This window comes from Sminthopsis crassicaudata, chromosome 4 (assembly GCF_048593235.1).
Source record: "Sminthopsis crassicaudata isolate SCR6 chromosome 4, ASM4859323v1, whole genome shotgun sequence".
Lineage (NCBI taxonomy): Eukaryota > Metazoa > Chordata > Mammalia > Dasyuromorphia > Dasyuridae > Sminthopsis > Sminthopsis crassicaudata.
Genome location: NC_133620.1, coordinates 78,804,219 through 78,876,307, shown reverse-complemented (window position 1 = coordinate 78,876,307; position 72,089 = coordinate 78,804,219). Strand labels below are relative to the sequence as shown.

The 72,089-nt window shown below is 33.6% G+C and overlaps 1 protein-coding gene across 1 annotated transcript; it reads left to right on the top strand.

Annotated features, from left to right (window-relative positions):
• Positions 1-43,856: 43,856 nt before the first annotated feature.
• On the top strand, positions 43,857-46,217 carry LOC141565511 (pyruvate dehydrogenase E1 component subunit alpha, mitochondrial-like). The gene has a single exon (XM_074308610.1). It carries the CDS (start codon positions 43,921-43,923, stop codon positions 45,082-45,084), a length of 1,164 nt encoding a protein of 387 aa, XP_074164711.1. The 5' UTR covers positions 43,857-43,920; the 3' UTR covers positions 45,085-46,217.
• Positions 46,218-72,089: the final 25,872 nt, after the last annotated feature.

Below are 72,089 nucleotides of genomic sequence, written 5' to 3'. Positions count from 1 at the left end.
ATTGAGAAACAAGATTAGTGAGCTGGAAAAGGTAAACAACTCCAAGGAAAACAGGATTAGTGAGCTGGAAAAGGTAAACAACTCCAAGGAAAACAGGATTAGTGAGCTGGAAAAAGAAATCAGCTCTCTAAAAAATAAAATGGATAAAATGGAAAAAAAATTCCATAGAAGATAAAAACTCAATTGGACAATTACAAAGAGATATAAAAAAAGTGAGTGAAGAAAATACATCATTGAAAATTAGACTGGAACAAGTAGAAATGAATGACTCAAGGAGAAACCAAGAGGTAGTCAAGCAAAACCAGAGAAATGAAACAATTGAAAAGAATGTCAAGTACCTTACCAGAAAGACAACAGACCTGGAAAAAAGATCCAGGAGAGACAATTTGAGAATAATCGGACTCCCTGAAAAATGGGAGGAAAAAAAGAGCTTGGACACCATTTTTGAGGAAATTATCAAAGAGAACTGCCCAGACATTCTGGAAACAGAGGGTAAAATAGACATTGAAAAAATTCATCAATCACCTACTGAAAGGGACCCTAAAATCAAAACGCCAAGAAATATAGTGGCCAAGTTCAAGAACCATCAGACAAAGGAAAAGATATTGGAAGCTGCTAGACAAAAGCAATTCAGATATGGAGGATCCACACTAAGGATAACCCAGGATCTAGCAGCGTCCACATTAAAAGAACACAGGGCCTGGAATATGATATTCTGAAAGGCTAAGGAACTTGGTATGCAGCCAAGAATAACTTACCCAGCAAGAATGAGCATCGTTTTCCAGGGAAGAAGATGGACATTTAACGAAATAAATGAATTCCATCTATTTTTGATGAAAAAACCAGACCTACATAAAAGATTTGATCTTCAAATACAGAACTCAAAAGAGATTTCTAAAAAGGTAAAAAGAAATCTTGAGAACTATACTTCTGTCAAAAAAATATGTAAAGAACATATGTACAATTTGTCTTAGAAACTAGAGGTGGAAAGGAGATTGTATCATAAAAAAGTGTAAAGTGGTGGTACTACATCTCATGAAGAGGCAAAGGTAACCTATTATATCTGAGAGAAAGAAAGGAGGGAGATGAACATAGCGTGTATCAATAGACATATTCGATTTATGGTGAAACTTCTTCCACTTCATTGAAAAGTGAAAGGGAAGGAGTAAGCTAAGGGGAAGGGAATACAGTAATTTCCAGAAAAAGGGGTAAAATAAGGGGAGGATCTTTAAGGTGGGGAGGGATCCTAAAAAGGGAGGGCTGTGAAAAGCAAGTGGTGTTCAGCAGTTTAATACTGGATTGGAGGGTAAAAGGGAAGGAAAGGGGAAAAGCATAAGCAGGGGTTAATAGGATCGCAAGCAATATAGAATTAGTCCTTCTAACCATAAATGTGAATGGGGCAAACTGCCTCATAAAGAGGAAGTAGTTAGCAGACTGGATTAAAAGTCAGAATCCTACTATATGTTGTTTACAGGAAACACACCTGAAACAGGGTGAGACATTCAAACTAAAAGTAAAAGGGTGGAGCAGAATCTATTATGCTTCAGGCAAAACCAAAAAAGCAGGAGTAGCCATCCTCATCTCAGATCAAGCAAAAACAAAAATTGATCTAATTAAAAGAGATAAGGAAGGGCATTATATGCTGCTAAAGGGCAGCATCAATAATGAAGCAGTATCAATATTAAACATATATGCACCAAGTGGTGCAGCATCTAAATTCTTAAAAGAGAAATTAAGAGAGCTGCAAGAGGAAATAGATAGCAAAACTATAATAGCGGGAGATCTCAACCATGCACTCTCAGAATTAGATAAATCATACCACAAAATAAATAAGAAAGAAGTCAAGGAGGTAAATAGAATACTAGAAAAGTTTGATATGATAGATCTTTGGCGAAAGCTAAATGGAGTCAGAAAGGAATATACTTTCTTCTCAGCAGTTCATGGAACCTATACAAAAATTGATCATATACTAGGGAATAAAAAACCTCAAAATCAAATGCAGTAAGGCAGAAATAGTAAATGCATCCTTTTCAGACCATAATACAATCAAAATAACATTTAATAACAAGCCAGGGGAAAATAGACCAAAAAATAATTGGAAAGTAAATAATCTTATACTAAATAATGATTGGGTTAAAACAGCAAATCATAGACATAATTAATAACTTCACCCAAGAAAATGACAATAATGAGACATCATACCAAAATGTGTGGGATACAGCCAAAGCAGTAATAAGGGGAAGTTTTATATCTCTACAGGCCTACTTGCATAAAATAGAGAAAGAGAGGGGCAACGAATTGGGCTTACAACTAAAATTGCTAGAAAAGGAACAAATTAAAAACCCCCAGACAAACACGAAACTTGAAATTCAAAAAATAAAAGGTGAGATTAATAAAATTGAAAGTAAAAAAACTATTGAATTAATTAATAAAACTAAGAGTTGGTTTTATGAAAAAACCAACAAAATAGACAAACCCTTAGTAAACCTGATTAAAAAAAGGAAAGAGAAAAAGCAAATTGATAGTCTTGAAAATGAAAAGGGTGAACTCACCACTAATGAAGAGGAAATTAGAACAATAGTTAGGAGCTACTTTGCTCAACTTTATGCCGATAAATTCGATAACTTAAATGAAATGGAAGAATACCTTCAAAAATATAGCTTGCCCAGATTAACAGAGGAAGAAGTAAGTAGTCTAAATAGTCCCATCTCAGAAAAAGAAATAGACCAAGCTATTAACCAACTTCCTAAAAAAAGTCCCCAGGACCAGATGGATTTACAGGTGAATTCTACCAAACATTTAAAGAACAACTAACTCCAATGCTATGTAAACTATTTGAAAAAATAGGGATTGAAGGAGTCCTACCAAATTCCTTCTATGACACAGACATGGTACTGATACCTAAACCAGGTAGATCGAAAACTATAGACCAATTTCCTTAATGAATATTGATGCTAAAATCTTAAATAAGATATTAGCAAATAGACTTCAGAAAATCATCCCCAGGATAATACACTATGACCAAGTGGGATTTATACCAGGAATGCAGGGCTGGTTTAATATTAGGAAAACTATTAGTATAATTGACCATATTAATAATCAAATTAATAAAAACCATATGATCATCTCAATAGATGCAGAAAAAGCATTTGATAAAATCCAACATCCATTCCTACTAAAAATGCTTGAGAGTATAGGAATAAATGGACTATTCCTTAAAATAATAAGGAGCATATATTTAAAACCTTCAGTAAACATCATATGTAATGGTGATAAACTAGAACCTTTCCCTGTAAGATCAGGAGTGAAAAACAAGGTTGCCCACTATCACCATTACTATTCAATATAGTACTAGAAACTCTAGCCTTGGCAATTAGAGCCAAGAAAGAGATTCAAGGAATTAGAGTAGGAAATGAAGAAATCAAATTGTCACTTTTCGCAGATGACATGATGGTATACTTAGAGAACCCCAAAGACTCTGCTAAAAAGCTATTAGAAATAATTCAGAATTTTAGCAAAGTCACAGGATACAAAATAAATCCACATAAATCCTCAGGATTTTTTTTTTTTTATTTTATTTTTATTTATTTATTTTTTTTATTTTTGTATTCATTTTTCCAAATTACCCCCCCTCCCTTTATTCCCTCCCCCCGATGACAGGCAATCCCATACATTTTACATGTGTTACAATATAGTCTAGGTACAATACATGTGTGTGAATATCATTTTCTTGTTGCACAATAAACATTAGAATCCGAAGGTACATGCAACCTGGGCAGACAGATATTAGTGCTAACAATTTACATTCACTTCCCAGTGTTTCTTCTCTGGGTGTAGCTACCTCTGTCCATCATTGATCAACTGGAAGTGAGTTGGATTTTCTTTATGTTGAAGATTTCCACTTCCATCAGAATACATCCTCATACAGTATTGTTGTTGAAGTGTACAGTGATCTTCTGGTTCTGCTCATTTCACTCAGCATCAGTTGATTTAAGTCTCTCCAGGCCTCTCTGTATTCCTCAATCCTCAGGATTTTTATACATTACCAACACAATCCAACAGCAAGAGATACAAAGAGAAATTCCATTCAAAATAACAGTCGATAGTATAAAATATTTGGGAATATATCTACCAAAGGAGAGTCAGGAATTATATGAGCAAAATTACAAAACACTTGCCACAAAAATAAAATCAGATTTAAATAATTGGAAAGACATTCAGTGCTCTTGGATAGGCCGAGCAAATATAATAAAGATGACAATACTCCCCAAACTAATCTATTTATTTAGTGCTATACCAATCAGACTCCCAAGAAACTATTTTAATGACCTAGAAAAAATAACAACCAAATTCATATGGAAGAATAAAAGGTCGAGAATTGCAAGGGAACTAATGAAAAAAAAGTCAGAGGAAGGTGGTCTAAGTGTACCTGATTTAAAGCTATATTATAAAGCAACAGTCACCAAAACCATTTGGTATTGGCTAAGAAATAGACTAGTTGATCAGTGGCATAGGTTAGGTTCACAGAGCAAGATAGTGAATAAAAATAGCAATCTAATCTTTGACAAACCCAAAGATCCCAAATTTTGGGATAAGAATTCATTAAATGACAAAAACTGCTGGGAAAACTGGAAATTAGTATGGCAGAAACTAGGCATGGACCCACATTTAACACCACATACTAAGATTAGATCAAAATGGGTCCAAGATTTAGGCATAAAGAACAAAATCATAAATAAATTGGAGGAACATGGGATGGTTTACCTCTCAGACTTGTGGAGGAGGAAGGAGTTTGTGTGCAAGGGAGAACTAGAGACCATTATTGATCACAAAATAGAACATTTTGATTACACCAAATTAAAAAGTTTCTGCACAAACAAAACTAATGCAAACAAAATTAGAAGGGAAGTAAAAAATTGGGAAAAAATGTTTACAGTTAAAGGTTCTGATAAAGGCCTCATCTCCAAAATATACAGAGAATTGACTTTAATTTATAAGAAATCAAGCCATTCTCCAATTGAATAATGGTCAAAGGATATGAACAGACAATTTTCAGATGATGAAATTAAAACTATTTCCACTCATATGAAAGAGTGTTCCAAATCACTATTGATCAGAGAAATGCAAATTAAGACAACTCTGAGATATCATTACAAACCTGTCAGATTGGCTAAGATGACAGGAACAAATAACGATAAATGTTGGAGGGGCTGTGGGAAAACTGGGACACTGATGCATTGTTGGTGGAGTTGTGAAAGAATCCAACCATTCTGGAGAGCAATCTGGAATTATGCCCAAAAAGTTATCAAACTGTGCATACCCTTTGACCCAGCCATACTACTACTGGGCTTATACCCCAAGGAACTACTAAAGAAGGGAAAGGGACCTGTATGTGCCAAAATGTTTGTGGCAGCCCTTTTCATAGTGGCTACAAGCTGGAAGATGAATGGATGTCCATCAATTGGAGAATGGTTGGGTAAACTATGGTATATGAATGTTATGGAATATTATTGTTCTATAAGAAATGACCAACAGGAGAAATACAGAGAGGCTTGGAGAGACTTATATCAACTGATGCTGAGTGAAACGAGCAGAACCAGAAGATCATTATACACTTCAACAATGATACTGTACGAGGATGTATTCTGATGGAAGGGGATATCTTCAACATAGAGAAGAGCTAATCCAATTCCAATTGATTAATGATGGACAGAACCAGCTACATCCAGAAAAGGAACACTGGGAAATGAATGTAAACTGTTATTTTTACCTTCTGAATCCAATTCTTCCTGTGCAACAAAAAATTCGGTTCTACACACATATATTGTATCTAAAATATACTGTAATATATTTAACATATATAAGACTGCTTGCCATCTGGGGGAGGGGGTTGGGGGAGGAAGGGAAAAAATCTGAATAGAAGTAAGTGCAAGGGATAATGTTGTAAAAAATTACCCATGCATATGTACTGTCAAAAAAATGTTATAATTATAAAATAAAATAAAAATTAAAAAAAAAAAAAAGAAAGAAAGATCACTATGAATCAGTACATAGAATTCCCAATCCCTCTATTTTTGTCTGCCTGCATTTTTGATTTCCTTCACAGGCTAATTATACACTATTTCAATATTGTATTTAACTTATACTTTAACATATTTAACATATATTGGACAACCTGCCATCTGGGGGAAAGTGTTGGGGAAAGAAGGGGAAAACTTGGAGCAAAAGTTGGAAGTTTTGCAATTGTCAATGCTGAAAAATTACCCATGAATATATCTTGTAATAAAAAAGCTATAACAATAATAATAAAAAAAAAGACTACTGTGTAATGTGCTGTCGTCTCTAGAAGCTGCTGGATCGCTCTCTGGGAAGAGATCTGCTGTGTCTACTCAAATCTCTCAGACAGATTCTTCTTCCTGTAACGAACCGTTGTCTCCAGGCAGTTGCTGTTAACTCTTGTCCAAAGAAGTGACTTCCCTTCCTGCAGAGAGCCCCGTCAAGCCTGATGCAATTCAGAGTCTTCTTCTTGAATCCTGGCTCTGAATCTCCTCCAGCTCTTATCCTTCTCCAGGCCGATCTGCTCTCTGCGCCCAGTGCTGTCTCTTTTTATCCTCCCAGAGAATGGGCGTGGGATAATGCAAGGGCTTCTGGGAAGAACCACCCCAACCAATGAGCTTGCCCCCTCTATCAAGTCAACCTGAGTTCTCACCTTGTAATTGTCCAGAAAACCTGAATTCTCACCTTGTCACCATCCAGACAACCTCAGTTCTCACCTAGTAATCCCAACATCTCCCCCTTTCTTTTGATTTAGAACATAGGACAGTCATGACCTTGAAACATAAATCCATCAATATGGGAAGTATTACAGATAATTACATAAATTACATAAGCACATAGTAACATAGTAACATAACACATGCTAGAAGTATATAACATAATCATAATCATAAATTGAAAATTTATAAATGTCCATAAGTCCATTGTCCATTATTCTCATCTTGTGTGAGGAAGTCCAATGATTCCTGCTGGTTTTTAAGTTCTTTAACAGTCTTCTTATTATCCATGCTCTTTCAGTGTCAGATGTTTCTTAGATCTTCTCCTTTATTTTGAGTTTTTTCTCTTTTTCTGTCTCTCTCTGATGGACAAGGCGAATATGACTCGTTGGCACCCATCTGATTCCTTCTCTTGCTGAAGAAATACAAGCAAACCCTCTCTCCCAGGCAGTTAACCTATCTAATTACCTTCTATTTACCACTTTCTAAATCTCTTCTCATCATCTGGCAATTACATTGGAATTGTTTGCACTGGACACAGCCCTGTTGGTTTAAAAGGCCTGTATTCTCCCCAAGTGTAATCCATTTTTGCAATCTGATTGCCTTTTGACTGACTTATCAGGTAATCCCTTTCTGCCATGTGATTGCTTCTCTGCTGATTGATTAAATCAGAGTCCTGGCCTTCTAAAGGTTCTTTGGGTGTAACATCAGCTGCCATCATGCCCCAAGTCTTTTTTGCCTGGGGCCCTGGACCTGGGCCCCTCATCCCATTTCCCTGAATTATTCTACACTCTGATGCCCAATGGAGTCCTCTGTTGCATTTTGGACATGGGGTTTTAGGTCTTCTTTCACCCTGTCTTCTCACTGTATCTCCATACCTACACTGAGCTCTTAGATGTCCAATTTTTCCACATTGAAAACATCGCCGAGTTTCTCTAGAAGGCCCTTACCAGGAGGGACCCTGCCTTTCCACATTCATCATTGTCTGGGTGTAAAAAGCATTTGTTCCCACTGTAGCACAGCGTCTTATGATCTCCTCTAAAGGAGCATCTTTGTCTAATCCCCATATAATTATTTTGCAAATCTCATTGGCATTTTCCTTAGCCAGATGTCTGGTCATTATTTCTGTAGCTGAATTTTCTCCAATAGTTCTTTTGACAGCAGTTTGCAAACGTCCCACAAAATCTGCAAAAGGTTCATTGGGACCTTGCTGTATTTTAGTGAAAGCCTCTCCACAATCTTTCTGTCCAGGAAGGACACCCCAAGCTTTTATTGCAGCCTTAGCAATTTGTTCATATATTGTCATGGTATAATTAATCTGTTCCGAATTCTCTCCATACCGACCTTCACCAGCCAAGTGCTCAAAAGTGAATTGTGTGTTAACTCCTATTTCCAAATTGCATCTGACTTGAATTTTACATAATTCATGAAATTCCGAAAGCCATAATAAATTTTCTCCAGGTTCCAGGCATATCCTTGCTATGGATTTCCAATCATTCGGGGTTAGGACTTCATAAGACAAACCATCTAGTAACATTTTAACATAAGCTGATGTAGCCCCATAAAGGGTACAACCTTTTTTCAAATCCTTAATTTTATTCAAATCTAAAGGTGCATATCTTCTCCTTTTTTTACCTACAGAGTCAGTATTTTCAATCACAGGATATGCATGTATAAAATCACTTATATCCTGTCCTTCTCTCTTAGCTTTAACCAATGCTTTTTCTAATCTTGTCATAGGCTTAGGCTGCTTCACAGGCAATTCTGTTTGTGTTTCTGCCTCTTCCTCTCCTCCTTCTTGCTCCACCCATGAAGGGTTAATTGAGGGAGGAGATGGGAGGTGCTCCTGTTGCTCAGAATTGTACTTAACTTCATTGTTATCTGATTCATCCTTTTCACCTAGTTTAGTTGACACCTCCCCATTTTGCTCCTTCATCTCTTCCTTTAGAATAACATTTTTTAAAGCCATTTGGATTAAATTGTAGGTATGAATTGTATCTTTGGAAACTGAGTTTGGTCTGGAACCAAAGGGCAAAATGTCACAAAGGCAATTGTAGTGTTCACCTAATTGCTCTCCTACTAATTTCCACTCATCTGGATCCAATTCTTTTTCCAGAGAAAAAGAAGGACATATAACCTTCACAGTTCTTAAAAGTTCAGTAATCTCCTCTAAAATTATAATCAATCCTTGGCTTTTCATAACCTTGATGATGCTCTCCAAACATTTTCCTTGAACAGAAGGTGTTTGCCCCATTTCACTATAAGAGATTCCTGGTTTAGCCCTTAATAAGTTAAGTTCCTTATTTATCTATTAGTATGCTCACTTAATCTTTAACAAAGTTTCCTCGTTACTCAGGGTTCTGGGTCAGAGAGACTGAGATCTAGATCGGAAGCTTTTCCACTGGAATCAGGACCGTGTCTGTCCCTGTTCGGGCGCCAAATTGCGAAGGTCTGGTCTAGCTCTTCTTGTCAGGATAAGCAAATGTCCTTGCCCCACGTTGGGCGCCAAATGTAATGTGCTGTCGTCTCTAGAAGCTGCTGGATCGCTCTCTGGGAAAAGATCTGCTGTGTCTACTCAAATCTCTCAGACAGATTCTTCTTCCTGTAACGAACCGTTGTCTCCAGGCAGTTGCTGTTAACTCTTGTCCAAAGAAGTGACTTCCCTTCCTGCAGAGAGCCCCGTCAAGCCTGATGCAATTCAGAGTCTTCTTCTTGAATCCTGGCTCTGAATCTCCTCCAGCTCTTATCCTTCTCCAGGCCGATCTGCTCTCTGCGCCCAGTGCTGTCTCTTTTTATCCTCCCAGAGAATGGGCGTGGGATAATGCAAGGGCTTCTGGGAAGAACCACCCCAGCCAATGAGCTTGCCCCCTCTATCAAGTCAACCTGAGTTCTCACCTTGTAATTGTCCAGAAAACCTGAATTCTCACCTTGTCACCATCCAGACAACCTCAGTTCTCACCTAGTAATCCCAACACTACTGCTAGATCAAAGGGTATACAAAGTTTCATAACTCTTTGGGCATAGTTTCAAATTGCTCTCCAGAATGGTTGGATTCATTCACAATTCCACCAACAATGTATTCATTTCCCAGTTTTCCCACCTCCCGTTCAATATTCATCATTATCTTTTCCTGTCATCTTACCCAATCTGAAAGGGGTGTAGTGGTATTTCAGTTGTCTTAATTTGCATTTCTCTAATCAATAGTGATTTAGAGAACCTTTTCATATGACTAGAAATGGTTTTAATTTCTTCACTTGAAAATTGTATGTTTATATCCTTTGACCATTTATCTACCGGAGAATAGCTTAAATTCTTGTAAATTTGAGTCAATTCTCTATATATTTTAGAAATAAGATCTTTATCAGAACCCTTGAATGCAATTTTTTTCATAGTTTATTATATTCTAATCTTCTTTGCATTAGTTTTGTTTGTACAAAAACTTTTTAACTTAATACAATCAAAATTATACAATTTGCATTCTATAATATACTTCAGTTCTTCTCTGGCCTCATATTTCTTTTTTCTCCTCAGATCTGACAGGTAGACTATCTTTTGTTCTTCTCATTTGCTTATAACATCACTCTTTATATATAAATCATGAATCCATTTAGATCTATCTAGACTTCATCTGAGGATGTTTTGTGGGGGTTAATGCCTAGGTTCTACCATACTCATTTCCAATTTTCCAAGCCATAGTTTTCAAATTACGAATTCATATCCCAAAAGCTTGGATCTTTTGAGTGTATGACTATTGTATCTTGTGAATTTAACCTATTCCACAGAGCTATTACTTTATTTCTTAGGGAGTACCAAATGGTTTTGATGGCTACTACATATAATATAGTTTTAGGTCCAATATAGCTAGGCCATCATTTGCATTTTTTCATTAATTCCCTTGAAATTGTTGACCTTTTGTTCTTCCAGATGAGCTTTTATTATTTTTTCTATATTTGTAAAATAATTTCTTGAAAGTTTGATTGGTGTGGTATTGAATCAGTAGATTAATTCAGGTAGTATTGTCATTTTTATTATATTCACTCAGCCTACTCCTGAGCACTTAATATTTTTTTTTCTAATCTGACATTATTTGTGTGGAAGGTGTTTTGTAATTCTGTTCATATGCTTCCTGATTTTGTCTTGGTAGACTCCCAAATATGTTATATTATTTACAATTATTATTATTCTTATTTTTTTTTCCTGAGGCTGGGGTTAAGTGACTTGCCCAGGGTCACACAGCTAGGAAGTGTTAAGTATCTGAGACCATATTTGAACTTGGGTCCTCCTGAATTCAAGACTGGTGCTCTATCCATTGTGCCACCTAGCTGCCCCCCTACAATTATTTTAAATTTTCTCCATATATCTATCATATCTAACTTTTCTAGAATTCTATTTACCTCTTTAATTTCTTTCTTATCTATTTTGCAATTTGATTTATCTAGTTCTGAGAGAGCAAGTTTGAGATCCCCCACTAGAATAGTTTTGCTTCCTAATTCCTCTTGCAACTCTCCTTACTTCTTTTCTAGGAATCTGGGTGCTATAACACTTGCTTTATATATGTTTAGTATCAATTTTACTTCATTATCTATGGTACCCTTTAGCAAGATTGAGCTTCTTTCCTTATCTCTTTTAATTAGATTTATATTCTCTTGCTTTTCCCCCTTTCCTTCCTCCCAAGTATTACCTCCCTCAAATACTCTCCCCTTTTACAGTCCTTCCCCCTTTCTTATACCTGTCCCCTTTTATTTCTGTTCTCTCTTCTATTAATCTCCCCTTTTCCTTTTCCTTTTCCCCTTTTACTTTGCTAGAGGGTATGACAAATGTCTCTGTGAAGCTAAATATGTCTGATATTTTCCCCTTTGGGTCAAATTTAAGGAGAATAATATTCACACAATGCTCATCTCCTCCCCTCTTTCCCTCAATTGAAATAGGTCTTTTTTGCCTCTTCATGAAATGTTATTTATCCCATTTCACCTCCATTTTCCTTTTCTTCCAGTACAACTCATAACTCTAGTTTCTTTTTTATATCATTATACTAAAATCAAATTATAATCGCACCCTTTAAGTATAAGAGAGATATTGATACCAAGAGTTAAACATATCATCTTCCCATATAAGGATATATGCTTTTGAACTTTAAAATAAAGTTCTTTTTTTCTATAATCCAAGTTCCTTTGCCCTTTACAATATCAGATTACAGGCCTTTCAATCCATTAAAGCTAGGTAGGTCCTGAGTAATCCTGATTGTGGCTCCTCAATACTTGGTGGGTTTTTTTTTTTTTTTTGTTTGTTTGTTTATTTTTTTTTGTCTGCTTGCAATATTTTTTCCTTGGTCTGATAATTCTAAAATTTAGCTAAGGTATTTCTCAGGGTTTTCATTTTCAAGGTCTTCTTCAGGAATTGAATGGTGAATTCTTTCAAAGCTAATTAAAACCTCTGGTTCTGGGACATCCAAACACTTTTCCTTGATGATTTCCTGAAAGATGATGTGTAGGCTCTATTTTTCATCATAGTTTTCAGGAATTTCAATAACTCATAGATGGTCTCTCCCGGATGTATTTTCTAGGTCAGTTGTTATTACAATGAGGTATTTTGTATTTTATTTTATTTTTTCTTTTCTTTCTTTCTTTCGTTTTTTGGTTTTGTTTGATTGTTGATATCCTATTGAGTCATTCACTTCCATTTTTTCATTCTAATTTTTAGTCAATTATTTTATTTTATTTTTTTTTTTTTAGTTAGCTTTTTTATCTTCTTTTCTATTTGGCCAATTGAACTTTTAACGAAATTGTTTTTCTTATTGGATTTATTTTCCATTTCAAAAAATCTGGTTTTCAATGAGTTGGTTTATTTTTCAAAACTATTTTGTAATGAGTTATATGATTTTTGAATTCCACTACATCTATGTTTTAAATAGTTTACTTCAGATAATTTCTGTTTTCCCCCTTCCAAACTCTCTTGGCAAATTCTCATTTCCTCTTCCCATTTTTCTTCTAAATTTCTTTTAAGATCATTCTTGAATCTTTCCACATCAGCCTTGTGAAATGGGGACCAACTCATATAACCATTTGTGGATTCAGCTAGAGATAATTTGTTTTTACTGTCCTCAGGGTTTGAAGTCTATTTTCTCTGTCTCAATAAAAGTTATCTATAGTCAAAGTTTTTTTTTTTTTTTTTTTTTTTTTTTTTTTTTTTTTTTTTTTTTTGCTTATATTTAAGGGTTCAAGTTTGCTCTTAGAAGGGGAAACAGCTCACTGAGCAGACCAGAGAGGGCAGGGTGTGGTCTCAGCCAGAAGGAAATTTGTGGGGAGAAGTTTACCATAGTGTCAGCTACTCTGTTCTGGCAGCAAGCCAACACGATTTCAGCACAGACACTAACCACAGTAATAGCAGCTAATCCCAGTGCATATGCTGATCCCAGAATAATTATTGCTATCCCACTGCGGCTTCACTGCTACTTCCTATTGTCTGTAGAGGAAGCTTGATAACACCACACTGCCCTAAAAGCAGAAAGCAGAATGTAGGTTTTTTTTTGTTTTGTTTTGTTTTGTTTTGTTTTGTTTTGTTTTGTTTTGTTTTGTTTTTGGTCAAAATGAGTAAAAAGGTAGAGTGGGCTCTAACTATAGATAGTTTCTATATTGATAAAGAGCATACTTAAAAACTTAAGGAGACTAAAAACAGATCATCTCTAGGTGAAACTCCAAAGGGAGATGTAATCTGGTCCCCACAACAAAAGTCTCTCAAAGAAAAAATTTAAAAGGCTCTTACAATAGAGCTAGAAGAAACTTGGAAAAGGAAAGAGAAACTTTGTAAGAGGGTCTCAATAAGTCATGTTACCCATTAAAAGATAGAATAGATAAAGAAATCAACACCCCAAAAAACAGAATTAGTGAATTGGAAAACTAAAATAGTTCTCTAAAAAATAAAATTGGTGAGGTGGAAAAAATTTCCATAGAACAAAAAAACTCATTAAAAAGCTCAATTGGACAATTACAAAAAGAAAGAAAAGAATAATTCATTAAAAATCAGAATTGAACAAATGGAAATAAATGACTCAAGGAGACACCAAGAATCAGTCAAGCAAAACAAAACAAAAACAAAAACAAAAACAAAAATTAAAAAATAGAAAAAAAAAAAAAAGGTAAATACCTATTTGGGAAAATTACAGACTAGGAAAATAAATCTAGGAGAAATAATCTGAGGATTATTGGACTTCCTGAAAATCATAATCTGCACCAAAAAGCTTATGAGAGGGTCTTAATGACAGAAAATCACCCACTGAGACTTTCAGTCCTAACTCAGTAGAAGGGCAGATCAGTGGAGCAGCCTCCCATCCCAGTTTAGAAGGCAACTCTAGGGAACAAGAGTATTTCCTGAAAATAACCCCCTACAAACACAAGGATCCCCTGTGCTTAAAATAAGACTCAGAGCTGCACGGGAAGCTTGAGACAGTACCTGCTTTACCTTAGGAGCAGAGCTCATCCATAGAAGTTAAAAAAAAAAAAAAAAAAAAAAAAAAAAAAAAGGAAATACCAAAAGAAAAGGAAACAAAATGAGCAAGAAACAGAAAATAACCTTGACCATAGAAAGCTACTATAGTGTCAGGGCAGACCAAAACACAAACTTAGACAAGGACAAAAAATCCACAAAGGAAATTTCAAAGAGTGATTTCAAGTCCAAACAGGCTTCTTGCAAATGTTCATAAAAGACTTGAAAAGGCAAATAAGAAAGGTAGAACAGAAATGAGAGGTATGCAAGAAAGTGTCAACAGCTTGAAAAAGGAAGGAAAAAAATTGACTGAATAAAACAACTCCTTAATATATATATATATATGTTTTGTTTTGTTTTTGTTTTTCATATATATATATATATATATGTAGGCCATATGAAAAACAAAAACAAAACAAACAAACAAAAAAAAACCTTCTAAATAGAATTAACAAAATGGAAAAATAGATACAAAAGATACCTGAGGAAAATCACACATTAAAAACTAGAACAGTGCAAATAAAAGGTTATGACTCTATGAGATAGCAAGAATCTGTCAAAGAAACTTTAAAGAATGAACAAATGGAAGAAAATATGAAATACCTCATTCCTCATTGGAAAAAACAGATAACCAGGTAAAATAGATCCAAAAGAGACAATTTAAAAATTATTGGCCTAACTGAAGGCCATGACCAAAAAAAAAAAAAAAAAGCCTATATAGCAGTCTTCAAGAGATAATTAAGGAAAATTGCCCTAACATTTCAGAAATAGAGGGAAATTATTCATTGGAAGTATCCATTGGTCACTTCTGGAAAAGAGATCCCACCAAAAAAAACATTGTTGTGAAACAACAGAACTACAACTTCAAAGAAAAAGAATACTGCAGCTGCCAGACAAAGACCATTAAAATAGCAAGGAGCAACAATCAGAAATATGCAGGTTGTGGCAGCTTCTACAGTAAAGGATAAGATAGCTTGGAATACTATATTCTGGAAGGCAAAGTAACTGGGGTAACAACCAAAAATCAACTAGCTGAGAAACTGAGCATTATTTTTCAAGAGAGAAGATGGATTTTCAATAAAGAGACTTTCAATCATTTCTATTGAAAAAAAAATACAACCCACAACTAAACAGAAAAATAAATCTATAAACACAAGACTTAAGAGAAACAATAAACAGGGGGAAATAATAATTATACATATATATATATAAAATATGTGTGTATGTGTATATATATATATATATATATATATGTATCTGTTTCTAATACAGATAAAGAAAAATGAAAGCAGCAGAAGCAATTTGCTCATATGCTGCTATAGGATAATTAATCTCTGCTAAAGTGTCTGCATAAGGACCTATATCTGTTAGTTGGTCACAGGTGATTCATGTATTAACTCCAGGTTGCCTATTTCATTGGGCTTGTATCCTACAGAGTTCACTATATTCAGAAAGCCACAAGTTTATTTCAGGTTCTAAACATGCCCTTGCTATAAATTGTAAAGGTCTGAAACTCTTAAAGGTGTGCTTGAATCAGACAACCAAGCACTTAAGGCTTATTACCCATTAGACAGTACTCTATTAGCATATGTTTGGAAAAATGGCCCTTCTCACTATTCCATGCTGTCTGAATCTGTTGGTGTACACATATAATTCTAGGAGGGAAGAAGGTGGAGTGAGACATGCCAGACTCACTTTGCAGCAGGATCAGAAGGGAGGTTGGTGGAGAGCTTGTGGCATTTTTGTCCATCTCCTTCACTTCTCCCCCTAAAGACCAAGGACTTTTGTTTATTCTGACTCTGGCTGATCCTTAGGTATTCAGGGAGCTAGCCCAGAACTTACAATAGATTTTCAATCACTAGGTGTTAAAATTTCATAAGCCAAATTCTCTAATAACATCTTAAAATAAGATGATGTAGCCCCATAAAGAGTGCAAGCCTTTTTCAGATCTTTGAAAATTTCTAGATTAAAAGGAGTGTATTTTCTCCTTTCTTGAAGAGTTAAGCTGTTCAATCACAGGATACATTTCTATTCTCAAATCAGCTGTGTCCTGTCAGTCCTCTTTGGTTTTAAGTAGTGCCTTTTGCAATCAAGTCATGGGGGGGGGGGGGGGGAAGTTGCTGGGAGGGGGAGGTGCTAGTGGTATCACTGTCCTTCCCACTTATCTTCCTCCCTGGACCCAGGAAAGTGAAATTGATGTGGGTGGTTAAAGAGCCTGCTCAGGTGTATGTGAAGATGAAGCTGAGCTCCCTATGCCTTTCGGCTATTTTATTAGTACAATCCCCCTTCTCTTCCTCTTTCTCCTCAGGCTTTCTTGTCTGGCTGTTTTCCTTATAACTTTTTTTTTTTTTTTTTTTAAGAACTTGTAGGATTCTTTAAGGCCAATTGAATTATGTTGTGTATATATTAAGGCCAATTGTATTATATTGTATATATAGAATGTTTCCTTAGAAATTGAAATATTGAACCCCAATGTGGGGCATATATAAAGTCTAGGCTAATTCACTGGAGGGCCTCAGGATCAGTCAGAGTCTGGATGAATCAAAGTCTTAATTTTTAGGGGGAGAAGTGAAGGAGACAGGCAAGCTGCCACACATTTTGCCAAAGATGTATCCTGAACTCTGTAGTCCAGAGCCTCAAGCCTCTCTCCTCCTAGTCCTGCAGCCAAGTGACCCTGACCTCTTTCCCTCAGCCCTCCAATCCTTTTTTACAATTATCTCACCACCACAGATTCAGTCAGCACCAATGATGAGGAGAGCCTTGACATCATCATCTCATCTAGCTATATATATATATATATATATATATATATATATATATATATATATATATATATATATATATATATATATAAAGAGAGAGAGAGAGAGAGAGAGAGAGAGAAAGAGAGAAAGAGAGAGAGAGAACCATTATCTCACATCAAATAGGTAATTAGCTTTAAGTGCTCTATGAATCAAGTATACATTTTTAGAATTTTAGCCATCTACAGAGAAAGGAAGACAGACAGAGGAGGACAACACATGGACTGGGAGCTTGGTTATGAATGGACATGAATGGACATTGATGTGATGACATCAAAGAAAAAAACATTAAGGGCTAGGAAAAGGTCTGTGCTGGAAAAAGAGGAAAGGGATAATTAGATCAAAAGAAGACATTATAATAAAGGGAAAAAATGAGAGGGGGATGAGCATTGTCTAAAAGCTGGATCTCATCTGTTTTGATTCTGAGTGGGAATAACTTAATCATTTAGTTGAGTATACAAATTTACCCAATCCTATAAAAAAATAAGAGGACAAAAAGGAAAGAACAGTGAAGGACTGGGAAAATTTGTGGGCAGAAATACTAGGGGAAACGTTAAGAGAAGAGGAGAGGAGTGACATGGGGAATGGGTGGGATGGGTAAAAGTAACAGGACTAAAGACAGGCTGGAAAGAGAGAACAAAAGTGTATAACAGAGGAGAATATAGGATGGAGGTGTAATGTTCTGTTCTCTCAATTGTAATCATTCTCTGAGTGCAGATTTCTTGGGGAGCTTCTGGAGGCAGTCTTAGTTTCAGTTCAGTTCCAATAATCCCAAAATGCAGCCAGGAGTTAAAGTCCAGATCCTTTATTGTGTCCTTTAAAATCCTGAATCTTTTTCTGTATGGCTTTCTTAGAGGCCTATATCTCTCCTTGATTCCCGAGAGCTCTTGTCCCAGTGTCTCCAGCCAGCATGAAGGTTGAAGTGGGAATGAATCTGAGTCTGCCTGCAAGACTGTGGGAATGTGGATTTCTGCCTTATGAATCTCCCGGAAGTCAATCCTATTTCTGAATCTCCTATAAGTCCATGAGCAGGCTTTTCCTTTAGACATGTGAATCTCCTGGACTTGGGAATCTCCCCACTGAAATCCGGGCTCTGAATCTTCTCTCAAAGAGTGGACTTGTCCTTTTACATGCTCTCTAAAGGTATGAAGCATAATGTGTGAACCAATGAGTGAACTCCTTTAAAGGTATGAACTCCTTTAAAGGTGTGAACTAAGTACATAAGTACCTTATAAGAATCCTAACATGGAGGGAAATACTGAGCTGGTAACCATAGCTGGGAATGTGAATGGAATGAACCATCAAATGGAAATGAATAGCAGAGCAGATTAAAAAAACAGAATCCTACAATATGTTGTTTACAAGAAACACATTTGACATAGAGTGATGCATACAGAACAAAGGTAAAAGGCTAGACTAGATTAGTAAACTTCAGCTAAAGTTTTAAAAAAAAAAAAGCAGTGATATCAATTCTGATCTCAGATAAAGCAAAAGTAAAAATGGATCTCATTAAGAGATAAGAAGGAAAGTACATCTTGATAAAATGTAACATAAACAATGAAGTATCAACAAAACTAAATGTATATGCATTAAATGGTACAGCAACAAAATTATTAGAGAAAATTTTAAGCTAATTACAAGAAGAAATAGATAGCAAACCTCTACTAGTGGGTAATCTCAATTTTCCTCTATCAGAATCAGACAAATCTAACCATAAAATAAATAAGAAAGAAACTAGGGAGGTAAATAGAATCCTAGAAAACCTAGATATGATAGACCTCCAGGGAAAATTTAATAGGGAAAGAAAGGAATATACTTTATCTGGGCAGTACATAGTACCTACACAAAATCATTTATGAGGGCATAACAGCCTCAAAATTAAATGTGGGAAAGCAGAAACTGTAAATGCTTCCTTTTCAGACCACAATGAAGTAAAACTTATATTCAATAAAACACCAGGGTAAGATAGACTAAAATCCAGTTGGAAATTTAATCATCTAATTTTTAAAAATGTGTAGATCAAACAACAAGTCATAGAAACAATCCACAATTTCATCCAACTAAATGAAAATAATGAGACAACATACCAAAACCTTGGTATGGACACAGCCAAAGCATTTAGTCAGGGAAATTATACATCTTTAAATAGTTACATAAATAAAATAGAGAAGGAGGAAATCAATGAATTGGACTTGAAACTAAAAAAGCTAGAAAAAGAACAATTAAAAATCCCCAATTAAATACCAAACTACTGAAATTCAAAGAAGGGATTAATAAAGTAAGAAACTATTTAAATAATTTGTAAAACTAAGAGTTGATTTTATGAAAAATAAACAAGAAAATAAATAAACTTTTGGTTAATTTCATTACAAAAAGGAAAGAAAAAACACAATCAGCAGCATCAAAAATGAAGAGGGTAAACTTAGCACCAATGACAAAGAAATTAAAGCTATAATTAGGAGCTATTTGTTGTTGTTGTTGTTGTTTTTACAACTGTATGGCAACAAATCTGACAGTCTCACTAAAATGGATAAATATTTTCAAAAACATATATGATCCAAATTACTATTTTAGAAAAAAAGTCCTACTTTAGAAAAAAGAAATTGAAGAAGCCAATAATGAATTGCCTAAGAAAAAATGTCCAGGGCCAGATGGATTCACAAGTGAATTATATCAATCATTTAAAGAACAATTATGTCCATTACTATGTAAACTACTTGGAAAAATAGAAAAAGATGAAATCTTGCCAAATTCCTTTCATGACACAAATATGGCACTGATAGTTCAACCACGGTGAGTCAAAACAGAGAAAAACAAACAAACAAACAAACAAACAAAAAAACATAAGATCAATCTCCTTAATGAAAATTGATACAAAAAATTTAAATAAAATATTAGCAAAGAAATTACAGCAACTGTTAAGAGACTTTCCTGAGAATTGCCATGTATGCTATGTCAGCTAATGAGTGGACCCACGAGGTAAATAGGGGCTTGGCCTCTGAGGTAGGAGGTAGTATCTTACAAATATTAGATCTTTTCTTAAAATTCAGCACTAACTCCAGGTCTCTTCCTTCTATGGATCCACCTACACAGTGTTGAGTGGGCTAGGCACAGGGTAATCCCAGAGGAGAGTAAATATAACTGGCCAGCTTTACCATAAGGGGAAAAGGATGTGTAGAGAAGCCAAGAGAGACAGAGATATAGAGAGATTCAGGGATGCAGAGAGAGAGCTGCAGAGACATACATACTCTTGCTTCCTGCTAATAATCCCTGCTGAGAACGCAAAAAAGAAAGGCTGTTTGGCACTTTAACATCAATCTCATCTCCATGTTATCAGGAAAGATTAGTATATATGGCCTGGCAATTGGTAATCTCTGAGGGAGAGGTTACAAACAGAGTGGGAATGATATATTATATTCCTCACTCTGTTCCCATGGTTTTTATTAGAAAGATAATACCTTCTAATGGGTATTTATATCAGGATTGCAAGGCTGGTTTCACTAATTAAAACAACAGAAATAATATGATAATGTCAACAGATGCAAAAAAAAGTTTTTGACAAAATCCAGTACCCATTCCTATTAAAAACAATATAGAGCATAGGGTTAAAGTGAGTGTTCCTTAATATAATAAGCAGTATTTATCTAAAACCTACCGCAATCATTATTTGTAATGGAAAGAAGCTAAATGCATTTCCAATAATATTAGGGGTGAAATAAAGATGCCCATTATCACTCCTTTTTTTTTTTTTTCCCAACATTGTACTTGAAATGTTGGCTTTAACAATAAAAAAAGAAAAAGAAATTATAATAGGCAGTGAGAAAATTATACTATCACTCTTTTCAGATAATTATGATGATATACCTAGAGAAACCTAGAAAATATCTAAAAAATAACAGAAAACAATTCACTGTTTTAGCAAAGTTGCAAGTTATAAAAATAAATCCACACAAATCATCAGCATTTCTATTATATTACTGACAAAGCCCATTAGCAATAGATAGAAAGAGAAATTCCATTTAAAATATCTGAAGACCAAATAAAACATTTGGGTGTCTATATTCCAAGATAAACCCAAGAATTATATAAACACAGTTACAAAACAATTCTCACACAAATACAGTCAAATCTAAGCAATTAGAAAAGTATCAATTGCTCATGGGTAGGCTGGGGTAATATAATAAAAATGATAATTCTGCTTAATTATAGATTATAGAATTATATAGATTAGATATACATATACATATACATATAGATATATAAGCTGATTATAGAAAGACCTGGAAAGATTTGCATAAACTGATACTGAGTGAAATAAGCAGAACCAGGAATATATTGTAAACAATAATAACAAGAATGTGTAATAATCAACTATGAAAAACTTGATTTTTTTCAGTGATTCAGTGATCCAAAGCAATCCCAACAGACTTTGCATAGAGAATTCCATCTGCATCCAGAAAAAGAAATATGAGATTGAATGCAAAATAACACATGCTATATTCACTTCTATTTTTTGATGTTTTTTAATCCATTGTTTTTTTCTTTTACTCAATTTTTTCCTTCCCAACATGATTCATAAAACAATGTGTATTAAAAGTAAATACATTTTAAAAAACTTTTTTTTGAAAAGTATAAAAGGTAGACAGTAGGAAAGATAGTACAGAGAACAAGAATGAAAAAGAAATTTGAATCAATGTCAAAAAAAGATAGAAGGTTAAAGGAAGAATTATAGTTAGGGGATGGGAGATTTTAGAGAAATCAGAGAAATATGTATTTCTCATTCATTTATTTCTATTGTCACTATAGAATATTTACTATCCATGGAATCATCTAGCAATCTTACTTAAAGCTAAAACAAGAATCATAAATACAGAAAGTCATAATACCATAGATTTCATAGGTGATAGTTATTAGAAATAGATAATGGCCAAACATTTGGGCAATTTTTAGAGGCAAATGAAAATAACAGTAGAGCTAACAGTTAACTAAAATAAAACATCCCACCAAAGGAAAAAAAAAAACTGATTCTGGAGTAAAAATATATTTTATTCTTTCCTTTCTTTCCTTTTAGGAAAGAGACCGTGTTAAAAAGAAAATTTAAAGGATAAGGTCATGTAGTTGGAATAATGTGGTGTTGTTTTAAGTACCTTCTTTGCTATTCTTTGTAAACTTTAGACAATAGCTTGTACCTCTAGATATCTGTTTCAAACATGATTTCACCTAAAAACATTGTGTTTGAAGGTATGTCACATGAAATATTGAAAGTGAGAGAATGTGTGTTTTAGATATCTGGGAAATAAAAGGTGTCCATGATTTGAAAAGCCACAATGCAAGGAATAGGATCAATAGAAAACATACATCAGAAAAAAAAAAAAGCAAAATAAGGTATCCAGAAAAATCACAATAGGGATCAGAACCTTAAGCAGGAATACAGATTAGAAATATATTGGAGATGTGTATCCAAAAGGAATTTTGACAAGGATCAGAAACCAATAAAGTCTTGATCAGGCCTAATTAATAATCAGAAATTAGTTGTTAATTGTTTATTTAGCTGAGTTCCAAAGGAAGCTAAAAGGATGTGATCTTGAGTAAATCATTTCATCTTCAACCAATTTTCCTCATCAACAATGTATAGACATTTATTAAATGCAAATTACATGTGTAGAATTGTGCTAGGCTCTGGAGGCCCCAAAGCAAAAAGAAACAGTCCCATGGCCTCAAGAAGCTTATATTCTATGGGCAACCCTCAAATTCTTTGTTTTTAATGTAACTGAAATTTTAGGTAGGGGTTTATTCGCCTACATAAATAAATACAGAGGAAGAAAGATACATTTTTATATCTAAGCTATCTTGCTATTTTTTAACTTGCTCATTTTGACTCATTCAGAGAAATTTCTATGAATTCAAAAAGCCTATAATATAAATTGAATAATTTTGCACATTGACTCAGGTATATGAATGTAATCAGTGTGGACTTCTTATCTGACTTTGACTTTTCCTAAATTATCCTCATCTTTCCAAGATTTGGCATTGAGGTCACACACATACATTCTAAGATTGCTATTCAATAGTTCACTAAAAACATTCCTTTCAGATCCCTTAAATTGCTTCTAACGATGGCAAGCAAAAACCTGCCAAAGGATTTGCAGTGATAAAGCTGAACAGCATTGAAGACATTTGTCAGGGTACAGCACTTTGTTTCTAAATACAGTGCCCAATGTGGATGATACAGAAGCAGGCTGATCCTTTTTTCAATAAGAAAATGTCAACATAGCCTTTCTTGGAATTTACTTAGCCTTTTCATATGGTTCATCTTCAAGATTTTACATGTGACAATTATCTGAAAAACTAATGGAATTCAAAGACTTTGTGTAATGTGCTCTTCTTACATAAAATTTATACTGGAAGCAAAAATTGTCTCTGCTACTCATGAAATCCCTATCCTATCTTCTCTGTTCCTGGGCTTATCTCAAGCTTTGGGAACAATAAAAGCCTTTTCCTTGGAGGAATCTCATTGTTAAATCCTGAAAGAAATGTGTTTCTGACATTCCAAGTTAGAAATCTAAATAAATATGTGTGTATATACTCACACATACCTTATAGATATATATGCATATCTATATGCACATATAGTTATACATATACATGTATACATATGTGTTACCCATGGAAACCTACATAGTTATGGTACTATTTTATAGTAATTTGCTCCATTTGGATCAAATATACATTTACAGTTCAACCAGGGAACCTAAACATCATATGTCACATTATCTCTGTGGGAAAATGTGTTTCAAGTTTCAAACCATTGTTTATAAAATGTAGCTTGTTGGATTATAAGATAACCTCTATTAATTTAGAAATGGATTGGAAATAGATCTTTAAATCACAAGAGAATCTTCTATCCCTTTTTTTTCCTCTTTCATACAACTTGCAATATAGAGTAGGTAATACTCTTTGAAGGTCAACTATCATTCCGAAGCTCAGTAACAATTATAATATTCTCAGATTTTTTCAAGCAATTTCACACAAGTACAAATGTCCTTCATGTTCTAGATTGCCTATGAATTTAATATTATCCAATACTATAGAGAGTTCCCAAATCCTGAATTGTAAAAATCTACACTTAACACAATCACTTGACCAAGTCCCTGAGTATATATTATTTCAATTAATTGAATTCTTTATTGCACTGCACTCCCTAGATATATACATATCATTTGAATCATTCCTAATGTTCCTGTTTGGCAAGAGCTTGAGGAATGAATTTTAAAAAGCTGTGTTGTATGGTTGATATAATCTAGAAGCCTTGTGGTGATTACTTGCTTGGCTCTTTGGAAGTTAAAACACCACTTCTGTTCACTCCTATGCATATTACTTCATCAACATCACTGGCAATATACCTTAAGGAAATGGATAGTGCTTTGTTTGTATTATTCAAGATGTAAAATGCCCATGACTAAAAAGCATTAAATGCTTGCTCTTCTGGTGATTTATACCCTAGAGAAATAATTTTAAAATGATGGTTTAATATATTACCATGAATAAAATCCATCTCTAACTGCTTATTTCTTACAAAGGAGCTCAAATGTTTAAATTCCTTAAAACAGAGTTTAGGAATCTATCTATCTATCTATCTATCTATCTATCTATCTATCTATCTATATGCATTTATATCTATACACACACACACACACACACACACACACATATATATATATATGTATATATATATATATATATATATATATATATATATATATGTATATACATATATATATATATATATACATATATATATATATATATGTAATTTTTCATTCTAAATTATGCGTAGCTAATTGGTACAATGAATAGAGAGCCAGGCCTGGAATCATAAAGATTGAGTTCAAAGCTAGCCTTAAACATTTACTAGATATGTGATGCTGGGCACATCCCTTAACCTTGTTTGCCTCAGTTTCTCACTTCTAAAATGAGTGAAGAAGGAAATGGCAAACTACTCCAAATATCTTTTTTAAGAAAATCCCATAGAACATTTATTAAGCATTTATTTGCTAGAATTTGCTAAGCATTACACATACAAATACAAGCTAAGTATAGTACAAATTCTGTCCTATCCCTATTCAGATGGGAGAAGATGAGACATAAAAGGTAAAAACTGAGGGGAGAAGGAAGATAACAGAATTAATCTGAGGATTAATGGACTAAACCATGTTTGGAGTAAGGATGGCTAACAGATTCTTCTTCAAATGTACTTTTGGAACATAAATGTACAAATAAGAGGAAAAAATTATAAAGGTAAAAGCAGAAGTATGTTGAAGAAGGCCACTGGGTAAAGATGCAGAAGAGCAAGGAATCATGGGATGAATCAGGACATTTAACATTGTCTTTTTATTTCAATTGTGACTAATATTATGCTTTGCACATAGACTGCACTTCATAATGCTTATCCAAATGAATGGGATGTAATTTCTTGGATAAGAACTCATTATTCCACAAAAATTGCTGGGGAAATTGGTAATTAATATTATAGAAACTAGGCATTGACCCACATTTAACATCCTGTACCAAGATAAGGTCAAAATGGGTTCCTAATTTAGACATACTTTAAGCAAATTAGAATAACAAAGGATAGTCTACCTCTTAGATCTGTAGAAAAGGAAGAAAAACTAGAGTACATTATGAAAAGCAAAATGGATAATTTTGTTTATATTAAGCTAAAAAGTATTTGTATAAACAAAAATTAATACAGACAAAACTAGAAGGAAATCAGAAAACTGGGAAAACTTTTTACATTCGAGGGTTCTGATAAAGGCCTCATATGTAATATATATATTAAATTGACTCAAATGTATAAGAATATATACCATTCTCCAGTTGATAAATGGTCTAAAGACATGAATAGACAATTTTCAGATAAAGAAATTAAAAACATTTTATATGAAAAAATGCTCTAAATCACTATTGATCAGAGAAATGCAAATTAAGACAACTCTGAAGTACCACTGCACACCTTTCAGATTGGCTAACATAATAGGAAAAGATAATGATGAATGTAGGAGGGGATGTGGAAAAACTTAGATGTCACTTGTCAGTGGATTTGTGAACTGATGTAACCATTCTGGAGAACAATCTGGAACTAAGCCAAAAAGGTTATAACACTTGTGCATACACTTTGACCCAGCAGTATTTCCATTGAGCCTGTTTCCCAGAGAGATCATAAAAAAGGAAAAAAGGACCCACATGTACAAAAAGTTAAAAGTTAAAAGAGGGCAGCTCTGGAGGAAAAAAGTCATTCTCTGCTTTAGACCAGGCTTGACGCGGCTCTCTGCAGGAAGGGAAGTCACCTCTCTGGACAAGAGTCAATGGCAACTGTCTGGAGACAATGGCTCTCCACAGGAAGAAGAATCTGTCCCAGAGACTTGAGTTGACACAGCAGATCTCCTCCCATCTCCTCCCACAGCAGATCTTGGTGGTAGTAGCAAATATTCAAAGGAGAACTTTTAAGGCCGAAGTGGAGAAGGGTTCCATGTGAACAGCAATTTGCAAACGTCCCACAAAATCTGCAAAAGGTTCATTGGGACCTTGCTCTATTTTAGTGAAAGCCTCTCCCCGATCTTAAAAAAAAAAAAAAAAAAAAAAAAAAAAAAATTGCCCTTTTTGTAGTGGCAAGGAACAAGAAACTTCATGGATACTCACTGTAACTGAATGTTATGGTATATTATGGAATGTTATTTTATGAGAAACAATCAGCAGGATGATTTCAGAAAGGCCTGGAGAGACCTCCTTGAACTGCTACTAAGTGAAATAAAACAATGAGGATATTGTACCCAGCAACAAAATTATATGATGATCAATTCTGACAGACACGGCTCTTTTCAATAATGAAATGATTTAGTCCAGTTCCAGTGGTCTTCTAATGGGGAAAGCCATCTACATCCAGAGGGAGAACTATGGGAACTGAATGTGGATCACAACATAGTATTTTCATCTTTATTGAGGGTTGTTTGCTTGCTTACTTTTTGTTTTCTTTTTCATTTATTTTTTATTGTGCAGCATGATAATTGTGAAAATATGTATAGACAAATTGCCCATGTTTAGCATATATTGGATTCCTTGCTGTTTAGGGCAGTGGAGGGGAGGAAGAGTGAGGGGGTAAAAAAAAAAAAAAAAAAAAAAAAAAAAAAATTGGAACACAAGGTTTTGCAAGGGTGAATTTTTGAAAACTATTTTTGCATATATTTTGACAACAAAAGAGCTTTTATTTAAAAAAGAAAGAAAGAAAGAAAGAAATGAATGGAATGTAATTGGATAGTATTGTCTGACAATTGGCCTAAATTCAGACAAATTCATCAGGAGAATGTTCACCAGGAACGTACATGAAATATCCAAGCACTGAGAAACAAACAAAAATACCCAAAATATAAACAAAACCTAAACACTACTTTCTTTGTATTAAGATGACAATATTTACAGCACTTGATTGGCCTTTGTCTTGTTATTACTCTCTGTACACACACACACTGTACACACACACACACACACACACAAACACACAAACACACACACACACACATTTTCCTTCAAATAAACTAACCTCATAATTTCATAATTTCTGAAATTAATCATTCTTCATGGCCTGCTCCTCTATTTTGCCTACAGTAATACAAATGTTTATGAACTTGATAAAGTTAATCTTGATACCACCCACAAATGTTCTATATGCATGTTCATAATTCTAAAATTCCTTTTTCTTGTTATACTCTGCTGTCTTTCTACTGCTCCCTCTGTCCTACAATTCCAAATATTCTTTATTCTTTCCATGACCTCTAATTTATCCATCCTTCAATTCCCCGATGCCATCAACCTTCTGGGGTTATAAGCTTCCCATCCCTATATTGACTGTTGATGACCCAGTTCAAATATATACTCCCTTTATCTTGTGAGGCTCTTGTTCCTTGGTCCTTTTGAAAATCTTGCCTTTCCTAAATCCAATAAAATAACTCTAGCTGGCTTTTTGCCTGCTCATTTCATATCAAATAAAGCTAGAGGAAAAATAAAAATCATAAAATCTTGCTGACTCAGGTTACTTCTGTCCTCTGATATTGCCAACTGTGGTGCAACCTCTCATCATATGATATCTGGACTACAGCAGATTAATCATTGTGCCTCCAGCCTCTTTCAACTTTAATAGGCAGTCAAGATAATATTCTTAAAATGTTGGGATTACCATATTTTGTTCCATTAAGAAAAAAAACCTGCCCTACCATTTATCATTATTACCTCCAGGATCATATGTAAACTCTTGTTTCCCTTTTAAATCCTTTTATAACTAGTTTTTAGGACCTCTCCAATCTTCTTGAATCTCCCTTCCATTTGCTCTGTGCTCCAGTAATATTGCCCTCTTTGGGCTTCCTCACAAATGGTACTCCATTGCCTTAAACGAAGTGATGGACTTCCCTGTAATTTTCTGAATATCTCTAATTTTCATCCTCCACATTTCTGGTGCCTGTTTTCCTTGGCTTCATGCAAGTTTTCAGTTAATATACTATCTCTAAACCATACAACTACAATACATGTCTGTATATATGTAGATAGATAGATAGATGGACATAAATATATATATATATATATATATATTACTATATGTGTTTTTAGCTATTTTATAGATAGATAGATATATAGAGATAGATAGATATAGATTTAATATGGTTATGTAGTTTGCATATTTTCACCCTTATTAAAAATTCCTTGAGAGCAGGAACTGTCTTTTACTGAAGTGGATAGAGCTCTAGACCTGAGACTAGGAAAACCTGAGTTCATATCTAACCTCCAATATTACTAGCAGTATGATCCTAGGAAGTCACTTAATTCTATTTAGCTCAATTTCCTCATCTGTAAAATGAGTTGGAGAAGGAAATGGTAAACCACTATATTATCTTTGCCAAGAAAACACCAAGCAAGGTCACAAAGAGATGAATCTGAAATAACTGAGCAAGACATATCTCTTTGTTTGTTACATTGCCTGGCACATAGTAGGCACCTAATAGATTCTAGTTTTTTAAATGTCAGTCATAAGTTATGCCAGTGATAGAATAAAGACAATATAGTGAAAGGGACCTTAGCTTAGAATTCTAGAAATCTGGATTCTAAAACTTGTTATGTCAAGAGTTATACTGTTTTATGATAATTTCTTAACTTCTCACAATTCATTTTCTTCATCTCTCAAATGTCAGGCATGTGCATGCCCCTTCCAAACCTAAATTTAAGTTATTCCCATTTGAATTATTATATTAATCAAATAAAAGATAGTCACATCTCTGCTTACGTATTTGAAAACACTGAAAAAAAGAACCATCAATCTTAAAATGAAAGGACACCTTAAATGTAAGAAAATCTCTTTCTCAACAATGAAATTTGGTTAGTTTAAGGTTCATAAAGTTGTAGGAAAAAATTCTGTAGTCACCATGGGACACAAGTTGGACTATGAAAATGATACTCACTTTAAATGCTAAACAGGGACCAAACAAAGAAAATAATTATACAGTATAATAAAACTTTGCCAGCCTATAAAACACAATTATTCTTATTCACTCAAATAGTAAGTTTGCTCTATTCACTAAGTATTTATAGCAAGGGTATGTTTTATGTTTCTATGAACATTTAAATGTAAGTTCTGTGAAGCATTTTTAATCTTCTTAAACTCTTTCTATTTCAAAAGATAATAACAGTCAAAAATAGTTATGGATACACACTGACAGTGAGTGGTAATTGATATCTTCACGTCTGTGGAAAGTTTTGGTAGAATAGATGCCTTATTTCTGGTCCTCATGGCATGACAAAATTGAATGTTACTGAGTTTTAAAGTCTGTTGGTAAAGGAGTTAGAAGTTTGTTTTTACCAACTCATAAATGATAGTTCATTCATTCAATCACCCATTTAATCACCCATTCAATCAATTAAAGTCATTCAAATTAACATTTTTGTTGAATGTTTACTATATGCATGTTAAGAGCTTGGAAGAGAACGGGGGTTCAGGGAAGAAATAGAGTTCCTGGTCTCAAGAAAACTGCATTGTAATGAGGGAAGACTATTGTAAAAGGCTGGTTGAACGGTGGGGAAGGAAGTGAATTGTGATAAGCACCAGAAATCTGGATCATCCTGCCTTCTCACCCTGAATGATTTCTCCATACCTGAAGCTGTCACAACCTGAAAGATTATTCTGCTTCTTCTAAAACTCCATCTTCCTATTAATGAGTTCCTCCTGGAATATTCATTTTGAAAAAATTCTCAGGGCAGCCATCTTTCATTCAGGGTGAGAAGGCAGTTGAAGAATTGATTTATTTATGCATTCACTTTTGAACATTGAGCAATTACTTCTGAGAACTATGAGTCACTCATGCATTTTCTACTGAGTAGCCATGTGATTGGACAAATAATTGAAATTCTTTGAATCTCAGATTGCTCATTTATATAAATGGAAATAGCATCTGATTTTACTCACAACTTTATTCTGATAATCACATGAGATTAGGTTCATGAAAATGTCTTACAAAACTGAAAAATACTAAATAATAATTACTGGTAATGATACTTTGCATTTATATAGAACTTGCTATGTATGAGGTATTGTGCTAAGTGCTTTACAGTTATTATATTATTTGATCCTTACATCAAATAACCTGGGAGGTAGTATTGTTATTTTTCCTACTTTGCAGATTTGGAAACCGAGGGAAGCAGAGGTTTAAGTTACTTACCCAAGATCATCCAGATAACAAGTGTCTGGGCCTAGGTTTGAAATCAGGTCTATCTGACTCTAGGCCCAGTGTTCCAAACACTATGTCACCTATCTGTTCCCAATAAACAGTGATAATGATGGTAGTGATGATGATGATAAAGATGGTGATGATGATGGAGATGATGATGCAAATAAATTTACAAATTTACAAATATTATACAAATAAATTTTATTTTTTACTCATGATATCTTCACTAAGTATCAAATTGCTTTTGTTAGTGTTTATATCTAGGTTTCTGTATTTTTACATAAAATGGTATGGAATAATTAAATAATCCCTGGACTTGGAATCAGAAGAACAGGCTCTATATAATTTTTTTTTTACTTGAATTCAATTCCTAGCTTCATTGAACTTGTGCCATGTGAACTGAAACAAGTTATATTGGCTTTCTGTGTCATAATTGACTCCTTTATAAAGTAGGTATATTATTAACTAGTTTCACCTATTCAATGAAGCTTTTATAGTTGTTGTTCGATGAGCATTGTATAGTTTATGGATTTTTTTTAAACAAATTTGGTAAACAAAGTTTTAATATATGTAAAAACTGATTTGGGTTCATGTCTGATATCATGAAACACAATAGTCTACTTTATTTTATTTAAATAACATATTTTTAATGCCAGAGACACTGCTTAATCTACACATTTGTAGTTTGATACATGTGTTTCTGATACAGAAAAATGTAATTATATTCAAATAGGTTGAAAATTCACTAATAGCTTAATCATTCATTCTATATGAACTGAATTGAGGATAAATAAGATAGTGTGCAAAACATTTTTAGTTTAGTTTAGCATAATAAATATCCCAAATATTATTTTCAACATGCACTATATCTAAAATATCATCTTCTTTCCTGTGATCACTTATCATTGTGGACCAAGGAAGGGGTTTTATTCATAGCAGACTACATCTAGTTTAATATTTCCTTTATATATTCCAATAAATTTCCAATAATTACTGTTGAAAAATTACTGAAAATTATTATGTTGGGGGAAAAAACAACTTTGCCTAACTAAATATTATATTTAAAATAAATCAGAAAAATTTTATGTGATGTTTTTGATGATAATGACTAAAGAGTATTTAATGGCTAAATCAATTAATGAAATAATTTATTAAAAACTGAGTCAAGCAATACAGGTAGATAGCACAGTAGATAGAGCACTGGCAGGAAAAACTGTCAGGAAAACCTGAGTTCAAATCTGACCTCAGACACTTAATGCTTCCTAGCTGTGTGACCCTGGGCAAGTCACTTCACCCCAATTGCATGGGGAGGTGAGGGGGGAAACACTTAAGTCAAGCACTAAGCACTATCAAGTATCATTTTAAATGCGGGGGATACAGTTACCAAAAAAAGGGACACCTTTTTTTAAAAGGTATTTGATTGAGCAGTGTCTCTGACATTAAAGATGTGTTCTTTGAATAAAACAAAGTAGACCATTGTGGTGTTTCATGATGTCAGACATGAACCCAAATCAGTTTTTTTTACATATATCACAAAGGTCTTTTCCTGACATTATGCCCACTGTCCACTGTGCACTTACATATTTTCAACAAACTTTGAAAATTAGCTGAATCAGACTTAAATTTTATTTGATGAATGTAATGATTGACTATATTAAATAAAAAGTAAATTAGTCATGGGGATAATGATTAAAAAAGAGTTTTATTTTAAAATTTATGTCTTTGATAGAGACAGTGTTAATAAAGCCTAAAGTTAAAAGACTTAAAATCTGATTATTTTGTTAATTTACCTTTTAATTTAGTCTCTATTTTCAATTATTTACTTTCCTTGGCAGGAAACTAATAGCATTTGGTAATTGTTAGGCTAAAAGTCTTTACTACTAAGAAAATAAATATTCATCCAATCAACAAACAGTTTGCTAAAAAGAAAAATGATAGTAAAATGCCAATGGTACTTTGTCATCTAGTCTACTTTTGGCTGTCTACCTTTTTAAGTTGCTTAAGTGCAGCGTACTATTTACACATTTAATTTTTTAAGTTATATCTTTAACCTTATAGCTCATCTTGATATTCTGTTATCTTTTTCTTTTTAAACTATCTTCATTTCTTTTTATAAGTTTCACTCTTCCACATAAAAATGATTATTCATTAAATTATAAGTACAAAATTAGGAGGAAAATGTTCAGCATAACTAATCAATACAACAATCAAGTTTAAAGATATATGCATATATTTTATATTAATACCACCATAATTTTGCTTTCTACAATATGCAGTTTATATAGTTCTCTTCCTCTATGAATAATATATATATCCATATATATCCAAATAGATAATATAATGCATATTTTACATCTTAGAATTTTGTGATTTCAAGTCCTATCCTTTTCACCATAAGGAATATAAATAAAATCTATAGAATACATGCAGATACAATGCTTATTTTCTCTGGACTCCTGTAGGGGGTCTGTACTGTTCATACTTTTTCCTTTCTTCAGTTAACAATAAGAAGTTTTAACTTATGGTATCTGAGTTCACATCCTCGGAAGTCTCATTGCTTTAAGAGAACTCTAAATTTCCAAGATATCTTTTTTTTTTTTTTTTTTTTTTTTTTTTTTTTTCCCTATTTGTGAACTTTTGTGCCTTGATCATCAAATGATCTCTTAGGTGGCTTTTAGCCTCTGATATATTTAAAACTTCACTTATTACTGACTTTGTAGTATTTTGTTATGTGCTCCCTGGATTTCAAATTGATGAAATGCTGCTTGGAGAGTTATTGGATCATTCATAAAACTACCTCTAAATTAATAGTCAGCAGAGACTTCTTTTAACTTTCCACATTAGAATCAGAAGATCCTAGAATAGAATCTTAAATGTTTTTGTCTATCCCTTCCATATGTACTCTGATATCAAATAGCTAGATATTCCAAAATAATGGGGATGAACTAATTTAAGATGTGAGAAAGAGAGAGAGAGACAGAGAGAGAGAGAGAGAGAGAGAGAGAGAGAGAGAGAGAGAAAGCTTTCTTTGTTATTTATTCTAAATTTCATTTTTGTCAGGTTTCAAGGGGTGTCACTCTTAGTTCTTGTCTTTGTTTTCATCAATAATATGATGAATAAATCCATGTTCATCCTATCCACTGACTTCATGAATTTATAAACTTGGATCATTGTACTCTAGGAGGGTCTGTCTTTGCCAAAACCCCTTCTGGAACCTTTCTTGTGACTGAGATTCATACTCATGCAGAGGATTATTATAATGACAGATTGCACATTCTAGCCAATGGTTCCATAATTTTATCCATAAATTCTTTCAAAGCTCTTGGGGAGAAGCCATCTGGTCCCAATGATTTATCTACATCTGATTTGTCAGTTAATTCTAAAACATCCTATGCATTTATTACTGTTTGATCTAGTACCTCTGACCCCTTTGGTTTGAAAGATAATTTGGGACTGAGTGTATCCCTAATGCATTCTTTGTAAAGAATGAGGCAAAAATTTAATTTAATCTCCAAGTTATCTTTTTTTTTTTTTTCTCCACTTGTGAACTTTTATGCCTTGATCATCAAATGATCTCCTAGGTAGCCTTTAGCCTCTGATGTATTTAAAACTTCACTTTTTACTGACTTTGTAATATCTTGTAAGGTGCTCCCTGGATTATTTTCTGGTTGGCCTGATTTGTTTTTTGCTCTTGACTTAAAATTCTTTGTGCGGTGGCATTGATTTCTTTGATTTAGAAATCTTTCTAACTTTTATCTTCATTTCCTAAAATTTATCTTCGTTTTCTGAAATCTCCTTTATTTTTTTTAATGTAAGTTTATTTGTTTAATTTTATTTTGAGTTATCTTATCTCTTTACTTTTGTGATTAAAAGTAGTGTTAGATCATACAGTAATGTATTTTAGCTACCTTAAGTACACTTCTTCCTAACACATGTCCTATTTTTTCCTAAAAATGAATAATTATTTGACAGATTTTTAACTTTTGTTTTCTACTAGAGTAAAAAATCCCATAATATTGTATTAACTTTAATAATGTGGCTTATTCTAATACTTCCTGCAACAGCTCCTTGTAACTAAGTACCAACACCATAAAAATGTCGTGTTCTCTTATATTATTAAAACTGCCTATACTGGAAATTTGTTATTTGTTCTCATTGCAAAATTTATTTTAGTATTTACTGATGACTTTCTGTATAACAATTGGCATATCTGTTTATATTATTGCTGATAATGGCACTTGTAATAGAACATTAAAGTTTGAACTTTAAACTTATTTCATTTGATCCTCACAACAACCCTGACAGTTAAGGTGGTAGTATTCCTATTTTATGGATGAGCAAATTGATAAATGGTTTGCTCATGACTAGCAAGTAACAGTCTGAGGAAATATTCCAACTCTTCTTCCTAACACTCCATATATTGCCCCACCTAGCATGCCCCTTTTGGTAGCTTTCCAATTCTAATTAAAATAAAAAGGTGTATTGCTACCTTTTGTTTTATATCTTAGGCATTCATGGATTCAGCATCACAATCAACCAGGAAGCATTTCCTTCTAAAATGAAAACAGTTAAACCAACAGATGTAATTGAATCTGATAGCATGTGTAATGTTCTTCAGGTATTATTGTTCCTACAACTTCAAGGAAAGAGAGAGCCATTCCTTACCTCTTTCCCATGTTCAAGTTTTGTCACTGGTACGCTCCTGCATCATTTTTTAAGTGTATGTTCTTAGTCAAGAAAAAGAGAGAAAAAAAAGGAGAGATACATGGTAGATAGATGTCAAGTGATAGATATGTAGAGATGACAAGATTCCTCTTGCATATTACTAGACCACTGACATTTGAATTTTCTTTTATAGATTTAAATCATTATGAATACAGTGTTTAATAAGAACATCTAAAATCTTAAATAAAATTAATAGACTTGACTTAAACAATGTCATACTACCTCAGAATCAATTGTTATATACCCAAGCTATTTTTTCTATTGAATATAAGGATGATAAACTTCAAAGGAGAGAAAATGAGTCGTCCTGAAGGAACTGAGATGCTTAGAAGCATGCCATGCTTATCCCTTCCAAATGGCAGATATAAATAAATATAAGTACTGCATGTAATATAATTTAACAAATACTCCTAAATATGGTAAATATTTTAACAAGCTATCCAACACTGTCAACATTTTGTTTGTGAATGCATAACATATTAATTGACTAGTATAGAATGATACTGGTATAATTCATAATTTGTTTACTGGTGATGCAAGTTATAGCAAAGTGAACATTTTTAATAGTATGACACTCGTAATTGGGAAGAAATTATCTTGAAAGCAGTCATTATTCTTTAGTGGGGGTGTTTAAAATGTTATTTCCATTTTTGTTCTCTTTCTTCCTTTAAAAAATAACATATTTTTCTCCCTCCTGCCCACCGACCCCTAAATAAACTTCTTGTGACAAATACATATGCTAATGAAAAAAAAAAAAAAAAACTCAATTGCCCCTGTCAAAAAATGTATATCTCATCCTTCATCTTTTATGCATCATATTTTTGTCAGAAATGGGGAAATATGCTTCATTATTAGTTCCTGGGAATCATTACTAGTCCATTGGCTAGTTCATTAATCATTAATTCATTAATCACTCAAAATTCCTAAAGCTTTCAGAGTGGATAATTTTTTTTTCATATTATTGTGAATTTTGGTTCTGCTTATTTCACTCTGTATCAATTTATAGAAACATTCTTAGATTGTTCTTTGTTTTATTTTGTTTTGTTTATTCCCTAGACCAACTTCTTATACTTTACATTACAATTATTCTACTAAATTATATGTTGCCATTTATTCAGCCATTCCCTAATTAATGTGCCCTTCTTTCAGTTTAAACTTGTTAATTTTTAAGTCCATTATAAGTAATTTTTAAAATGTGGTTCTTTCTGTCTTTATTCCTTTCATATTTTAGGCCTAATGGTGATAAAATTGGATCAGGAGGTACATACATTTGAATTTGATGTATTAATTTCAAATTGCTTTTCAGAAGAACAACTAATTAGTAGCTATATTAAAGTGCCTCTTTTTCCACAGCCTTTTAAACATTTGTTGTCTTCCATTTTTGTTGAATTGGCCAACCTACTGATCACGAAGTGGAACTTTCAGAGTTGCTTGAAATTACTTTTCTCAATATGGTAATTCTTCCTTTAAAAACTGCTTGTATTCCTGCGATAATTTATTTCTTGGGAAATTGCTTTCATTCTTACAATATGAAGCAATTCCTTATGTATCTTAGAAATAACATCAGAGAAACTTACTTACCAGATTTCACTTTTACAATTAACTGTTTTCTTTCCAATTCACTGTTTCATTTTTAACAGTGCATATGTGTGTGTGTGTGTGTGTGTGTGTATGCGTGTATTTATGTAATGTGGTATTATGTTATAATGGATCAAGTGGTTGATTTGTAATCATTTAGAACTATGCTTTAATCCTGCCTCTGCACTGTGTGACTCAGATTGTCATTTAATGTCTTTGTGTTTCAGGCATATCCTTAAAACTGATCTAGTAATTTACTGCTACCTGATGACAGATATTCCCTTATTCTGAATTATCACTACTGAGAAATATGAGTTTCTTCTTTTCTCCAAACATTAACACAAGTTTATTTGGAAGCTAAATGATAACCTTTATTTCTTCTTTCAGAAAGAAGAAACCAAAAAGGGCTCATAGGAGGGAAAAGTTTCCAAGATTTATATACTTGTTAAAGGCTTTTATTTTGCATAGGAGCACTAGTGACCTCTACAGTTAAGACTATCTTTGAAATGAAACTCATTTGAGGCAGAGGTCAAAGACACCTCTGTCCTTTTCCAAGATAACTGAATTATCTGCAAAACATCTGTTTAGAAGAGCAAGATCCATCTTAGCTCTTTGTTAGGATTACTAAGTGAGAACTCGGGTTGTCTGGACAGTGACAAGGTGAGAATTCAGGTTTTCTGGACAATTACAAGGTGAGAACTCAGGTTGACTTGATAGAGGGGGCAAGCTCATTGGCTGGGGTGGTTCTTCCCAGAAGCCCTTGCATTATCCCACGCCCATTCTCTGGGAGGATAAAAAGAGACAGCACTGGGCGCAGAGAGCAGATCGGCCTGGAGAAGGATAAGAGCTGGAGGAGATTCAGAGCCAGGATTCAAGAAGGAGGACTCTGAATTGCATCAGGCTTGACGGGGCTCTCTGCAGGAAGGGAAGTCACTTCTTTGGACAAGAGTTAACAGCAACTGCCTGGAGACAACGGTTCGTTACAGGAAGAAGAATCTGTCTGAGAGATTTGAGTAGACACAGCAGATCTCTTCCCAGAGAGCGATCCAGCAGCTTCTGGAGACGACAGCTCGTTACAATTGGCGCCCAACGTGGGGCAAGGACTTTTGCTTATCCTGACAAGAGGAGCTAGACCAGACCTTCGCAATCTGGTGCCCGAACAGGGACAGACACGGTCCTGATTTCAGTGGAAAAGCCTCCCATCCAGATCTCAGTCTCTCTGACCCAGAACCGTGAGTAACGAGGAAACTTTGTTAAAGATTAAGTGAGTGTGCTAATAGATAAATAAGGAACTTGTTAAGGACTAAACCAGGAATCTCTTATAGCTGAAATGGGGCAAACACCTTCTGTTCAAGGAAAATGTTTAGAGAGCATCATCAAGGTTATGAAAAGCCAAGGATTGATTATAATTTTAGAGGAGATTACTGAACTTTTAAGAACTGTGAAGGTTATATGTCCTTCTTTTTCTCTGGAAGAAGAATTGGATCCAGATGAATGGGAATTAGTAGGAAAGCAATTAGGTGAACACTACAATTCCAGGCCAAACTCAATTTCCAAAGATACAATTCATATATACAATGTAATCCAATTGGCTTTAAACAATGTTATTCTAAAGGAAGAGATGAAGGAGCAAAATGGGGAAGTGTCAACTAAACTAGGTGAAAAGGATGAATCAGATAACAATGAAGTTAAGTACAATTCTGAGCAACAGCAACAGGAGCACCTCCCATCTCCTCCCTCAATTAACCCTTCATGGGTGGAGCAAGAAGGAGGAGAGGAAGAGGCAGAAACACAAACAGAATTGCCTGTGAAGAAGCCTAAGCCTATGACAAGATTAGAAAAAGCATTGGTTAAAGCTAAGAGAGAAGGACAGGATATAAGTGATTTTATACATGCATATCCTATGATTGAAAATACTGACTCTGTAGGTAAAAAAAGGAGAAGATATGCACCTTTAGATTTGAATAAAATTAAGGATTTGAAAAAAGGTTGTACCCTTTATGGGGCTACATCAGCTTATGTCAAAATGTTACTAGATGGTTTGTCTTATGAAGTCCTAACCCCGAATGATTGGAAATCCATAGCAAGGACATGTCTGGAACCTGGAGAAAATTTATTATGGCTTGCGGAATTTCATGAATTATGTAAAATTCAAGTCAGATGCAATTTGGAAATAGGAGTTAACACACAATTTACTTTTGAGCACTTGGCTGGTGAAGGTCAGTATGGAGAGAATTCGGAACAGATTAATTATACCATGACAATATATGAACAAATTGCTAAGGCTGCAATAAAAGCTTGGGGTGTCCTTCCTGGACAGAAAGATCGTGGAGAGGCTTTCACTAAAATACAGCAAGGTCCCAATGAACCTTTTGCAGATTTTGTGGGACGTTTGCAAACTGCTGTCAAAAGAACTATTGGAGAAAATTCAGCTACAGAAATAATGACCAGACATCTGGCTAAGGAAAATGCCAATGAGATTTGCAAAAGAATTATATGGGGATTAGACAAAGATGCTCCTTTAGAGGAGATCATAAGACGCTGTGCTACAGTGGGAACAAATGCTTTTTACACCCGGACAATGATGAATGTGGAAAGACAGGGTCCCTCCTGGCAAGGGCCTTCTAGAGAAACTCGGCAATGTTTTCAATGTGGAAAAATTGGGCATCTAAGAGCTCAGTGTAGGTATGGAGATAAAGTGAGAAGACAGGGTGAGAGAAGACCTAAAACCCCATGTCCAAAATGCAACAGAGGACTCCATTGGGCATCAGAGTGTAGAATAATTCAGGGAAATGGGATGAGGGGCCCAGGTCCAGGGCCCCAGGCAAAAAAGACTTGGGGCATGATGGCAGCTGATGTTACACCTAAAGAGCCTTTAGAAGGCCAGGACTCTGATTTAATCAATCAGCAGAAAAGCAATCACATGGTAGAAAGGGATTACCTGATAAGTGAGCCAAAAGGCAATCAGATTGCAAAAATGGATTACACTTGGGGAGAATACAGGCCTTTTAAACCAACAGGGCCGTGCCCAGTGCAAACAACTCCAATGTAATTGTCAGATGATGAGAAGAGATTTAGAAAGTGGTAAATAGAAGGAAATTAGATAGGTTAACTGCCTGGGAGAGAGGGTTTGCTTGTATTTCTTCAGCAGGAGAAGGAATCAGATGGGTGCCAACGAGTCATATTCGCCTTGTCCATCAGAGAGAGACAGAAAAAGAGAAAGATCTCAAAATAAAGGAGAAGATCTAAGAAACATCTGACACTGAAAGAGCATGGATAATAAGAAGACTGTTAAAGAACTTTAAAAACCAGCAGGAATCATTGGACTTCCTCACACAAGATGAGACTAATGGACAATGGACTTATGGACATTTATAAATTTTCAATTTATGATTATGTTATATACTTCTAGCATGTGTTACGTTACTATGTTACTATGTGCTTATGTAATTTATGTAATTATCTGTAATACTTCCCATATTGATGGATTTATGTTTCAAGGTCATTTATGTAATTATCTGTAATACTTCCCATATTGATGGATTTATGTTTCAAGGTCATGACTGTCCTATGTTCTAAATCAAAAGAAAGGGGGAGATGTTAGGATTACTAAGTGAGAACTCGGGTTGTCTGGACAGTGACAAGGTGAGAATTCAGGTTTTCTGGACAATTACAAGGTGAGAACTCAGGTTGACTTGATAGAGGGGGCAAGCTCATTGGCTGGGGTGGTTCTTCCCAGAAGCCCTTGCATTATCCCACGCCCATTCTCTGGGAGGATAAAAAGAGACAGCACTGGGCGCAGAGAGCAGATTGGCCTGGAGAAGGATAAGAGCTGGAGGAGATTCAGAGCCAGGATTCAAGAAGGAGGACTCTGAATTGCATCAGGCTTGACGGGGCTCTCTGCAGGAAGGGAAGTCACTTCTTTGGACAAGAGTTAACAGCAACTGCCTGGAGACAACGGTTCGTTACAGGAAGAAGAATCTGTCTGAGAGATTTGAGTAGACACAGCAGATCTCTTCCCAGAGAGCGATCCAGCAGCTTCTGGAGACGACAGCTCGTTACAGCTCTTCCAGATGATATTTCCCTTGCAGCTTCTTTATCTTGATTGCAAACTCCTTGAGGTATTCCCAGTGCTGAGCACATAATAGGTACCTGATAAATATGTATTGACTAAATCTGTCTTCATGGATCAACAAGCTTAGGGAATTAAACATTCCTTACACTTTAAAAGATTATATTGAAATAGAAGGATCTAACACACTTACATAGTACATAGCCATAAAAACTAAATACAAAGGAAATAAATGTAAATAAAAAATAGGTAAATACAATTGTAGTTAGGGAGAGAGGGCACTAGAAATTTGGCAGATCCACCTAGAAGGTATTAGTTGAGCTGTATCTTGAATAGATGAGATAGAGGGCAAGGGGTATATTCCAGGCATGAAGATGACCAGTGCAAAAACATAGAGACTAGCAATTAAATGCCATTGTGTATCTTTGAGAAACAGAGAAGAAGGCAATTTGGTGGAGTGCAGAGTTCATATGGGAGACAGATGTCCATTGATCCCAGAAAGATAGGTTGAAGCAAGTCTGTGAATGACTTAGAAATTAAATAGATTTTCACATTTTATTTTAGAAGCAATAAGAAGATGAGACAACTAGATGTCCCAGTGAATAGAGCGCTAGCCCTGGTGTCAAGAAGACAAAGTTCAGATATGACCTTACACCTACTAGCTGTGTGACCCTGCACAAGTAAAAGAAGGAGAAGAGAAGAAAAAGAAAAGGAAAAAAAGAAAGAAGAAGAAGAAATAGAAGCAATATGAAGTCAGTGGAGTGGGATTTGATTAAGGGCCTACTAAGTGTTAGGCATTACATTAACATTTGAACACAGTAAAACACAAGGAAAAACATTCAATTAATCAAGATAACTCCTCCCCCAATTTCTCTTTTAAAAAAAATATTCATTTTAATGCACATTACTTTATGAATCATGTTGAGAGAGATACATCTAAACAAAAGGGAAAAACTATGGTAGAGGAAAAAAAAAAAACAGAAAAAAGAAGTGAACATAACATGTATTGATTTGCATTCAATCTCCATAGTTCTTTTTCTTGATACAGATAATATTTTCTATTCAGTTTATTGGGAGTGCCTTGGATCACTGAACCACTGTGAAGAAGTATGTCTTTCATAGGTGATCATTCTTGCTGTTGTTGTTATGTAATGCATTCCTGGTCCTGCTTGTTTCGCTCAGCATCAGTTCATGTAAATCTTTCCAAACCTTTCTAAAATCAGCTTGTTTATCATTTTTATAGAACAATAATATTCTATTACTTTCATATACTACAATCTGTTCAGCCATACCCCAATCAATGGGCATCTACTCATTTTCCACTTTTTTGCTATCACAAACATTTTTATACATGTGGATCCTTTTCCCCTCCTTTATGATTTTCTTGGGATATAAACACAATAATAGCACTACTAGATCAAAAGGTATGCACAGTTTGATAGCCCTTTGGGCATAAATCCAAATTGCTCTCCAGAATGGTTGGATCATTTCAAAACTCCACCAACAATGCATTAGTATCCCAGTTTTCCCACGTCCTCTCCTACATTTATCATTATATTTTTCTGTCATCTTAGCCAATCTGAAGAGGTATAAAGTGTTACCTCAGAGTTGTTTTAATTTGCATTTCTCTATCAATTGTGATTTAGAGCATTTTTTTCATATGATTATAGATGGTTTTAATTTATTCATTTGAAAATTGTCTGTTCATATGCTTTGACCATTTATCAAATGGGGAATGACTTGTATTCTTATAAATTTGACATATTTCTTTATGTATTTTAGAAATGAGACCTTTTATCAGAAATACTAGAAATAATTTTAAACTAGTTTTATACTTCCTTTTTTATTATTTCTATTGATTTTATTTGTGCAAAATATTTTTTTTAATTTAATACAATTAAAGTTGTCCATTTTGCCTTTCTTCATGTTCTCTAGTTCTTCTTTGATCATAAATTCTTTCCTTCTGCAAAGACCTGATAAATGAATTATCCCTTGCTCTTTATGGTATCACTCTTCATCCCCAAATCATGTATTCATTTTGTTCTTATTTTGCATGATGCATGAGATGTATGGCTATGCCATGTTTCTGAAATATTATTTTCCAATTTTCCCAGCAGATTTTGTCAAATAATTATTATCCCAGAAGCTTGAGTTTGTCCTCTCTTTTTCTACATAAAAATAACTTATGTATCTCATTTCTAAAATTAGTTCTTTTTGAAAGGAGAATTCTATACTGGATAAGATACCAAAAAAAAAGAGAATTATTGTAAAACAAATTCAAATTTTATTTTGTGCAGATTTATGGTGAAATTGGGATGGAGGCAGCAAAGAGGTGGTTTAGATTTTGACTAATACAGAATTGGACACTTGCCAAATGCAAGAGTTTATGGCAATTATCAGAAAGTTATAGAGCTAATTAAAATGGAGTCCCTTTTTTTTAAAAGCTTATAACCAAATTGTGAAGATATGATTTTTTTTTTTTCTATATAGCTCAAAATAGTATACTCCTTTTGGCAAATGAGTGATAGAAAATGTTTCTGATATTTTGAGAATAACTCTGGTTGTTGGCATCCTGACCCTATTTTAAGTTAATTTACATAGCCCCCTCCTTCCCTGGGAAAGGCTCCAGGAGTCTCGGGACATGGCTCATTCTGTCCCATCCGGCTGGCCAACCGTCACCCTGGAACTGACATTCGAGCTCCGGCTACCAGTCCCTGAACAAAATGTTCCCTGTGATTTCTCGCATGATAGGGAGCACCTCCCCAAAACCAGCTGGAGAAGTGATGTTGTCAGTCCGTAACTTTGTAAATGAAGCTTCCTTTGACATTAAGAAATGTGCCCTTCATCGGCTCGAAGAGGGCCCTCCAGTCAGTGCAGTTCTCACTAGAGAGGATGGACTCAAGTACTACAAGATAATGCAGACAGTCCGTAGGATGGAATTGAAAGCAGATCAGCTGTACAAGCAAAAGGTCATCCGTGGTTTCTGCCACTTGTATGATGGTCAGGAAGCTTGTTGCGTGGGGATCGAGGCTGCTATAAATCCTTCAGATCATGTGATTACAGCCTATAGAGCACATGGCTTTACCTATGCCCGTGGACTTTCCGTTAGAGAAATTTTGGCTGAGCTAACGGGACGCAGAGGAGGCTGTGCCAAAGGAAAGGGAGGCTCAATGCACATGTACGCCAAGAACTTCTATGGGGGCAATGGTATCGTTGGAGCCCAGGTGCCAGTGGGAGCTGGGATTGCCCTGGCCTGCAAGTACAAAGGAAATGATGAAATCTGTTTTACTATGTACGGAGATGGGGCTGCTAATCAGGGACAGATATTTGAAACTTACAATATGGCAGCTTTGTGGAAACTGCCTTGTGTTTTTGTTTGTGAGAATAATCGCTACGGAATGGGGACTTCGATAGAGAGAGCAGCAGCCAGCACTGATTATTACAAAAGAGGAGACTTTATTCCAGGAATAAAAGTAGACGGTATGGATGTTCTGTGTGTCCGAGAGGCAGCAAAATTTGTAGCTTCCTATGCCAGATCAGGAAGGGGCCCCATATTGATGGAACTACAGACATATCGTTATCATGGACACAGCATGAGTGATCCTGGTGTGAGTTATCGTTCTCGGGAGGAGATTAAGGAAGTGAGGAATAAGAGTGACCCTATTATGCTTCACAAAAATAGGATGGTCAACAGCAAACTTTCCAGTATTGAAGAATTAAAAGAAATTGATATTGAAGTAAGGAAAGAGATTGAGGATGCTGCCCAGTTTGCTACAGCTGATCCAGAGCCACCTTTGGAAGAATTAGGTCATCATATCTACTCTGGACAGATAGCTTTTGATGTTCGAGGTGTGAATCAATGGATCAAGTACAAATCAATCAGCTAAAAGGGATTATGTGTCAAAACATAACAATTTCTACTCTTAATTAATATTGTATTTATTTATGTATCCATTCTGTATTCTCCCTTCTTTCCCTCCCATCTCCATCCCTTTATAATCCCATTAGAATGTGAATGTCTTGAGGTCTGAGTTAAATATTTTGTCTGGTCAACTTTAAGAAACTGTTGGGTGTCAAGGAAAGAATGAAAAATTCCAAAACCAAAAAAAAAAAAAAAAAATTTGAATTGTCACTAGAAAATGCTAAATATATAAATTAAATGCAAGAATATTACTACTAATATCCATGCTATAATTTTCTATTATGCTAATTGTTTTATTAAATAAACTGAACAAGTTAAAATTAATTTATATATGCATATTTTATATTCAACAGCTTCATGTATATAAATGCTTAATTAAATATAGACCTTTATTCATGTGTGCATATATAGATGATAGAAAGATATAGATGATAGATAGAAATATAGATAGATAAAATTGTTTTTAAGAACAGAATACCAATAACAAGCTTGGTTTAAAAAATCAGACAATGTATGTGTCATATATGTAATATACAAACATATGCATAAATACAGTGCATACATACTATATAAGATGTATATATACATATGCATACTGTCACACATAGTCATAGATAGTAAATAATAGATAGCCAGATAGATAATTTACTTATCAGTTTGCAAGTTGCTACATCCTATAACAAATTTTTTCTTGACAGCTAAACTTCTCTCCTCAAATAATTTTGTATTTATTTATCTATATCTATTCTTTTTTTCTCCCTTCCCTCCAAATCCCATCCCTTCATATTTGCATTAGAATGTGAACTTACTGAGATCTGAATTTATTCCATTTTAAATATTTAGCATTTAGTCAGTGACTTACACATAGTATAAACTTCACAAATGTTTATTGATTTGAATTAAATTAATTTGACATACTTAAATAGATAATAGGTCTTTTTTTAATGTTTTAAATGTTACTTTTTGTTGGAACATCCTCACAAAAGATATAGAAACAACTTAATGATGTTTGTGAAGTCACTGTCAAATTATTTTATGGTTTGCTGGTTCATTTATAGAAATGGTGAAAAAGATTGAGATAAAAGTTTTTTTCAAGTCTGTTAATAGTAATTCTTGAACTTCATTTTGCCTCCTCTCTCATTCTCTACCTAATTCCCTCCTCTATATAGACACCTCAGTCACAGCTCTAATTTTCAAATTGTTTGATTAGAACTATGAACAAAAAATAAAGTGCCAGACCTGTGTGATAAGACAAACCACATGAATTGGAAGTACTGGGATAAAACTGAGCTCAGGGTTAACTTTGCCCCCAGCAAAGTTGTAAAAGACCAGATTCTTGCAAACTATGTTGCATATGCCCTTGTACCTTTCTATATTATAGTTTAGTCTTTGAAAAGTTAACTTGTCCCTAAAGAGGTGAGAAAAAAATTACAGAGCTTGTAATTTATCACAGCCAATTCAAAGAGGATTATATCAAAGGAGTTTTATAATTGACAAATATATGGGCATGCTTTGCAAGGGCAGATGACTGGGAAGGAACAAGTGTGTGTGTGTGTGTGTGTGTGTGTGTGTGTGTGTGTGTGTGTATCAATATAAGTCCTACATTTTTTTCCCTTCCCGGTATGCAGAGGTACTAAAGAAATAAATCCTTTCTACCCACATACTCTCTCTCTGTCTCTCTCTCTCTCTGTCTCTCTCTCTCTCTGTCTCTCTCTCTCTCTCTCTCTCTCTCTCTCTCTCTCTCTCTCTCTCTCTCTGTCTCTCTCTGTCTCTCCTTCTTTCTCTCACCTCTGTCTTTTTTTCCATGATACTTAGCCTAGTGTCTCTCCCTCTTTGGAACTGCTGACTTGTAACTTCAATAAACATCACTTGTGTTCTATCCACCTTGGCTCTCTGTCTGGTGATTCCCTCCTCCTGTCTCAATGAGGAGGGCCGGAAATGTCCGAAGCCCCATCGGGTCGGGGAAGCTGGAAGAGGCAGTCGCCATTGAGGTTTCCTGTGACCGGTCCTGGCCCCTAATAGACAATGGTCGGCATATTTTTACTGCATTAAAATGTATTACCCTCAAAAATATCAATACAATCTTTCCTTTTCTCTATTTGATAAGATACATCTGATAATTTGGAATCTGCCATGATGTAACCATTACAACTATTTCCAAACATAAGTTAATCAATCTTGGTTCCTATATAAGAGATTTTCATATCTGTAATAGGTTTTGCACTGATAGAGCTTTGCTTTTTCATAAGGTGAGCTTCATTTCTATATAAACAAATTCAAACAAACAATCGTATAATTGAGGGAACAGAATTCTAGAATAATGAGGTGATTTGTCAAAGATCATAAAGGGAATATGCAGTCAACTGAAACGAACAAACATATAATAAGCATCTGCTACATGCCAGGCACTATGGTAAGCAGTGAGAATACCAAAAAAAAAAAAAAAAAAAAAAGTCTCTGCCCTCAAGAGTATACAGAAGCAAAATTACTCTTTTAATCCATATTTTCTGAATGTTCAGTACTGTCATTCTATAAATTTCATATAATAAAACTATCCTGATTTTTAATGACTTACGATTTTTATTTTGAAAAAAAAAAAGGATTTGTTGTAATTAAGCATCACTTTGTGGAACAAGATCTCAAATCCTTTTTATACTCTTAATTTTCTCCCCACTTAGCAAATAATAGCATTTTCGTTGAAAACAGGTAGGTAATGTTCTATAAATAAAGTATTCTTATAAATAAAATTTTATTTTTAAAAATCCCTATTACTTCATAGGACAAATATACTATGAAAATATTTGTAAAATATGGTCACATATTGAACATGGTTTAAAACATTTAAATATATTGCCTAAAATGTTTTGTTTAGTTTTTTCATCATCTTCCTCCTTTTATTTTCTTTTACTCCTCTATAATAAAGGGAAGAAATTCTATATATTATCCAAAACACTGAAAACCCCATTATTTTCGATGGATATTTTCTCCAGTTGTTCTTTGGTCATAAATTCCTCCATTCTCCAAAGAGCTGATAACTAAATTATCTCTTGCTTTCCTAATTTGTTTATAATATCATCCTTTATTCTCAAATTATGGATCCCTTTTGAGCTTATTTTTGTATGGGGTATGAAATATAGGTCTATGCTAAGTTTTTGACATAATTTTTCAAATTTCCAGCAATTTTTGTCAAATGAATTATTCCAGAAACTAGAGTTTTGGGGGTTTATCAAATACTAGATTACTATAGACCTTGATTATTGTGTTGTATATAACTAATTTATTCCACTGATCAACCACTCTATTAGCCAATACCAAATGGTTTTTAATGACTGTTGTTTTATAATATAGTTTTAGATCTGGTGCTGCCAAGCCACCATCATTTGTATTTTTTAAAATTATCTTGATATTCTTAATATTTCTTTTTCTTCTAGGTGACTTTTATTATTTTTCTAGTTCTATTAAATTGTATTTTGTCAGTTTAGTATGTCACTAAACAAGTAGGCCAATTTAGGTAGAATTATCATTTTTCTTATATTGTTTCAGCCTACACATGACCAATTGCTATTTTTTCAATTATTTAGATCTGACTTTATTTGTTTGAGAAGTGTTTTGTAATTGTATTCATATAGTTCTTGAGTTTGTCTTGGCAAGCGGACATACAAAAATTTTATTTTGTTTATAGTTATTTTTAAGAGAATTTCACTTTCTTGGGTTGATGGACTTTGTCAGTAATATATAGAAATGCCAATAATTTGTGTGGGTTTATAGTATATCCAGCAACTTTGTTATAGATGTTAGTTGTTTTATGTAGGTTTTTAGATGATTTTCTAGGATTCTCTTAAGTATATCATCATATCATTTGCAAAGAGTGATAATTTTATTTTTTCATTACTTATTTTAATTAATTAATTAATTGCTAAAGCCAGCATTTCTAGCACCATGTTGAATAACAGGGGCTAATAATGGGAATACTTGTTTCCAAACTGATCTTATTGGGAATGTGCCCAGTTTCTCTCCATTACAAATGTTTGCTGTTAATTTTAAATATACTGTTCTTATTTTGAGAGAAATGTCCTTTTCCCCTAGGTTCTCTAGTGTTTGTTTTTTTTTTTTTTTTTTTTTTTTAATAGGAATGGGAGTTCTATTTTGTCAAAAGTTTTTCTGTATCTATTGAGATTATCATATGATTTCTGTCGGTTTTGTTATTGGTGTGGTTAATTTTGGCAATAGTTTTCCTGATACTGAATAAGCCCTGCTTTCCTGGTATGAATCTCAGTTGGTTATAATTTATTATTCTTCTGATAAATTATTCTAATCTATTTGCTAATATTTTATTTTAAAATTTTGCAATTTATATTCATTAAGGAGATTGGTCTGTAATTGTCTTTCTCAGTTTTGACTCTTCCTGGTTGAGGTATCAGTATCATATTTGTATCATATAAGGAATTTGGCAGAACTCTTTACCTATCTTTCCAAATAATTTAGATAGTATTGGAATTATTTTTTTTTTTTTTTTAATTCTTGGTAGAATTTACTGGCGAATCCATGTGGCTCTAGAGATTTTTTTAGGCAGTTGATTAATGACTTGTTCAATTTCTTTAAAAAAAAAAAAAAAAAAGGATTATTTAATTTATTTCTACTTCTGTTAATCTGGGTAATTTAGATTTTTGCAAAGATTCATCCATTTTGGTTAGATTGAAAGACTTGCTGTCATACAATTGGGCAAAATAGCTCCCAATTATTGTATTAATTTCTTTTTCATTGGTGGTAAATTTACCATTTTCATTTTCATGCTGGTGCCTTGTTTTTTTTTTTTTCCTTTCATTTTTCTAACCAAATTAACCAAAGATTTATCTATTTTGTCGTTTTTTTTTTTTTTTCCCCCATAAAACCCACTTTTAGTTTTACTAATTAGTTCAATAGTTATCTTATTATTTCTTTTTTTTTTCAATTTTATTAATCTCTTCTTTGAATTTCAAATTTGGTATTTAATTGGTAATTTAAATTTGTTCTGTTTCTAGCTTTTTTAGTTGCATGCTCAAATCATTGATCTTGTCTTTCTCTATTTTATTCATGTAACTATTTAGAGATATAAAATTTCCCCTGAGAACTCCTTTGTTTATGTTCCATAGGTTTTGGTATGTTGTCTCATTATTTTCATTCTCTTGGATGAAATTATGGATTGTTTCTGTGATTTTTTGTTTGAACCACTCATTTTTTTAAAAATTAGATTTTTATTTTCAACTTGTTTTTGTCTATCTTTTCCTAAGCCTTTATTGAATATAATATTATTGAAGTGTGGTCTGAAAAGGAAAACTATTTCTTCCTTTCTACATTTGATTGTGAATACATAGTCAATTTTTGTGTAGGAGCCATATGCTGCAGAGAAAAAGGTATGTTCAATATTTTCTAGAGGTCTATCATAAATATATTTTTTAGGATCTTATTAACCTCCCTAGTTTGTTTGTTGTTTATTTTGTGGTTAGATTTCTCTGATTCTAAGAGGGGAAATTTAAGGTCTCCTAGTAATATAGTTTTGCTGTCTTTTTCTTCCAGTAACTGGCTTAATATATTTTCTAAGAATTAATATCCTATACTACTTGGTGCATATACATTTAAAATAATTACTATTTCATTGTTTGGGGTACCCTTTATCAAGATGTACTTTTCTTCCTTATCTCTCTTAATTGTATCTATTTTTACTTTATCTGAGATCAGAATTGCTACTCCTGATTTTACTTCAGCTAAAGCATTATGAATTCTGTTCTAATGTTTTACTTTTACTCTGTATGTGTCTCTCTGTGTCAAAAAATTTCTTCTTTTATTTACTAGTTAAATATCTTATGCAACATATTTTTGGCCTCTTATAAGCCATTACCATATTTTTTAAACACATCTATAGAAATGAATTCCTTGAATATAAATATAAATAATATAAATACAAATATAAAAATTTATCTGTGTTACATCCAAATAATTGCCAATGACTTTTGTTAATTTAGTCATATTAACTGATTTGGTGGAGGTGGGGGTGGGGAGTGTCACAATATTTAAATATTATATGCACTGAAAAACAGAAATAAACAAAAAATAACTTCAGCAATTAAAGAGGTGTGATATTTCAAATGCATTGGATGATATTAGGATAACATCAAGTAAATGTTATGAAATACATTTTTTATTAAGATGATGTTTCATAAAATTTTCAGAGATAGACAAATTACATCTCATAACCAAATCTTTAAGAATTTATCACTTGGTTACCCATTTTCTGGTTCCTGAAGCAAATATGATATTGAGAAGGTTAAATTATACATTTATATTTTGATTCTATCTATAATGAAGAATGAACTTAGTTCTCTAGTGAAGTTACTTTGCAAAAATCAATTCTGAAAGAACTGAAATAGTCTCCTCTAAAGCTTAGAGAATAACCTAATACTCCTAATATCTCGAAGTATTTGTGATCCCATCTATACTTCCCCATTATTATAAGTTGATCCTTGTCATCCCCTAAATCCTACTAGTGAATCATATATCTGATATGATATTTTAAATCTGGTTTCAGAAACTTATCAGCTATGTGATCCTGAGGTTACTTGACCCTTCTTGTCTAGGGTCCTCATTTATAAAATGAATTGGAGAAGGAAATAGCAAACCACTCCAGTATTCTTGCCAAAAAAAAAAAAAAGGGAGTTAAACACAATTGAACAACATGCCTTCCATAGGGCTCCTATTCAATGTAACAAAGATCCACTATTCTAACATTTTATGGATAGGTTAGTAATAAAATGGATATACAGATGATGGATGGTGGTTTGGATATGTGTTTGTGAGCATTAAGACTGCCATTTGCCTTTATTTGAAATGGTGGCCCTTAGCATAATACCTGATACATAGTATCTACTAAATCAAAGTAACCTTTAACCTCTGGATGACCAGAGCAAAACAGAACAGGCAAGAGACAAACTCAGGAATCAAACAGAAGTTTAATTTCAAACTGAGGGGAGCGGCTTGCATACCAGGAGGGATAAAATTAGATACATAACTGGTCTAAATACCAGTACTTATACTACTGGTTACAAGGTGAACTGTAGCCCTGACAATGAGGAATAATTGCAACAAGGGGACAAGTTTGATTCAAAACATGGGGACAGAAATTTGTCTCAGTTTATCTAGTGTTTATGTGAGCTCAGAGAAGTGTTGCTGGTCAAAGCAATTCAATAATTATGTGAGATTTCCCTAGAGGATGGGATCATCCAGAGGGAAAATGGAAAGAATTATTGTTATGCTAATTTCAGGGACCAGCTTGCTTGCTGGACCTTAGTTCTAGAAGACAGGATATATCCTATAATATCTTGTTTTTATGTCACCTGATTGACTGCCTAATTCTGTGATAACATTCTGATAAGAGGACAAACTCAGCAGAGACCTTATCATATTAAATGAACCTTCTATAATAGACAAGATGTGGGAGAGCTTAAATGAGTAGCCAATGGGTGGAATATCCAAATAGGTGAGATCACATAGACATTTGAGCTTTGTGATTAATTGATTATAATTAAAAAATTGAACTTTGTAATTGTTAATATTTATTAGGAATTACAGGAGTTAATGTGTTCTTCAAATTCTTAATTCTGTTGCTTATGTTTAGTTATGGAAATCAATCTTTTATTCTTTTGACAATTGCTGAGCATGTTAGAATAAGTATTCTCATTGTTAGGCTGACAATTCTAATTATAGTGAACTGATGCAGAAAATGTATCTCCAAAATTTATACAGCTAATCATCCTGAAAAAATTACTTGAGGAGCTGCAGTCATTGTGGTCAGTATTTAATTTAATAACAAAAAACTGAACTGTTTTGTGTGTATGTGGGGGATGTACATGTGTTTTATAGGTAAAGGCTATAATTTTCATGTGATAGCAATAACCAAGTAGCCAGTTGTGCAAACTATTAAACTGCACATATCCTATTTTTTGTCTACTTTTGTTAGAAAATCAGGTTTTCTATAATAAAGGGATCACAAAGGAGGTAGTTATTAGTATTGAATGAACCTTCAAATTAGGAAAATATTATTTCCTTATATTGCAAATGTTTCTGTATTGCAAAGTCCTATCAGAGTTATACTTATGATCTTCATTAGCAAGACAAAATCCACAGTGGAAAGTTAGTACTTTGCTTCTATAAATAGAAAAAATGTTTCCTATAGAGCTGCAATGTTTAGTTTCTTTTTCTTTTCCTAAAATAGCTTCAGTTTCTAAGTAAACATCGTTCCTGACTGTATAAGATTAAGTTTAAAATCATGGTGAAAACTGAAGGACCCCCAAATATACTTTTTATTGATTTTATTGGGGGAATAATCATGTTTCAGACAATGAAATCACAATACAGTTTTGAGGGTTTCATATAGAAAACCACTTATTTTTTAAATTATATCTTTTTACTTTTTAAAATACAAAGAAACATTTTCAACATTTCCCCTTGCAAAACCTTGTGTTCCAAATTTTTCTCCCTCCCCCATTTCTCTGGACAGCAAGTAATTCAATATCTGTTAAACATGCAATTCTTCTGAATATTTCTACATTTATCATTCTTCACAAGAGAAATCAGATCAAAAGAGGGAAAAATGAAGAAATCAAAAAAATAATATGCAGTGTTTCAATTTCTATTGTCTTCTCTCTGGATGCTGATGGTTCTCTCCATTACAAGTCTATTAGAATTTGTAATGTTCTCGTTTGGTTTTCTTGGGGTCTCTGGAAGAAGCCTTCATTTCAGTTCAGTAATCATAAGAGTAGCTAGGGATTAAAGTCCAAATCCTTTATCATCTTCTCCTACGGCTGGGCAACTTTCTGGAGAGTCTTTCAGACTGCCCTTGGTCTCAGTGGGAAAAGTGCAGGAGGCCAGGCCAGCCACCAGGAGTCTGAATGAAGGTGAAATGAATTTCTGTCTCCTTGGCTCCAAGAGTTTCTAGTGTGCTTGTTTTCCCTGGCTCTCTCTCCGAGCTTCTGAGAACTTGAGCTCCTGCCTCCAGTTCTTTTATCTTCTATGCCTCTGAATGAATCTAGCTGAGGCTTCTAGCTTATATGCACTGCACTGAGTATAAACCAATCATATCACTAGTAAACCATTATTTGTTGTAAGATTAAATCAATCATACTGAACCATGATAAACTAGGTAACCATCTTCTCATCAAATCCACTTAGCACCTTGTAAGAATCCTTTGTTTCAATTTCAGAGTTCTGACCCATCACAGAAATTACCTCATTGTTGAAAAGAGCTGAATCTGTCACAGATGATCAAAACATAATTTTGTTGTTGCTGTGTGCAGTGTTCTCTTGATTCTAGTCAACTCATTCAACACTAGTTCACGTAAGTCTTTCCAGCCTTTTCTGAAATCAGCCAGCTCTCCTTTCTTATAGAACAATAATATTCTATTACATTTATATATCATAACTTATTCATCAATTCCCCAACTGGTGGGCATCTACTCAGTTTCCATTTCCTTTGGTACTACAGAACATTTTGGCATACATGGTTTCTTTTCCCTTTTATCATGTTCATTTTGGGAAATAAACTCATAACAATTCTGGATCAAAAGGTATACACAGTTGTATAGCCCTTTGGGCATAATTCCAAATTGCTGTTCAGAATGAATCATTTTACAACTCCACCAACAATGCATTAATGTCTTAATTTTCACATATTCCTCCAACATTTATCATTGTCTTTTATTGCCATCTTAGCCAATCTGAAGTGGTACTTCAAAAGTGAAATACAATTATTCTTAAAAGATAATTTTATGAAGTCCAGCTGCCTATTTTTTTTTTTTTTGAAATAACAATTTCAAGTTCAGTTTCATGTCTTCTTGACTGGATTTAGAGTAATGAATGAAGATATTTCAATATTTCAAGAAACTTTAATGAGGAAATTATTTTAATATTTTATGAATAAAAAGTCATTAAATTTGGACTCTTTAAAAAAATTTTAGTCAGTGTCCACTCCCTGTAAAATCACTCAGTCTCTCACAGATAAGATTGAGAGAAGAAATTGTATAAATCTTTTGGGAACATGTTCCTTGATTTTAGGTAGGACTCTATCCCACTAGGAGACCTTAATTTCTGCTTAAGGAATACATGGAAATCAATCTAGTTGAATTCCAGCCCCAAGGCATCAAGTCCATGTCTTTGTACCACTTCACTGTATCTCAGGAAGGAGAAAACTAACCAAATCAGGAAGGAATAAACTGGATAAAGATAGATTTCTTTGCCTAGATTGGTAAAAGTGGCTGTTTTATTGATCTAGCCATATTCTCAGCAGAAGCTAAAGATTTCTCCCCTATCTCTTCACTAAAGCCTACCCCCTCATTAGTTTTTCACCTTTCAAGAACAACCTTTTGGGGAGGTAGAGTCAAGATGGTGAATAAAGGCAGGAACTTGCCCAAACTCTCCCCAAAAACACTCCAAATTCTTTTAAATAATGACTCTAAATAGCTCAGAGCATTATAACATCCAAAAAGACAGGGTAGCACATCTTGTAGCTGAAAGCAACTTAGAAGTTCAGCAGCAAAGATCTGTGACACCAGAGCTGGTGCAAGGCATGCCAGCACAGCCCTGGCCTAATACCCAGCCCCAGCCAACTTCTGAAATAGCTACAGTGCTGGTTGTTTCCAGCCCTCTTAGCCCAGAGATACCAAAGAGGGCCTGCAAGGTCAGCAAAAAATGGTCTGTGGAACTAGGGTGGGAGCCTACTGGGTAATTCCAGTGCAAGCCCAGCCTCCCTCCATCTCTGACATGGATTCCAGTGTCAGTGAGGCAGGAATTCTGAATGAGCAGTAGTGCTAGAGGCTCTAGACCTCTCAATCCTAGGAACACAGAGAGGACTTGACTCAGAAGGTGAGTGGAGAGGGTCTGTGCCAATGTGATGGGATTCTGGTGTGCAGTCCCAGCCCAGTCTGCTGTCAGTGCAGCCCCATGGCTAACACACTAGGTCTTACAGCTGCACTGGGGCAAGGACACATATAACAGCTCCAGGGCAAAAAAAAAAAGTGTCTGTGGTCCAATTCCTAGAGGACTTATGATAAAAAATTGCACAAACTCCGCGAAGTTTGGGACAGTGCACTCTGCACCCTGAAAACAGAGCCCTAGTCAATAAAAAGTCAAAAGAAGAGTAAAAGGTTAAAAAATGAGCAGAAAACAATAAAAAGTTTCTGACCACTTAAACTTATTATGGTGACAAGAAAGATCAAAACACACTCAGAAGATGATAACAAAGTCAAAATTTCTATATCCAAAGTCTCCAAGAAAAATAAGAATTGGGCTCATGCCATGGAATAGTTCAAAAGGAATTTTTAAGGAGATAGAGGGAAAAAATATGGAAAGAAGGGTCAAATGAGCAAAAAGAAATACAACAAGCAAATTTAAAGAAACATGCCTTAAAAAACAAAATTGGCCAATTGGTAAAGGAAGTACAAAAATTCACTGAGTACTATAATTCCTTAAAAAAAAAAAAATAGCAAATGAAATCATAACTTTATGAGAAATCAAAATACAGTTAAGCAAAATCAATTATATGACAAAATAGAAAAAAATGTGAAATATTTCATTAGAAAAACAACTGACCTGAGAGATAGATCAAGGAATGTTAATTTAAAAATTATTGGTCTACCTGAAAGTCATGATCAAAAAAAGGAGCCTGAACAGCATCCTTCAAGAAATTATCAAAGAAATAAATTGGTTCAAATGTCCCAATTTATTTTATTTTATTTTTAATAGTTTTTATTAACCAGATATAACAAAAAACATATTATCATCTCAATAGATGCAGAAAAATATTTGATAAAATATTAAAAACACTTGAGAGTATAGGAATAAGTGGACTGTTCCTTGAAATAGTAGCATCTATTTAAAACCATCAGTAAGCATCATATGTAATGGAGATAAGCTGGAACCAATAAGATCAGGAGTGAAACAAGGTTGCCCACTATCACCATTATTATTCAATATTGTTTTAGAAGTGCTAGCTTTGGCAATAAGAGTTGAGAAAGAGATTAAAGGAATTAAAGTAGCTAATGAGGAAACCAAATTATCACTCTTTGCAAATATTTTGATGGTATACTTAGAGAATCATACTAAAAGCTATTAGAAATAATCCATAACTTTAGAAAAGTTACAGGATACAAAATAAATCCACATAAATGCTCAGTATTTTTATACACCACCACCAACATCCAAACAGTTAGAGTTACAAAGAGAAATTCCATTTAAAGTAACTGCCAATAGTATAAAATATTTGGGAATCTATCTGCCAAGATAAAAGTCAGAAACTATATGAGCAAAACTAGAAAACACTTTCCATAGAAATAAAGTCATATCTAAACGATTGGAAAAATATTAAGAGCTCTTAGATAGGCCAAGTGAATACCATAATGACAATTCTACCTAAACTAATCTATTTATTTAGTACTATACCAATTAGACTCCAAAGAAACTATTTTAATGACCCAGATAAAAATAACAACACAAAGGTCAAGAAGTTCAAGGGAAGTAATGGAAGAAAAAAATCAAATGAAGGTGGCCTAGCTGTATCAGATCTAAAACTATATTCTAGAGCAGCAGTCAACAAAACCATTTGGTATTAGCTAAGAAATAGACTAGTTGATCATTGAAATAGGTTAGAATCACAGGACAAAATAATCAATAGCTATAGCATTCTAGTGTTTGACGAACCCAAAGACCTCAACTTTTGGGATAAGAATTAACTATTTGACAAAAACTGCTGGGAAAAGTGGAAGTTAGTATGGCAGAAACTAAGAATGGACCCACACATATACACCAAGATAAGATCAACTGTTGAGGATCCAAGCTTATGATGTGTGAGACAAGATGCAGGTTAAGTAAAAAAAAGAATTTACTCAATTTTCTAAAATAAAAAAGGTAAAAGTTCATTTTGAATCACTGAGAGATCTCTGAGTGGAGAAAAACTCTTAGATTAGATTTAGAGTTCTGTGAGTTGGTACAGCAGAGTACTTAGTTTTATGATCAGAGTTTAGGTCTTGGGGGCTTTTGAAACTATAATAGAGAAGTTTGGGGCTTGAATAGGCTTCAGTAAAGTTATAGAAAGTTTGGTTGGTGGTAGTTCAAATCTATAGAAAGCTTAAGTGATGGTACTTAACATTAATTCAGTTCTTTTGAAAATTAAGTAGTGGTACTTAGCTTTAGTTCAGCCCTATTGAAACCTTGATTAGTGTCAGCTGAACTCTATAGAAAGATTAATTAGGGGTACTTTACATAGGTAGGGGTTGGTTTCTAGGGTGAGATAGGATTAAGGAATCTAGTTTCAAGGTGACTGACTTCTGATTTCTCGTATCACAACAAGGGTTCATGATTTAGGAATAAAGAACGAGAAAATAAATAAATTACAAGAGTATATGATAGTTTACCTCTCAGGCTTGTGGAGGAGGAAGTAATTTGTGACCAAAGAATAAATAAAGATCATTATTGATAATAAAATAGAAAATTTTGATTTTATCAAGTTAAAAAGTATGAATAAAACTAATACAGAAAAGATTAGAAGGGAAGCAATATATTGGGAAAATATTTTTTTACAGTTAAAGGTTTAGTAAAGGCCTCATTTCCAAATTATATAGAGAATTGACTCAAATTAATAAGAAATCAAACTGTTCTCCAATTGATAAATGGTTGAAGAATATGAACAATTTTCAGACAATGAAATTGAAACTATTTCTCCTCACATGAAAGGGTGCTCCAAATCACTAGTGATCAGAGAAATGCAAATTAAGACAACTCTGAGATACCATTACAAATCTGTCAGTTTGGCTAGGATGACAGGAAAACATAATGTTGAATGTTGGAGGAGATGTGAGAAAACTGGGACACTGATGCATTGCTGGTGGAGTTGTGAACTGATCCAACTATTCTAGAGAGCAATTTGGAACTATGCTCAAAAAGTTATCAAACTGCATATCCTTTGATCCAGCTTTGCTACTACTGGTCTTATATCCCAAAGAGATATTAAAGAAGGGACAGGGACCTTATGTGCAAAAATGTTTGTGGCAGCCCTTTTTGTAGTGGCTACAAACTGGAAATTGAAAGGATGTCCATCAATTGGAGAATGGCTGAGTAAATTGTGATATATGAATGTTAGGGAATATTATTATTCTTTAAGAAATGACCAGCAGGGTGAATACAAGAGAGGCTTGGAGAGACTTACATGAACTGATGCTAATTGAAATGAATAGAACCAGGAGATCATTATACACTTCAACAACAATCCTATATAAGGATCAGTTCTGATGGAAACGAATATATTTGGCAGTGAGAAGATCCAATTCAGTTCCAATTGATCAGTGATGAACAGAACCAGCTACACCGAGAGAAAGAACACTGGGAAATGAATCTGGACTGCTTACATTTTTGTTTATTTTCCCAGATTATTTTTAAATTTCTAAATCTGATTTTCTTGTGCAACAAGAGAACTGTATAAATATGTAAACATTTATTGTATTTAAGATATATATATTTTAAATATGTAAATTAGACTGCCTGCCATCTAGGGGAGGAGGTGGAGTGAAAGAAGGAAAAAGTTAGAACAGAAGTGATTGCAAGGCACAATGTTGAAAAATTACCCATGGTTTGTATCCCAAAGAGATCTTAAAGAAGGGAAAGGGACCTGTATATGCAAGAATGTTTGTGGCAGCTTTCTTTGTGGTGGCCAGAAACTGGAAACTATGTGGATGCCCATCAATTGGGGAATGGCTGAATAAATTGTGGTGTATGAATATTATGGAATATTATTGTTCTGTAAGAAATGACCAATAGGATGATTTCAGAAAGGCCTGGAAAGACTTACATGAACTGATGCTGAGTGAAATGAGCAGGACCAGGAGATCGTTGTATACTTCAACAACAATACAATATGATGATCAATTCTGATGGATGTGGCAATTTTCAACAATGAGATGAACCAAATCATTTCCAATAGAGCAGTAATGAACTGAACCAGGTACACCCAGCAAAAGAACTCTGGGATATGACTATGAACCACAAAATAGAATTCCCAATCCCTCTAATTTTGTCCTCCTATATTTTGGATTTCCTCCACAGGCTAATTGTACACCATTTCAAAGTCTGATTCTTTTTGTACAGAAAAACAACTTTTTGGACATGTATACATATATTGTATTTAATTTTTACTCTAACATATTTAATATGTATTGGTCAACTTGCCATCTGGGGGGAGGAAGGAGGGAAAAAATTAGAACAAAAAGTTTGGCAATTGTCAATGTTTTAACATTACCCATGCATATATCTGGTAAATAAAAACTATTAAAATAAAAATAAAATAAAATAAAATAAAGTTACCCATGCATATGTTCTGTCAATAAAAACCTGTAACAAAAATATAATTAAAAAAATAAATTATTAAGGAAAACTCTCTTGATATTCTCGAATCTTATGGGAAAATAGAAAAGGAAAGTATTCACCAAATCACCACCTGAAAGATATCCCAAAATAAAAATTCCCAGGAATATTATACCTAAATTCTTGAGCATTCAGGTCAAGGAGAAAATATTGCAAACATGAAGAAAAAAAGAAAAAAAAAAAAAAAAGTATAGTAGAGCCACAGTGAGGATAACTCATGATTTAGCAGCTTCCACAATGAAGAACCAGAGGGCTTGAAATATGATATTCCAGAGAGCAATGGAGCTAGGATTGTAATCAAGAATCATCAACTCAGCAAAACTGAGTATAATCCTTCAGAGGAAAAGATGGTTATTCAATGAAACAGAGGATTTTCAAGCATTCATTGTGAAAAGACCAGAGATGAATAGAAAATATGATTTTCAAATACAGGACTCTGGAGGAAGATAAGGAAATAATCAAGGACTTAATAAGTTTATATCTTTACAATCCTACATGGGAGGATGATACTTGTTACTAACTAGAATGTTCTTATTATTATGGCAGAAGGAGTGTGTGTGTGTGTGTGTGTGTGTGTGTGTGTGTGTGTGTGTGTGTGTATTTATAGAAAGGGAGAAAGAGAGAGCATAAATCTGAATGAAGATTTATATGAAGATATTGTTTTTATTTTTTTTTTTAAACAATGAAAATAAGGGGTGGGAGGGGAATGTACTGGGAGAAATTAAAAAGGAGAAGTGGAATGATGCAAATTATCTTCTTAGAAAAAAAGGCAAAAAAATGTTTTTACACTAGAGGCAAAGAAGGAGAGGAGAGAGGGAATGAGTGAACTTTATTCTCATCAGAATTGGCTGAAATAGGAAATAACATACATATTCCTATAGAAATCTATCTTACCCTGCAGGAAAATAGAAATGCAATATGGGAAGGGGAGAGGGTGATAAAAGAGAGGAAATATTGAGGAAGGGGTAACAATGCAATTAATAGCAATATTCTGGGATGATCATCTGTGAATGATCATTTTTCTCAGTGGTACAATGATCCAATGATCTATATATGACTAGTCTAAAGGACTACAGATGAAAAAAATCCTATCCATAGCCAGCAGGTTGGAGCATTTTCTCTTTCTCTCTCTCTCTCTCTCTCTCTCTCTCTCTCTCTCTCTCTCTCTCTCTCTCTCTTTCTCTCTTAAATGTTCTTTTTGAAATTGTTTTGCATAATTTCACATGTGCTTTCTTAATAGGGTTTGGAGGTGGGTATGAGGGAGAGAATCTGGAACTCAAAAAATTTTAAAAACAAATGTAAAAATTGTTTTAAATATAACTGGGTGAAATATTAAATTAACAAATTTAAATTTAAAAAGAACATCCCCTTTTCCAAAGGTTTTAAGTACTCAGTGAGTTACATGGCTTTGACTTTAACCAAGAAAAAAATATTTATCACCAATTTATTGATGACCAGCTACCTTTATTAATAAATTGATTAAAACTTACCTAGTTACTTTGTCTCTTGGACACTTCATTCTTCTCATTAATGTTTATAAACTTGAATTTTCTCTTTTTTTGGTTGGGTAGGTCATTATTTGATTCTGCTTCAAATGGAAAATGCTTTTTTTGTCTCTATTGGGGTGATTAGGCATCTCAATGTAAATATACAATCATCTATGCATATGTATATCTACATACATGTGTGTATACATTATACTTGTATAAATATGCATTTATGAGATACATGAATGATACATGATTTCATTAGCATGGAGATCTCCTTCCACCAGAATCAGATTTCAATAAATCCATGATTTAGCAGATTCATTCAGATATTACCTCTTGTTCCACTTTATCTCTCTTATAACCTAATATTAGTAAAGTTTAACATATTTCCATGGCAAAGCCTCTGGGTCAGAAGATATTCTTCCATCTATAGACTTTCAGTCCCCAACTCATTAGCCTTAATTACCCTTTTCACCTAAGTTCTTCCTAAATCTATAAACTACTCCACTGCCTTCAAGGCATAGTCTTTAAAATTCAAAAGCTTGTTTACCTTTTCTTTTAATTGTTGAGTAGGCAAAAATAACTTACTTTCATTTTATGTTGATGAACCAGCTTTTCTAAAATAGATAATAAGAGCCAGGGGATTGTCACTCTTATAATTTTTTTTTTTTTTTCATTCTCTGTCAATCTCATTAATTACCTATTTTGGTAATTCCTTCAAAGAAGGTGAGGGTTTCTTCCTCATTCAATGAAGGCAATTCAAATATAGCTAAAATTGTTGTTACCAGAACATTCAAAGTTCTTGTTTCTAGTTATACAACTATTTGAAGCTACTTTTCTTCCAAACAATACTCCCCATTCTTCAATAGTAAAATTAGCCTTTAAAATGACATTTTGTAGGCCACAATACATATTTTAGGCCAGACCCAGTTAAGATCAGTCAAAGAATTAAAATTCAAAGGTACATTTATGAACCATAAAATTTAATAAAAACAATTTTATTGATAATAAAATTACAAAGGATATTTTATTAAATTTGGATAAAATACCACTTCTCTCCATCTCTGTATTCACCATGTAAACTGGTAATATTAGGTCAGAGAAAGAGGTCAATTAGACTTCTGTTAAAATGTCTGGAGACCAATCTCCATATTAGTTGGACATTTTGCATTGAGGAAAACTTTTATTGAATTGTTTAAACCTAACCTTTGTGGATTAGAGAATAGAATAGTTTCTTTGTTCCTTTATTTGAACACTATATGATATAAACCTTTCAAAGACTGGTGTAGTAGGCCAAACCCTTTTGATCTTGTCCTCTGCCAGATAAGTTAATAACTTCTTTCTTAAGTTATTTTTCCCAGTTATGAATTTCTTCTCAACCAACAGCATACTTATACCTCAGCATCTACTTAGTTCTGGGTATGTCCTTTCTTCCTCAGGGAGAAATCATGTCCCATATATAACATGAATATATTTCTATTGATTCATGTCCTTTTGCCAAGAGATTTCATTGCCAGGCACATGTTTATGTTGACAGGTTTTGTAGTTGCTGAAATGAAAAACAAAGTATATATGCTCTGATTTGGGAATAAACAAAAACTGCATCTATGCATCATATAAAGTCATCCAAAGTTTCTCTAAAGGCTTTCATCTAATTATTTTATTTTTTCTACAGTAGAATAGCATTTATTTACATTCCTAAACCAAAATTTGTGTGGCTCTTCTCCAAATGATACTCATTTAGTTTACAATCACTAATACCACAACAAAAAGTGGCTAGGTATCTATAGGTACATATGGGTACTTTTTAGTTAGTAGGATAGACAATAAATATTTAATAAGTGCCTACAACCTGCCAAGTACTGTGCTTAGCACTAGAAATACAGGAACGAAGCAAAATTCTTCCTGTCAAAAAGTTCATAATCGAATAAGGAAAAAAATAAAATGATAAATATTTGGAAACAAGCTATATAGAGGATAATTAGGAAGTAAATAAAAGAAGGAAGGTATTAAAGTACGATGGATTGGATTGTCCAGAGAATCCTGGGGCCTCTGAAATCTTTCAGAGGGTCTACAAATTCCAAATTACTTTTTATTCCTAGCATGGTAAATATTTTAAAATATTTACATATGTAAATTTTCATACATAGTTATATACACATAACTTTTTGTACAGTTCCTCAATATTTTTAATAAAATAAAGATACTGAGAACAAAATTTGTGAACCATTGCTATAAAAGATAGGAATTTAACTGGGACCTAGAGGCAAGGGAAACCAATGAGCAAACTTGAGAAAGGAGAGCATTCCAGGCATGGCCCCCAGCCAGAAAAGATTTCCAACTGAGAGACAGAGTAATTTTTTTTTTTTTTTTTTTTTTTTTTTTTTTGAGTAGGAAGAAAGTCACTGTTAGTGGATGTAAGATATGACAGGGAGTAGTATAAAAATAGCAGGGAGTAAGAATTGAGATGACTGGGAAGTTAAGAAGGGGAATAATTATAAAGGGCTTTGAATGCCAAGCAGAGAAGTATGTGTTTGATGCTGAAGGAAATAGCGAAACACCAGAGTTACCATTAGTAGAGAGTGGTAATGTGGTTAGAGTGGTTAGTTTTGTGGCTGAATTGAGGATGGCTTAGAGTGATGAGAGATTTGAGGAGGAAGATTCACCAAGAGCCATGAAGGCATGAATTCCTGTCTCAGAGTGGTAGCAGTGTTATAAAAGAGAATGACATATATACAGCAGAATATGCAAAGCTAAAATTGACAGGTCTTGGGAAAGATTTCATGGAGGGAAATAAGAAATAGTGAAGAATAGAGGATTATACCCTAGGTTTCAAACCTGAGGGACTGATAATAACATGAAAGGGGGAGAGAATGAGGAGAGTTAAAGGAAGATAATGAATTCTATTTTTGACATGTTGAGTTTAAGATATCTACTGGACATTCAGTTTGAGATATCTGCAAGGCTATTGAAACTATAAAATTAGAGGGTAGGTAGTTCTGAAAATCATTAGTTTTGGGTTGATTATTAGTATTAATATTACTGAACATGTACTGTGTTAAAATACAAATGTGATGCTATTAATTTAATAACAAGTAGGTAAAACCTTTTTTCTTTTTTTCTATCAGTGATGATAGATTTGTGTTTATCCACTATATCTTGCCTTGTAAATAATGATATAATTTTGTAAGAGATGTAGTTGGGTTTAAGGCAGCATTTCATCCCTCTAAGACACAATAATATTAAGTAGCCCACATAGGCACCAAATCCCAGACCTTAGCCTCATTCTCATTTTACTGTCACTACCTGAAGGCCAACAGTTACATAAAAAACTTAGTAAATACTCTTAGAACATTTATACCCTAAGTGTCATTGAATATTGAAGTTGCTATGCACAGTACCACAAAGCCATTCAGTTTTCTATGGGCTTATCCATTCTATTGTGTTCTATATAAGCAAAATAGAAAAACTTAAATATTTTAGAAAGATGAGTAACATGAACTGAAAAGTATTAAAAATTCACCCTGAATGAGATAAGCTTTAGAAATAACAAAGAAAGGTCACTAATAGTGGTACAATTTGCTACATAAATATGACATTGTGAAAAATACTCTCATTAAAATCATCTTGAAACATGATCTACTATTCATACTTTCATAAATCACTGTCTTCAACATAAGAGAAAAATTTGCAGCATTTCATATTAATTCACTAAGTAACCAAAATCTAAAATAAATGTCACAAAATGTATTTTGCATATTCATTAAAAGACAAATGAGCTTTATAATATCCAGAGCCACTTTCTCGAAAAAAACTATTCCAAAACAAAGAATGAAATCATATATTAATAAACTAATGGTCCTTATCCTACCACTGAAAAGTGATAGCTTCGTTCACTATAAGAGATAATTTGCTAAATTAGACCAACTGGCTAAAAAGAGTTAATGGACCTTCCTAAAGTGAGCAATGAATCATTTTTCAATAAAAGACCTAATTTCTTATCTATGTATCACCATTTATTATATTGATATCAGGGAATATCATCAACATATGTATTTTAGGCTAACCATATTTTAATGCTTTTATTACTACATGTTTCAAGGAATATTGCCTATGTATTACCATAATGTATATAATATTGATTTTCTTTGTCTGTGTATATATGTGTGTGTGTATACATATATATATATATACATAAAACACATTATTTATATGTGCATATATGTGGATGTAGTTTTTATTTAAATGCGCAGTATATATAATTCAAATGCAAAATTCATAGACAATTGAACAAATGGAAGTGATTTGATTAATCTTATTGTTGAACAGAGCCTCCATCAGAATTGATCATCATATAATATTTGTGTTGAAGTATAAAATGATCTCCTGGTCCTGTTCATTTCACTCAGCTTCATTTCATGTAAGTCTCTGCAGGCCTTTCTGAAATAATCCTGGTGGTCATTTCTTACAAAACAACAATATTCCATAACATTCATATACCACAATTTATTCAGCCATTCTCTAATTGATGGGCATCCAATCAGTTTCCAGTTTCTGGCCACTACAAAGAGCACTGCCACAAACATTTTTGAACATATGGTTCCTGTCCCTTCTTTAAGAGCTCTTTGGGATATAAGCTCAGTTATAACAATGCTGGATCAAAGGGTATGCAAAGTTTGATAACTTTTTGACACAGTTCCAATTTGCTCTCCAAAACAGCTAGATGTATTCACAATTTGAACAACAATGTATTAGTGTCCCAGTTTTCCAACATCCCCTTCAACATTCAGCATTATCATTTCCTTTCATCCTAACCAATCTGATAAGTGTGTTGTGGTATCTCAGAGTTGTCTTAATTTGCTTTTCTCTGATTAATAATGACTTGGAGCATCTTTTCATATAGATAGAAATAGTCTCAATTTCTTCATCTGAAAATTGTCTGTTCGTATTCTTGGACCATTTATGAATTGGAGAATAGCTTGACTTTTTATAAATTGGAGTCAATTCTCTTTATATTTTGGAAATGAGGCCTTTATCAGAACCTTTAACTGTAAAAATGTTTTCCTAGCTTATTGTTTCCCTTCTAATCTTGTCTGCAGTAGTTTTCTTTGTGCAAAAGCTTTTGAATTTGATATAAACAAAATTTTCTATTTTGTGATCAATAATGACATCTAGTACTTCTTTGGTCACAAATTCGTTCCTCCTCCACAGGTCTAAAATTTAACTATCCTATATTCTTCTAACTTATTTATTATCTCTTTTTTTGTGCCTAGATCACGAACCCATTTTGATCTTGGTGTACAGTGTTAAGTGTGAGTCAATGCCTAGTTTCTGCCATACTAATTTCCAATTTTCCCTGCAGTTTTTGTCAAACAATGAATTCTTATCCCAAAAAGCTGGGGTCTTTGGGTTAGTCAAACACTAGATTATTAAGGTTATTGATTATTTTATCCTTTGATCCTAACCCATTCCACTGATCAACTAGTCTACTTCTTAGTCAATACCAAATGATTTTGGTGATTACTACTTTATAATACAGTTTTAGATCTGGTACAGGTAGGCCACCTTCATTTGCTTTTTTTTTTTTTTTTCATTAGTTCCCATGAAAGTCTTGATCTTTTATTCTTCCAAAAGAATTTTGTTGTTACTTTTACTAGGTCATTAAAATTGTTTTTTTGGAAGTCTGATTGGTATAGCACTAAATAAGTAGATTAGTTTAGGTAGTATTGTCCTCTTTATTATATTTGCTAGACTTATCCAAAACCACTTAATATTTTTCCAATTGGTTAGATCTGACTTTAATTGTGTGGAAAGTTTTTGGTAGTTTTGCTTATTTAGTTTCTGACTTTACCTTGCCAGATAGATTCCCAAATATTTTATACTATTGGCAGTTATTTTAAATGGAACTTCTCTTTGTAGCTCTGTTGGATTTTGTTAGTGATATATAAGAATGCTGATGACTTATGTGAGTTCATTTTGTTTGTATCCTGCAACTTTGCTAAACGTGGCTTATTTCTAATAGCTTTTTAGTAGAATCTCTGAGGTTCTCTAAGTATACTATCATATCATCAGCAAAGTGATAATTTGGTTTCCTCTTTATCTACTCTAATTCCTTTAATCTCTTTCTCAACTTTTATTGCCGAAGCTAGCATTTCTAATACAATATTGAATAGTAATGGTGATAGTGGGCAACCTCATTTAACTTCTGATTTTATTGGGAATGGTTCCAGTTTATCAACATTACATATAATGCTTACTGATGGTTTTAAATAGATGCTACTGATTATTTTAAGGAAAAGTCAATTTATTTCTATACTCTCAAGTGTTTTTAATAGGAATTGATGTTGGATTTTATGAAATGCTTTTTCTGAATCTATTGCGATGATCATATGGTTTTTGTTAATTTAGTTATTGATATATAGTCAATTATGCTAATAGTTTTCCTAATAATGAACCAGCCCTGCATTTCTGGTATAAATCCTAATTTGTCATGGTGTATGATCCTGGGGATGATTTTCTGTGGTCTTTTTGCAAATATCTTATTTAAGATTTTAGCATGAATATTCATTAGGGAAATAGCTCTATAACTTTCTTTCTCTGTTTTCAACCTATCTGGTTTAGGTATCAGTACATGTCTGTGTCATAAAAGGAATTTGGTAGGAGCCCTTCATTCCCTATTTTTCAAATAATTGATATAGCATTGGAGATAATTGTTCTTTAAATGTTTGGTAGAATTCAAATGTAAAACCATTTGGACATGGGGATTTTTTCTTAGGGAGTTGATTAGTAGCTTATTCTATTTCTTTTTCTAAAATGGGGCTATTTAAGCAATTTACTTCATCCTCTGTTAATCTGGGAAGCCTGTATTTTTGAAGGTAGTCATCCATTTCATTTAGGTTATGAAATTTAATGGCATAAAGTTGAGAAAAGTAACTCCTAATTATTGTTCTAATTTCCTCTTCATTGGTGGAAAGTTCTCCCTTTTCATTTTTAAGATTAGCAATTTGATTTTCCTCTTTCCTTTTTCTAATCAGATTTACCAACAGTTTATCTATTGTATTTTTTTTTTTTTGTAGAACCGACTCTTAGTTTTATTTATTGATTAAATAGTTGTTGGTTTTTTTAACTTTCAATTTTATCAATTTCTCCTTTTAATTTCAGAATTTCAAGTTTAGTATTTGATTGGGGTTTTTTAATTTGGTCTTTTTCTAGCTTTTTAAGTTGTAAGCCCAATTCATTGATGTTCTCTTTCTCTATTTTATTCAAGCAAGCTTCTAAAGATATAAAATTTCTCCTTATTACTGCTTTGGTTGCATCCCACAAGTTTTGGTATTTTGTCTCATTGTTGTCATTCTCTTGGGTGAAATTATTAATTGGGTCTGTGATTTGCTGCTTCACCCAATCATTCTTTGGGATAAAATCATTTAGTTTCCAATTACTTTTTGGTCTATTTACCCCTAGCTTTTTGTTGTTTGTTTTTACCTTTACTCTGTATGCATCTCCAGGCTTTAAATGTATTTCCTGTAAACAACATTTTGTAGGGTTTTGGCTTTTGATCCAGTCTGCTATCTGCCTCTGCTTTATGGGAGAGTTCATCCCATTTGCATTTAGGGTTAAAATTACTAATTCTTTATTTCCTGCCATCTTACTATCCCCGATAATGCTTTTCTTTTTCTTACCCTCCTTCCCCTCTTCCCAGTATTAAACTTATGGGCACACTTGCCTCATGCACTTCTTCCTCTTTATAGTCCCTCCTGCCCCCTTTGAATCCCTTCCCCTTTCTTCTACCTTTCCCTTATTACTCTTTTCCTTTTCCATTTTTCTCTCCTACTTTTTAATAAGATGATAGAAGTTTCTATGTAAACCAAATATGTCAGTTATTTTCTCTTTGAGCCAAATCTGATGAGAGTAAGATTCACACAATGGTCCTCCCACTCCCTAAATTCCCTCAGGTATGATAGTTTTCCTTTGCCTCTTTGTGGGATGTAATTTCCCTCTTTTTATCTCCCCTTATCCTTTTTTTTTTTTTTTTTCTGATACTATCCCCTTTCCATTTCTACTTTCGTTTTTAATATTATATTGGTACAATTGAATTATACATGCACTCTTTATGTATGTCCATAAAAGAAATACAGTTCTCAAGAATTCTTTTTACCTTTTTCTGCTTCTCTTGAGTCCTATATTTGGAGGTCAAATTTTTGTTTAATTCTCATTTTTTCATTAGAAACAAGTGTAATTCACCTGTTTCTTTAAATGCCCATTTTTTTCTCTGGAAGAAAATGCTCAAGTTAGCTGGGTAGTTTATTCGTGGCTGCATTCCAAGTTCTTTTGCCTTATAGAATATCAGATTCCAAGCCCTTCGATCCTTTAATGTGGAAGCAGCTAGATCCTGAGTGATCCTTATTGTGGCTCCTTGGTATTCAAATTGTTTTTTTTTTTGTTTATTTGTTTGTTTTTTTTTTTTGTTTTGTTTTTGTTTTGTTTTGCTTTTGTTTTTTTTGTTTTTTTTTTTTTTTTCTGGCTGTTTGTAATATATATATATATATATATATATATATATATATATATATATATATATATATATTTTTTTTTTTTTTTTTTTTTTTTTTTAATATTTTTTTTTCTTAATCTGGTAGTTCTGAAATTTAGCCACAATATTTCTTGGGCTTTTTATTTTAGGGTCTTTTTCAGAATGTGTTCTATGAATTATTTCAATACCTATTTTACCTCCTGATTCTATTACCTCTGGGAAGTTCTCTTTGATGATTTCCTACAAAATAGTGTCTAGGCTCTTTTTTTTCATCATAATTATGTGGAAGCCAATAATCCTCAGATTATCTCTTCTGGATCTATTTTCCAGGTCTGTTGTTTTTCTAAGTAGACATTTCACATTTTTTCTATTTTTTTTTTTAATTTTAATTTTTTTTTTTTTTTTTGTTTTGCTTGACTGATTCTTGATGTCTCAATGAATCATTTTTTTTTTTTTTTGGTTCAGTTTTGATTTTAATGAGTTAGTTTCTTCATTAGCTCTTTTATTTCTTTTTGTATATGTCCAATTGTATTTTAAGTGAGTTGTTTTGCTCTCTGGATTTTTTTTTTTTCCATTTCACTTTTTTTTTTTTTTTTTTTTTTTTTTTAACTGAGTTATTTTTTGTTCTAATTTACAAATCCTACTTTCCTCGGAGTTTACCTTTTCCAATGAGCATTTCAGGAAGTTGCTTCAGGAAGCATTCTCAGGAAGTCTCCTTGAGAGGAGACACAGCATCAGAAGTGTCTCTGTACTGTGAAGTGAGGCTGAGCTGCAGAAGTTCTATTACCCCCAGCTGTGCAGAAGTGTCAGTGCCCTGGGCTGAGTCACTTCCCGGTGCTGTGAGGGTGTAGCCAGAACCTGTTACATTCTGGTATTTTTTGGAGTACATTCTACCTTTGCCTTTTTTGTAACTTCTCTGCTGATCTACTGCTTTGCATTCAAAGCAGAGCAGCCCATCTGTGGTAGAGTCCTTCCTGCAACATCTCTACCTATGCAGAGACTACCCCCAACCCCATTTGCTCAGTGTGTTACCCTGTGGTTCTATCTACTCTGCCTGTGCTGGCCTGTTCCTGCAAGTCAGGACAAACATTTTCTGGAAATCTTCCAGATTATCTCCAGCTGGTAATTTGTTGTACTCTCAATATTCATGTATTTTACCAGTCAAGCACTATTTCTGATGCTGAATTTGGTAATTAGTAGTGAGGATAGGAGAGTAGCTTAGAATGCTGCTTGTGTCTTCTCCACCATCTTGGCTCCACCCCAACAATCCTTCTTTAAGCACATAACATGGGCCAAGAACAGGTCACACAAATGCAACTTCAAAGATAGTTCTTGTCCTCAAGAAGATGATTCTCAAATGAGGGAAAAACCATATATTGAAGGATTTATAATGCCCCACTAATTGTGCAAGGACCAATGTTTTCCCATGATTTCAAGCTTCAATGAATTCTTGATTAATTTTATGAGGAGGGGAATATCCCAGTTACCAAAGTTTCTAGTTCCTTATCA

Excerpts from the sequence above, each read along its gene's own strand:
- LOC141565511 (XM_074308610.1), top strand. The coding sequence starts at position 43,921 with ATGTTCCCTGTGATTTCTCGCATGATAGGGAGCACCTCCCCAAAACCA.